Source organism: Mesoplodon mirus, assembly GCF_964341445.2.
Source record: "Mesoplodon mirus genome assembly, chromosome: X".
In the NCBI taxonomy this organism is placed as follows: Eukaryota; Metazoa; Chordata; class Mammalia; order Artiodactyla; family Ziphiidae; genus Mesoplodon; species Mesoplodon mirus.
This window is the reverse complement of record NC_138981.1, coordinates 28,497,406-28,569,494: the sequence shown is the minus strand read 5'-3', so window position 1 is coordinate 28,569,494 and position 72,089 is coordinate 28,497,406. Positions and strand designations below refer to the sequence as shown.

General features: G+C 40.0%; 1 pseudogene across 1 annotated transcript; it reads right to left on the bottom strand.

The window, feature by feature from the left end:
- Window positions 1-22,915: 22,915 nt before the first annotated feature.
- Window positions 22,916-23,902, bottom strand: LOC309797070 (large ribosomal subunit protein eL30-like; annotated as a pseudogene). The gene has a single exon. The product of its transcript is annotated as a large ribosomal subunit protein eL30-like (transcript).
- Window positions 23,903-72,089: the final 48,187 nt, after the last annotated feature.

The window sequence follows — 72,089 nt, the reverse complement described above, 5'->3', positions numbered from 1 at the left end:
TTTCTTTCTATTCTTATCTGATTTCCTATGAAGAAGCACATTATAATTTGACTTAATGCTTTTTCAAAAAATAAATCTGTTTTCTTCCTTTTCTACATATTGTGGAGAGGATTTTGGGTGTTGACAGGGTTTAAAATTTTCCCCAATAAGGGAGAAAAAGGGAGAAAAGCAAAAATAAACCAGAATAGGAAGTCAGCAAAGGAAAGGAGGAAAGAAGGAAGGGAGGGAGGAAGAAGGGGACATTCACATGCAAAAAAATAAATGTAGACACAGACCTTATACGTTTTACAAAAATTAACTCAAAATGGATCAAAGACCTAAACGTAAAATGCAAAACTATAAAACTCCTAGAAGATAACATAGGAGAAAATCTAGGTGACCTTAGGCATGGTGATGATTTTTTTTTAGATACAACACCAGAGGCATGATCCGTGAAAAGAAGAATTGATGAGATGGACTTCATTAAAATTAAAAACCTCTGCTCTGTGAAAAACAATGTCAAGAGAATGAGAAGACACAGAATGTGAAAACAAAATTTCTAAAAGACACATCTGAAAGAGGACTGTTATCCAAAATATACAAAAGTCTTAAAACTCAACAATAAAAAAAGTGAACAACTCAAATATAAAAATGGGCAAAAGACCTGAATAGGTACCTCACCAAAGATACACAGATGGCAAGTAAGTATATCAGAAGATGTTCAACATGATATGTCATTAGGGAATTGCAAATTAGAATGAGACATTATTGTACAACTTCTAGAATGGCTAAAGTCCGAAACAGTGAGAACACCAAATGCTGTTGAGGATGTGAACCAACAGGAACTCTCATACATTGACGGGGGAATGCAAAATGGTAGAGCCACTTTGGGAGCAGTTTGGCAGATTCTTACAAACGTAAAAAAACTTTTACCATATGACCCAGCAATTGTGCTCCTTAGTATTTACCCAAATGAATTGAAAACATGGCCACACAAAAACCTGCACCTGACTGTTTATGGCAGCTTTATTCGCAACTGCTAAAACTTGGAAGCAACCAATATGTCCTTCAGTACCTGAATGAATAAATAAATTGTGGTACATCCAAACAATGGAATATTATTCAGTGCTAAGTAGAAATGAGCTCTCAAGCCATGTAAAGACATGGAAGAAGCTTAAATGTTTACTACCAAGTGAAAGAAGGCATTCTGACAAGGCTACACACTGTATGATTCCAACTATATGACGTTCTAGAAAAAACTATAGAGATAACCAAAAGATTAGGGGTTATCGGGGATTAGCAGGGAAAGAGGGATGAATAAGCAGAACAAAGAGGATTTTTAGGATAGTGAAACCAGTCTGTATGATACTATAATGGTGGATACATGTCATTATACATTTGCCAAAACCCATAGAATGTACAACACCAAGAGTGAACCCTAATGTAAACTATGGACTTTGGGAGATAACAATGTGCCAGTGCAGGTTCATACATTGTAACTACCTTAATGTACTGCAAAATAATAATAATAAAATTTTGTGCTTTTCCTTTTCTCTTTTCCTGATACCAAAGAGAAATATAACAGCCTGATGATCTATATATAATGTTTACCTTGATTTCTTTATTAAGGTATAGATAGACCATGTATGCTTTGCCCGATTTTCAGTAAAATGCTTTAAAAAGAAATGAATTATGAGCTGAAACAACCCTTTATGTCAGGGAATATTTTGATGTTTGGAAGACAAGTTTCCCAGAGAAGTCTGTGATTTGAGGAATTTGAGAGATAATTAGAAAGAATACCCATAATCTCATATATTTTTTCTAGTAGTCAATTATCTAGTAGTAAGTAGAAATATTTTTATTTTAAAATAAAGTGTTAAATTGCTAATCCTGTCTTTAATGTTTTCTACGAATGTATCTTTTGTGGGTAGAAAGGAAACTCCTTTCTCTTGTCCACAGAAGACAAATAACCATTTATACTTAGGCCTTCTTTAGGAAGTACTAGGAAGAAAGCACCCACTGTTCTCTCTACCTCACACCTGGTCCTCTCCAGTGCATCAGAAATCTGATTAGAGACATCTGAGATAAAGACCACAGCTCATGCTTGGCCTTTCCTCTTGTTCTCCCTAGGACGAGCCTGCTCACAGCAAAACACTTTTTCCTCAAAGCCAAGGCACATCCATTTCTGTCACTTTTTCTCCCATCCTTCAAGCCAAGTGAGGGTTCAGAAATTTAACTAAATAGATATTTATTTATTGCCTTTCTCTGCCCATCAGGAATGCAGACTCCCGGAAGGCAAAGACTATGTCATTTTATTGACTGTGTTTACCACAGACACTAGCAGAAATTTTTATTTATATTACATGTACATAGCACAAAATCTATTGGATGCTGAATATAATTCTCTTATCCTATGTTTAGTTAACTTAGACTTTTGGCTATCCCTTAAATATTCTCTAGGTTTTCCTACTGCCATGCCTTTTTTATTCTGTTTCTTCATGTAATGCTCTTGCCCTTTAATTCCCATCCTTGGTCTCATTTTTTCCGTTCTGAAATCTTATTGATCCCTCAAGATCTATCTTGTTCTCAGACATCCTCAGTGATTTCTCTCCTGATAAACTCAACCAAATATGATCTACTCCTATAAACACTCGTAATACTTTTATTTCTCTGAAAGAATTTATCATGTTTAAACTGACATTTTATCCAATCACATGCATGCTTTCTCCCTTCCTTTTGATTACAATTTTTTGAAGGATAAGAACTGTGTTTTAGTCATCTTTCTATCTCCAACAGCACCTGGAAGTTAGTGGATGATTTAAAAAAAAATTTTTGTAGCGGTATTACCAGTATAACCCTATTATTTAAATTTTTGAATCCATGGATTCAACAGCAAATATATTAGCTGATTTCCTAAGTCACAGTTTGATTTACTTACATTACTAAACAATAGGTATTGATTTTTACAAACCAATAACATGACATATATTTAATAATTCATAAAATATGATTTCTAGTATGCTAATAAATGTAGGTTTAGTTTTCCAAGTGAGAAAGTTGTGTAACAATTTTGATATGACTGTAGAGTGGTTGCACCATTACCCTAATCATAAGAATCTTCAGATATGCAGATTTACTTTCCCAGATTACTGAGAGTTATAGTTAATATGCTCTCTCTCTATATATATATTTTTTTAACATCTTTATTGGAGTATAATTGCTTTACAATGGTGTGTTAGTTTCTGCTTTATAACCAAGTGAATCAGTTATACATATACATATGTTCCCATATCTCTTTCCTTTTGCATCTCCCTCCCTCCCACCCTCCCTATCCCACCCCTCTAGTTGGTCACAAAGCACCAGCTGATCTCCCTGTGCTAAGCAGCTGCTTCCCACTAGCTATCGATTTTACATTTGGTAGTGTATATATGTCCACGCCACTCTCTCACTTTGTCCTAGCTTTTTTAATTTTAAAAACTTAAAAAGAGATGTATTGGGCCTCCCTGGTGGCGCAGTGGTTGAGAGTCCGCCTGCCGATGCAGGGGATACGGGTTCGTGCCCCGGTCTGGGAGGATCCCATATGCCGCGGAGCGGCTGGGCCCGTGAGCCATGGCCGCTGAGCCTGTGCGTCCGGAGCCTGTGCTCCGCAACGGGAGAGGCCACAACAGTGAGAGGCCCGCATACAGCAAAAAAAAAAAAAAAAAAAAAAAAAAAAAAAAAAAAGAGATGTATTATCTAAGATAAAAATGTGAGATAATTATGAAGGAAAAAAGTTTTATTTTCTCATTTATAAGAACTTGGACTCCTTAAGGCATCTGGTAAATATAAAAATGATACTTTCAAAAGCTGTAAGTAGATGAAGACTCCTAACTGCTGAAAGTTTTATTTTATTAGACCATGTAGCACCAGATAATGTAAGGAGAATCTTTATTCTGCTTAAAGCCCAGGACATTTGATTTACTGCTCCCTGTCAGGGTAGAAGTTGGCATCCTCTGCTCACACAGGTATATTTCACCAACATTGTAAAACTGTTCAGAGAATGGGCTATGCTTGTTAAATCCTTCTTCAGTCTTATTATTTGGTGATTTTTGACAATTATATCCAATCTTTTAATGCTAAGTCAATTTAAAATGCCAAAAATACAATGAATACTTGTACACATGCTTTTCTACTCAGATACAGGAGTACTTATTTCCACTAAGAACTATTCATCCAGAAAATGATGGAAATGATTTAAGTAGGTATATTGTAAAATTTCAGTTGCACTTAGGATCTGTACAATGTTTGAGGCTGCTCTTTCTGAGAACTAATATCCTAAAAACTAGTAAAGCAACACTGGTCTAAGCTGCCTGCATGTTCTTTTGCTCACTTTTTTAAACTTATAAATAGGGACCCATTTTCTCTTTTAAGGCTGGCACACATTATATGCTTCATCTTTTGACCTTCATTAAAGGGAGTTTTGTTTTCCATATCGCATGACATTTGTATACCCCAGCTTCTACTGTGCTATTTGAGGATACTTTATTCAACAAACCTTTGCTGCTGTCAGTTTTACCTTGTCTTGTCAGGAAACATGTGGCATACTAAAATTAAAATAATTCATAGAGGGTTGATAAAGTTACTAAGTACAAAGTATTAGTTTGGGTGTAGGCAGAACCACAGGATATAGGGCAAGAACCCGAGACAACTAACAGTGGAGTTGCTACCACCTCTAGGTCCTAAGAAACAAGGGAGAAGTTACTGGAACCCAGAACATGAGAAAATTATGTAGAGTAGGCTACCTCAAGAAGATAACTTGAGCGACAGAGCCAGTCCAAGGCAACATTGCAGGAAAGGATCTTGGAGAATAAATACCCTGTTCTCTCTCTCCTTCTTCCCTTCAGTCTCCCAGAGCTCCCTGTAGGTTAAACCGAACCAGAAGACAGAAGGTACAGGAGCCCTGAGGATGTGGTCTATAGGGATACCACGCAAGGAGCGGGGAGAGAAGGCATGAGAACATACCTAGAGAGGAAGACGGCAGATGTCCAATACAGCTCCTGTGCTATATGGTATATAGCGAACACCACGGCCCCCGACCTTTAACCTTCCTTATAGGCACAGCCTCAGTGGGATATACCAGTATAATAATGGGTGGGTGAATACCACCTTTTTCAACACCTGACAAACAACTTGTCTCAATGAATTGGCATAATTTTGGAGTGTTTAATAATTCTCACCTGTGCTCACTTGTTGCTGGGTGCTGCTTAATTACCGGAGAGCTTCTGGTGAGGATTTTTCGCCCTCTTTGAGTCCAGACGTGTTGGAGAATTTTGGTTTTCACGTTAGTTTTGGATTATGATTTTTTTTTTAAGTGAGGCACAACTAAATCTTGAATTCCTAGTCAAAGTTTACAACAGAGCCTGGGAACTAAAATTTTTAGCAGCCAACAGTTCAACTCTGTCACCTATGATATTTCCTCTATGCAAATTAACACCCACAAAACTGAATATAAGATTAGCACTGAACTCCTGCAGAGAGCTGGGGAAAAATTATGACATCCAGCAATCTGTGAAATATTCTTGCATTTTTAACGCCACTTTTGGCTGTGCATGGAGCCTTTCATGACTTGCTTTCCTTCACTCCCTGGCAGCAATCTCCTTATAACCTTTTCCCTTTGGTCAGAAGAGGGAGGAAAGTGCCAACGCGATTAGTATGCTGGTGTCAGCCAATACTCTGCTGCCAAACAGCTTCTTCATTTGAATTGATGAAAACATGGTCAGCTGTGTCAACAGTGGGGACCTCAGCACTGAGAGGCCAAAGCCCATGGCAGGAAGAAAACTGCCCAATTCCACTTTCAAGGATGTGTCACTGAAGAACAACCTTCCTTAAGATACGGACAGGGTGGGCTTCCCTGGTGGCGCAGTGGTTGAGAGTCTGCCTGCCAATGCAGGGGACACGGGTTCGAGCCCTGGTCTGGGAGGATCCCACATGCCGCGGAGCAACTAGGCCCGTGAGCCACAACTACTGAGCCTGCGCGTCTGGAGCCTGTGCTCCACAACAAGAGAGGCCACGACAGTGAGAGGCCCGCGCACCATGATGAAGAGCGGCCCCCGCTTGCCACAACTAGAGAAAGCCCTCGCACAGAAACGAAGACCCAACACAGCCAAAAATAAATCAATTAATTAATTTAAAAAAAAGACACAGACAGGGTTTGCTTTCTCACACCCTTCATGTTCCTTGGGCAAGTGAGGTGTGCAGTCTTTTCTGATCACCCTATTATAAAATTACCCTCTCCAGACAGGTGAGATGCCCTTGAGCTATTTCACCCAAGTCAACGCAGCTCACACTAACAGAACATCTACTATGTGCTCTGTGCTAGGTGCTAGTGATAACAAGATGAACGTCACACTGCTGACAAGGAGACCAATGCATAAATTCTGTTTGTTTGTTACAAACAAAAATTCTGTTTGTCTGTCTGTCTGTTTGTTTGGCTGGTCCTTGTGGAGCTCAAAAGAGGGAAAATAGAGTCTTCACTGGAGAGATAAAAGCTGTTTGGGGCTGGATATTGAAGCATGAATGAATATGGCATTCACAGATGGAGAAGGAAGAAGAGGAACTTTTAGGCAGAAGTGATAATCAGTGCAAATACTGTGTGATTATTTACAGAGTGAAGACAGTACAAAAATCCTAAAGCCAGTAACTTCAGTAGGTAATGAATTACCATAAATATGTGTTGGTATATTGGGAACAGAAACTATTTCTCATTTACTATAAATTCTCAGTGTATAGCACAGGGCATGACACAGAGTAGGGATTTAATAAATGAAATGAATGAATGGTCATTAGGTGTCTTTAAAAAATGTTTTAAAAAAATGTTTTAAGATGTAAGCACACCACAGATTTTGAAGTGACCTGTAGAACTTACAATCTTTACCAAGATGAGCTGGACTACATAAGAAATGATAATTTAGTTGATAGTAAGGGAATATTGAGGAAACATAGTAAGTTAGGATTTTTGATGTGGTAGGCTCACGTCTTAAGTCTAAACATTTGGGATTAGGAGGCATCAAAAAATCTTCAGATCCCTACCCATCTTATATTCAACCATCCCTTTCATATTAATCAATGAGTTCTCTACAGGGCCTGGTAGAGCTTACTCTGGGACTATACTGAGTTCTCCCCACTTTGCCTGAGGCCAGCAAAAGGAGAGATTATGAGAGTTCCTTAGGAACTGTGCCTGAGCTGCACTGTTCTTGTCAGAGTCTGCTGTATATTTGAAGAATATACCAGATATCCCTTGAGATATGCAAGCTTCCACCACAGAAACACTCGTATGTTCACATACTGTGTTATGTTAGGTGACTTTGCTGCTTCTTTCTGAGAAAGACAATCAATGCTTCACTTTAAGAGAAAGAGGCTAATGCTTCTCCACCTGACACAAACCTACGTGTCCTGATTGACAGTGGCATCAGTAAAACTTAAGACTCTCCTACAAAGGGAAAGAGGAGTGGCATAAACAAGAAGAATAAGCTATCAACAATGCACTCGCTAAGAAAAGCAACAAGCTTGGTATGTTTTAGAGATTGGGTAATGAGAAGGCCTGAGGAGCAAAATGAAAAGAGAACTGTTGGAAGAATGTTCAATAATGCATTTGCTCAGATCCACAGATTGGAAGCTCTCAAACACTATGGTGCGAATTAAAGATATGCCAAGCAAAGGAAATCAATTATTAACAAAGTCAAGGCAGCACAGGAATCATAAGATTAGTGACTTCAATTTTAAAGTGAAGAAATTACAAATAAAGTGTATCCATAATGTAAAGAGAGGAAGCAGTTGTAATTTCATAGCTCCTACAATGCCACCCCACTGAGTGCCAAAATTCCTCCAAATTGTCCTCCCACTTTCCTCCAAAACTCATAAAGACTTTGTTGTTGTTGTTGTTAGATCATAAGTTTTTAATAGTTATTTTTGTATTTGGAAGTTCAAGCAAAACTCTTTATTTGAACATGTAGTGAAGTTCCTTAAAATTTGATGGCATATAAAAAGAACACATAAGAACTCAGTTTATCACAGAAACAATTCAGCAACATGATGTGAATGGGACAAGAAGAAATGGGGGAACTAGTGTACAGGTTCTTTAGGGACCAGGGCTTTTTTGTCCCACTTCCAATGGGAACTGGAACAAAAAAGGAGGTACATCAACTGCCAAAGACTTTGAAGCAGAAAGAGTAGAAGTAACTATCTGGGCTTCCTCCCTCACATTATCCTTCAATTTCTTTTTTTTTTTTTTTTTTTTGCGGTACGCGGGCCTCTCACTGCTGTGGCCTCTCCCGTTGCGGAGCACAGGCTCCGGACGCGCAGGCCCAGCGGCCATGGCTTACGGGCCCAGCTGCTCCGCGGCATATGGGATCCTCCCGGACCGGGGCACGAACCCATGTCCCCTGCATCGGCAGGCGGACTCTCAACCACTGCACCACCAGGGAAGCCCCTATCCTTCAATTTCTTCTCAGTGCCTTCCACTAGCTGCCCCGAACCTGAAGCCATAAAGCAAGAGGTTCTGGGGAATGTAGTGTGCAGAAATAAGTGCCCTGAAACACAGATAAGAAGAGGAAAACAGCAAGGATTGTATCTGAGCAAACAAGCAAATGACTAGAGAAGGGAAACTGCAGTGGTTTTAAAACACGTTCATAAATTCTTTGACATTTCTGCTACCAAAAGTGGAGTCTAATTCCCCTCCACTTGAATATCACTGGCCTTAGCAACTTGCTTCTAAGGAACAGAATGTAGCAAAAAGTGAATGCGTGAATTCGTAAAAGATACAGCTTCCACCTTGTTGGAACCCAGGTTCTTTGAGGTGCAATCCAACAGAGGGAATTTAATATAGGGAAATCGTTGCAAACAGTTTGTAAAGAACTTGAAAAATTAAAAAGAGGGCAGAGAGGCAGTCTAGGGATTAGGAACAGCCAAGCAAAGATGAATAAAGGACCCATGTAGGTGGTCTGGTCATAGCCCCAGCTGAAGTTCCAGCTGACAGATGGCACTGAGGGCCAGACAAGTGAGGGAGTGAATCTTTAGGTGATTCTAACCCCAGTATTCAAGACACCCCTGCTGATGCCACATGGAACAGAGACAAGCTGTCCCCACTGAGTCCTGCCCAAATTGCAGATCCATGAGCAAAAAATAAATACTGCCATTGTTAAAGCCGCTAAGTGGTGTGGTGGGCTGTTAAACACCAACGGTTAACCCCAACAGGATCTGAGAGCAAACAAACCAATGACTCACACAACATCATTCTCATTTTCTCATTTCTGCTTCAGCTAACATCTGAAGGTCTCAGTCAGACCCAAGCATACTTCAATTTTATGGCCATTTTAGATATTTATTGGCCAGTGTTACTGGCAGTAAAGACAATTTTTCAACTCATTAATTCTGATTATACATCCAAAGGATGAACGATTGTTCACTGAAGCTATGGTTTATTCCTCCATTTAGATATATTTCCATATGAAGGTGTTAACAGAGCTTGGTCTCTTCATATGAAATATAAGACTTTGAAACTTCAGTTACCTATGTGAAATTCAATTTAATTTACTATAATTTACTATTAATTTGAAATAAAGGCCAACTCATTGACTAAAGAAATATCATCTGTTTGAAGAGTATTATTGCATAAGAGATTAATTTGATAATTGTGACATTTATTTTGTATGTTACCCTTTTGCAGCATGGGAAAAGGTACAGAAAAAAGAAATGGATGAGGGGAGCAAAGTGGAAGAATAAGGGAGGAAACAGTGGAATGTGAGTGCAAAGGAGAGAGAAGCACACTACTGAAGAAGAATGCTGATACTGATCTACTTTTACAAGCATGCTGATTCAATGGCCCTTTCACAGAATGGAAATGTTTTCTCAGTGGAAGAGGAGAAAATAAACATAACTGGTACATTTCCCAGTATGTTTTTGGAGACAACAGATTCAGGAGGGCTGCAAAACATACCAGATGGACGCAGGAGACCAGACTGTGCCACTAACAAGCCATATGACAGTCAGGTCACTAACTGTCTTTGTAGCTTAATTTCTTCATGAAAAAAAAAACACATGGGTTATACCAGATGATTTCTAAGGTTTGTAAGTTCCAGCAATAAAATTCTATTATTTACAGGGACTTTCCTCTTGCCTGAAAGACTCTAGATTTGGATGCTGTGCTTAATCCTAGGGCAAAAGAAATGTTACACTGATAAAACCGATACATAACGACTTGTCCCAGCCTGACAATCTACTGCACACCTCACTGTAAATTCTAGAGTAGCAACTCTGACACCAAATCCCAGCTATTGCATTTGTTTTATTTATTTATTTATTAACAAGCCAAAGTTGTATTTGTTTTTTTAAACAGGAAAATTATGCTAATATAAAACAGGTAAAAACGGACAAAAATCAAAACACGCAACACGCAAAAGCACAACACACAACGCCAGACCAGTGCAAACCATTCCCCCGCCACTCCCCCCAGGTTTCGAAACCTTTATTACAGATCCCCAAAGATTAGACTGTATTGGAGAGGTCACAGTATTGAACCAGAAAAAGAGACATTCACACCGACATCAAATACACAACGCAGACGGCTTTCAGTGATGAGCACAGATTTCTAGAACACTACCACGTATGCTAGTCCCTGGCCCACTTTTTAAAGTTGCTTTTAAAAAGGATTAAAAGTGCACAGACACTTTCATAAGGCACAGAAAGATTGTTGTACAGGTCATCTCACTAGGGACTTGAGAAAGACGGTGAGAAAATTAAATACCAAGAGATGCCAGGAGGCCACGTGTTCCTGAGCCGGAGTCCCTCTGCCAGAACCGGGGCAGAGACAGGATTGAGCAGTGGAAGGTGACTGCCTCTCATTCGCCAAGACTTTGCACAACGCAATTCTGGAACTGACTGGGGGTTCTCTGTCGACTTGGGGATTGATTGCCAGCCACCAGTCCCAAGGCCTGAAAGTAGCAGGTAGCTATGTCCCCGTGTCTCCCTGGCAAGACCTGAAGGCAATTATCGGTTGGTGGGGCTCTTGAGGGTTCTGTCCAAGGCCATTTCAGCAGCAGCTCAGTGACTACAAGATGCCCGGCATTTCTAATGCAGAGAAGGCTTTCTGAAGCGTGCAGGGGGCTCTGGGTCTGGAAAGCAGTTGTGTACTCACTCAGATAGACCCCCGGAGGCAACAGAATGGCCAGGAAAGCCCATGGACTCTGCCCCAAATGTCTCATAATGTCACTCCCTCTGACATCAGAGCTGGGGCCCTGTCCTCTCAGCTCTGTCCTCCTGGCAACCCACACCTAGTGGGCACTCAGCAAATGTTTGTTGAATGACTTTGTGTGCATGTATACATGGTGTTTTACCAAACCCTGAAGACTCACAACCTGATTTCTGATTTACTCAGTAAACCTTTAATGAGTACCTACTATGTGCTAGCACAGGACCAGCACTGGATGGGTCAAATACAAGTTTACAAATCTGCCCACCGCCTTGTCTTTAGACCCGGTTCCCATCCCTGTGTCCAGAACACAGGCCACGCTGACCAGTGGTTGTCGGATGACTGAAAAAGCATTGCTATACTTAGGAGAGCAGCTGCCCTGGGTAGCTAAATCCCAGAAGACTCCCAGTTCTGAGAATGGGCTAGAAAAAGGAGTTTGTCTTGACTTGGAAACAGCTCAATTTCTCTGGTGGTTCACAATGAACAGGCACCAGACCACAACAAAGGGGGCATCCCCTGATCTTCCTGTCCTCGCCCTGGACACCCTACTTAAGGGGGTGGTGGTCACAGCCTCTCCCCGAAGTTGCCCCTGATGGGCGCCCCCATGTAACAGGAGGAGGCCCTTGGGTTGGACCCAAGCTCACATGTGGCTCAGCTCCACCGGGAGAAGGTGGGCAGTAGGCAGATGACCCTGAAAGGAAGGACACTTGTGCTCCCAGGGTCTAGGCGGCAGAGGGGTCACAGTCTGGGGCTGGAACCCTCACACAGGGGCGGTTGCCCAGCTCTCTCCAGGGGCTGCCCAGGTGAGCTTCAAGGAAGAAAACTCAAGCAGTCTCGAGCTTTCTGGGCTCGGGGCCAGGCAGCAGAGAGCGTGGGTTTTGGCATCAGGCACTCCTGGGTTTGAAGCCCAGTCCTGCCACCCCCTGCTTCACTTCCAGCACCTTAGTTCTCTTACCTGCCAACTGGGGATAATATCATATTTCACTGATTCTAGGAGCACAGCTTTTCCACTTAACATGTCGGAATAAAATGAATTGTATAGCCATGGCATCTTTCAGTTGAAATTGGCAGTGTTTTTCCCTTAGTGGTACACAGAATGGTGTGTTTTGTAATCAGTGGTGTCTTTGATACAACTCAATATGGTACTAAGGCCTACCTCACAGGATTGACACGGGGATGCCAGGCACACAGTGATGCCAAATAAAGGAGGTGGTTCCCTTCCCTTTTCCTCCTGCCCCCTCTCCAGACAGAACCTAGAGGGCGGTGTGCGCAGCTCCTCTGCAGCGCTGAATAAATCAGTTTAGAGCAAAGGGAAATGTCTGGGTTTTAGAAGATAAACACCCCCTTAACTACTCTTGGAAACAGGGAGGCCACCAGCTCCTTCCTTCCCAGGTAATAGGTCACCAGGCGCAGGGCCTGGTCCACCCTGGGTCCAGGCCCTCGATCCCTGGATTCCTGGTGGTGGTTGCACTGACCCTGGCTGGAACCCGAGGGGACGAGAGAGGAGCTGGCTCCCCAGGCCGCCGAGACCACCGGGGCTTGTGACTGTGGCTCAATCCAGTCAGGGAGCTGCTGCCTGGAGAACCACGAGTCTGGGGGCGACTAGCCCTCTCACACGGGCCTGTGCGTGGCCTTGCCCACACCCAGCACGTGGGGGAGATGGAAGGCTCCAGCGGACCAAATTCAGCCGGGCGCCAAGCACTGCCTAGGTTTGCAAACTCTTATCTTGGCAAATGCTGGGGGTGCCAGTCGCTCCCCTAAAGATTCTGCTGCAAAATTAAAACCTGGGAGTGTTTCCCAAGTTCACAAGGGAAAAAGAACCAATCGGATTCTTGCAGGGGCAAGAGTAAGGTTTTGGAAGTTGAGATCAGGTCGGAATACCAGGCAGAGAAGAAGCAGATGGTCCAAGACCTGGAGCATCACAGGGGCACGGACTGACCGGCCTTACGGGCCTTGATCTGACGAGGGGGACCCCAGACATGCAGCAAACATTTGTTACACTGAGGCAAAAACTCTGAATGTCCTCCCTTCCCTGCCTCCCTCAACAGAAGAACAGATTAGGAACTGGACTAAAAAAGATACCTGCTCTTTGCAAGGTGTCTCGACCTTTTAAAACGTGCCAGTCCTGCCAGGAGCTCTGGAGTGAGCAGGTACCAGGCTTCCTCTTGGACAGATCGGGAACTGAGAAACAGAGAGACCCAGGGATCTCCCTAAAGGTACAGCACAAGACAGGGCAGAGGTGGGGCCCAGAAGGGAAGTGCAGGCCTGCCAGCCCATCAGCCCAGGTGTGGTCCTGCAGTCTGTGGAGGTGGGCCCAGGCAGGGGGGAGGGGGGAGGGGGCAGAACCAGGGTCCCAGGAAATGCCCGGCAAATAACCCTGGGGAGGGGGAGAGTCCCAGTGTCAGCATTTTCAGCGAGTGTCTCAGTTCCTAGTCAACATCCTAATGATCAGTTAACATCTTAGTAATCAGCAGGGGGAGATAAGCTGAGAATCAGAACAAAGACCGGTTGCAAAGCCCTTCTTCCTTCCCCTACTTGGCCAGCAAGTCGTCCTGGTGATGCCCACAGCCGCTGGCAAATGCCAGGCCCAGTATTTCACCAGGAAATGTGGAGAGCTGCGGAGTGACCCTTTCCAACCCCAGGCGGCTCACCGGCATCTAGGATTCTTTCCCTCCCCCAGGAAAAGGGAACCTGTTGCCTGTCTTCTCTTTGGAGATGGTGAGGGTGGTAGACTAAAAGCATCTAGGGACGGAGTCAAGGGGTGGTGTGCTTATAATTAGGCTGTCTGGGGCTGAAGGGGTGACAAGGCATCTGGAGAAGACACTGCCCAGAACTCTGGCCCCAGCACCCAGTCAAAACTCCTCTCCAAGACTGAGTTAGAAACTGAAAAAGCAAATTGTTCTCTTATGTTCTCTGCCCAACTACTCCCCAAGGAGTTGCCGCTTTGGAGCTGTAAACAATGAAAATCTGAGTGTCCCTTTTCTATACCATCTGAGGGAGTTCCGTTTAGGTGCAGGCTTTGTACATTCAAAACCAGCTGACGTCACAGCCCCAGACAGTGAATTTCTAGTCAAGCTCCCATCTGGGCTCTGGATTACACATTCCTTAGTGTTAAATAACCTCCTAGAGCCAGGATCCCTGGGTAAATACCTACATGTTCTCTCTAGGTCGTTCTCACACACTCCCCGTCTCTGGACTGTCTCCCTCCCTCCCCTCCGCCCCCCCGCCCCACCACACACACTCAACCCAACCCCAGCAAAAGGCATTGCACAGAGGACGCCATATCTCAGCTGAGAGGTCACCGGGGGACAGGGCAGTCTGCCAGGCAGTTCCTGAGCTTGCTCTTGGGACGGCCTTTTGGGGGCAAAGCACTTTCGAGCCAGAAGCAACACTGGCTTGGACTGAGACCCCCGGGGGCCTCGTGTCCACGACTGTCACGCCTTGCCCACCACTGGAGAGTGGCAGGCAAGATGGCTGCTGCCCTTGGACTCCCTGGCGGCCATGGTGGTTGCCCGGCGCGGAGTGGGGGTGGGCTTCAGAAAGGTGACCTTGCTCTGGTCAAGGGCCGTCGGCGGGCCAGGCTACGGCCTGTAGATCTTAATGACGTCCTTGATGGGCCGCCGGCAGATAGGGCAGCAGGCCGCAGCCGTGGCCCAGGCACACGTGTCCACACGTGTAGATGACTGTGTCCACTTGGCCATCGAAGCACACCGCACACTCGCTGTTCTTGCTGCCCGCCAGCTCCGGTGGGGAGAACACGGGGGACACTGGTGGGCTCAGTGGGGCTCTGGGGGCCGTTACCTGGGACGACTCAGACGCCGAGGAGGACTGGTTGACACTGAAGGCCATATCAGAATCACTACCGTCCTGGGAGCCACTGAGGGACCCTGATGGGGACGTGGTCGCAGGGCTGGACTGCAGCGTGCCTGGCAGGGTCCTGTGCACAGTGTTGCCCGTAGCTGCGTCGGGGCGCGGCGGTGGCGGTGACGCGCTCAGGACGCACGGAGGCTAAATACGCGGTGGGCCGGGGAGCCGGGCCGGGGTTGGGCTCGGGCTGCGGGACATCGCAGCTGCACTGGCGAGCCGGCGGGCTGCCTGTATTTGTTTTACTTTGATTTGTATTCACATAAGAAGTGAGGAAAAACTGCCTCCCATATTTTTGTCCTGAATATTTTAAAAATAAGAGAAATGGAGAACCTAATGAACCACACCCCACTTCCATCCTATAATATTCTCACATATTTACTTATGAATAAAAATTAGTGAAATTATCTCATACAATCTGGATTTCTCTGAATGAAATTCCTTCTCTTGACACAGAGCTGCTGCAAAGATGGAAGGAAACACCAAGGAGTCTTACAATCCATGCTCATTCTTCTCCACGTTAAGAATCAGAGAAAGGAAACTGGAATCAAATTTCTTCGTGGTATTTTCTCATAGGATGAGTTGATTGTAAATTTAGTTATATAGTATAATTATTTTTGCATTTGGCTTATTTCGTAAGGGCCAACATATTATAGACTTATGTAATACATATTGCCTAACGAAGAGATATAGAATTACCTACAATAACTTGTCAGTTTGCTCCAATACCCAGTATGTCTGAAGTTTTCAACATATATATAGATTTTCAGCTATCACAGAATCAAAAAATGAGTAGAGAGAATCCTTAGCTCATTAGGCTGTTTCTTTGCCACTTTTCTTGTGTTTATGTCATCTTCCCACTTAATTATAAGCTCCTTGAAGACAGGAATTGAATCATGCTTCCTGGTAACCTTCCATGTTCACAATGCAAAGCATCTAGTACACGTTAAATCCCTATATTTTGGCTGTCACAGATATTAGATATTCCCCCACTTGGTTGAGGGAACTGACTTTGGTTACTTAGTTTGGGGAGGCCTAGTCAGGGCCCTTGCAGAGATACATGTACCTTGGCTTGCATCTGCACCAGGTATACAGGGGTGATTTCAACAATGCAGCTTTGGAGATGAATAGACCATAACTGTAATGGAATACTATAGTCAAAATGGGCATCAGGAAAGTTTTGTCTTAAAGCATTCAGCTATTTCCACCGCACGATACTTACCATGGGTAAAAATGTAATACTACTATTAATAATGGGTGCTTTGATATGGCATTTTGTGCTTCAAATGTCCTGTGATAGTTAAGAGTAGCCCCTTTGAGAAAATACACCTTCAAAGACAGACTGGAATTTAAAACCAAACTCCACTGGCACCAAAGTGTCTCAGAAACTTGTTTGTCCTGACTCAAAGGTGAGAGAGAAGCAAGGATTTGAGACTAAAAGAAAACACTGTAGAAGATTTCAGCATTATCCTGCAGTGAAGCTATACTATGAATAGTCAGATTGATGGGTAAGCTGGCACTTGGTGGGTAAGCATCCATATTCCTTTTTTTTCAGTTTTTATTGAGACATAATTGATATACAGCCCTGTGTAAACTTTAAGGTGTACAGTATAATTGACTTACAAACATCATGAAATGATTACTACAATAAGTTTAGCAAACACCTATCATCTCATGTAGATACAACATTGAGGAAATAGGAAAAAATTGTCTTCCTTGTGATGAGAACTCTTAGGATTTACTCTCAAGTTTCATATATAATATACAGCAATGTTAATTATATTAATCATGTTGTACATTACATCCCTAGTACTTATTTACCTTATAACTGCAAGTCTGCACCTTTTGACTACCTTCATCCAATATCTCCTCCCCCAACCCCCGCCTCTGGTAACTATAAATCTGATCTTTTTGTCTTTGAAGTATAATTGACCTATAACACTATGTTGGTTCCTAGTACACAACAGTGATTCCATATTTCCATACATTTCAAAATGATCACCATGATAAGTCTAGTTGTCATCTGTCACCATACAAAGATGTTAATTATTGGCTATATTCCCCACACTGTACATTTCATACCTGTGACTCATTTATTTTGTAACTGAAAGTTTGTACCCCAATCTCCCTCACCTATTTTTCCCCTCTCCCACCACCATCCCCTCTGACAACCATCCCTTTGTTTTCTGAATCTATGACTGTTTCTCTTTAGTTGTGTTTGTTCATTTGGGTTTTTTTAGATTCCACATATAAGTTAAATCATACAGTATTTGTCTGGCTTATTTCACTTAGCATAATACCCTCTGGGTCTATCCATGTTGTCACAAATGGCAAGATTTCATTCTTTTTATGTCTAAGTAATATGAGTAATATATATGATATCTTCTTTATCCATTCATCTATTAAAGGGGCACTTTGGCTGCCTCCATGTTTGGGTATTCTAAATAATGCTGCAGTGAACATACGAGTGCCTATATCTTTTCTAATTACTGTTTATGTTTTCTTTGGATAACTACCTAGGAATGGAATTGCTAGATTGGTAGATGGTAGTTCTATTTTCAAGTTTTTGAGGAATCTCCATTCTGTATTCCATACTGGCTGCACCATTTTATATTCCCACCAATAGTGCACAAGGGTTCCCTTTTCTCCACATCCTCACCAACACTTCTTATTTGTCGTCCTTTTGATAATAGCCATTGTGACAGGTGTGAAGTGGTATCTCATGGAGGTTTTAACATGTATTTTGTTTCATTTAAACTCAGCGTTTTTTGGGGGGTGGGGGGCGGATTCCCCGGTGGTCCAGTGGTTAGGACTCCGTGCTCTCACTGCCAAGGGCCTGGGTTCAATCCCTGGTCGGGAAACTAAGATCCCGCATGCCGCGTGGTGTGGCCGAAAAATAAAATTAAAAAATAATAATAAACTCAGGGCTTCTTTTTTTGAAATTTAATTTATAAACATTAAAACACAGAGATCTTAAGTGTACATGATGTATTTTGACAAATGTATGCAACTATGAAATAAACATTTAAATAATTATAAAAAACATTCTCATTATCCCACAATGTTCTCCCTTTATCTTTTGTCAATCTCCTTGTGGAGGAAACTACTCTTCCAATTTTTTTCACGGTATATTACTTTTGCTTGTTCTCGAAAACACTTGTTAACTTATTTATAAATTAAATTTCTTTAAGAGATAGTCACATACTCAAATCTCCTACTTCTTGAGACAGTAGAAATGGTGAGTTGTATTTTTCATGGCATTTGTCAATTTCATTTAGCTTATTGAATTTATTGGCATAAAGGGGTTCATAACGTTCTCTTATTACTCTTTTGATATGTGTAAGATCTGTAGTAACGTTCCCTCTTGAACTCATACTTTGTCATCTTTCCTCAACCTTGGTTTGAGAATTTTGCGAACGTTTTAAGGAATCAAATTTGGCTTTGTTTCATCTTTGTTTGCTATTTTATTGACTTCCACCCTTATCTTCCTTATTGTCTACCTTCTACATACTTTGGGTTTGTCTTTTTCTGACTAATGCAAAGTAGAAACTTCATTGATTTGAAAACATTCTTCTTTTTCCAATATAGGCATTTAAAGCTATAAATTCCCAACTAAGCAACACTTTAGCAACAGTCTGTACATTTTTACATGTTTTGTCTTATCAGTATGTTTTAAATATTTTCCAAATTTCTTCATGGTTTCTCCTCTGACACAAGTGTAAACAGATTTTCTGGTTATCTTTTTGTTGATGATTCTTTATTTAACTCTATTGTGGTCAGATAACATAATGACTTCAATTTGGGGGGATTTATTGAGAGTTATTTCATGTGCACATATAGAGAATGTATATTCTGTGATTGCTGTGGGAGTAGTATTCAGTACACGTCAATTAGATCGAGTTGGTTAAAAGTGTTGTTGAAATCTTCTATATTATTAATAATTTGTCTCCTATCAACTCCTCTGAGAGAAAAGTGTTAAAATCTACAAATATTATTGTGATTTCCTTTTTTTTTCCTATCAACTTTGGATTAAGGTATTTTGGAGCTATGTTATTAGGCACATATAATACATTTAGGATTGTTATGTCTTCTTCATGAATCATTATGAAATGATCCTCTTTACCTCCATTAATAGTTACTGCTGAGAATTTTATTTTCTGTTATATTTATTTTGCCTTACCAGCCTTCTTATACTTTGTGTTTGTTGGTGTACCATTTTCCCTCTTTTTAATTTCAACTAATATATATCTTTATATTAAATATATGCTTCTTAATAATTAAGATATAATTTAATGTTGTTTGTACTAACCATTCTGATAATCTCAACCTTTTAGAATGTTTAATGCATTTATATTTAAATTAATAATAGACATGGTTGAGTTTAAATCTACCATTTTATATTTGTCACATTTCTTTGTTCATTTTTTCTTCCCTTTTAAAAATTATTTTTGTTGAGAATTTTTTGTTTTCCATTTAATCTCCTCTATTGGCTCCTTAATTATATCTTTGCATTATTTTAGTTATTTTTCTGAGTATTGCAATGTGCCTATATAATTTATAATCTAACCTTGAGTGAATATACCACGTCAAGAATAGCATAAGAACTTTCCAATAGTTTAATTCCATTTTACTTTTGCATTCATTTTGCTCTTGTTGTCATATATCTTACTTCTATATCTGTGAAACTCCACAATAAACTGTTACTATTTTTTCTTTAAATAATAAGTTGTCATTTATAAAAATTGAGACAAAATATATTTTATATTTACCCATAAAATTACCCTTTAGAACTCTTTCTTCCTGTGGAGCTGAGTTTCCATATGGTACAATCTCCTGTTAGAATGAAGATCTTCCTTTAACATTTCTTATAGTACAGAACTGGTTATTAATCCTTTCAGTTTCAATTTATTTAAAATACCTTTATTTAACCTTTTAAAATATTTTCACTATAGAATTCTAAATTGACTCTTCTTTTCCTTTAAAAAAATTCCATTGCCTTCTAGTTTCTGCTGTTTCTGATAAGAAGTAATTTACCATAATTATTTCCCTATATGTAGTGTGTCTTTTTTCCTTTGGCTGATTTTAAGGTTTTTCTTTTTATCTTTTGTTTCTGGCAGTTTGACTACGATGTGTCTGTGGTTTTATTCTTATTCATCCTGCTTGGAATTTACTGAACTTCCTGAATTTGTGTATTGACGTTTATTCTTCAAATTTGGAGCCATTTTTTATTTTGCCTGAGCTGTTCTCTTTTCTTCTGAAAATCTGACTACATACATATTAGTACGTTTGATATGGTTCCTACTCATTGATGTTCTATTTTCTCTAGATGGTTCATTTTGAATAATTTCTATTAATATGTCTTAAATTTACTGTTCCCTTCTTCTGTGTCCAATCATTTTTTCATTTCATACTAGTTCAAAAATTTTTCATTTTGTCACTAAAAGTTCAGATGTGTTTGATAAACACTGGCTATTTTACCCTAATATACCAAAGGAAAAATAGCAATCTCTTAGAAAGATATCAAGATAGAGAAGGACTAGACATCAGATATTGTACTCTGAAGGAAGGATACTGCATAGGCCTCTTGCAAGTTACATATATTTTAGATTCCACATATAAGTGATATCATATGATATTTGTCCTTCTCTTTCTGACTTACTACACTTAGTATGATAATCTGTAGATCCATCCATGTTGCTGCAAATGGCATTATTTCATTTTTTTATGGCTGAGAAATATTTCACTGTGTATATATACCAAATCTTCTTTATCCATTCCTCTGTCGATGGACATTTAAGTTGCTTCCATGTCTTGGCTATTGTAAATAATGCTGCTATGAACATCTTTTCAAATTATAGTTTTGTCCAGATATATGCCCAGGAATGGGATTGCTGGATCATATGGTAACTCTATTTTTAGCTTTTTGAGGAACCACCATAGTGACTTCAGTAGTGGCTGTACCAATTTATATTCCCACCAACAGTGTAGAAGGGTTCCCTTTTCTCCACACCCTCTCCAGCAATTTGTAGACTTTTCAATGACTGCCATTCTGACCAGTGTGAGGTGACACCTCATTTTAATTTTGATTTGTATTTCTCTAATAATTAGAAACACTGAGCATCTTTCCATGTGCCTATTAGCCATCTGCATGCCTTCTTGGGAGAAGTGTCTATTTAGGCCTTCTACCCATTTTTTGATTGGGCTTTTTTTTTTAATTGAGCTGTATGACCTGTTTCTATATTTTGGAAATTAAGCCTTTGTTGCTTGCATCATTTGCAAATATTTTCTCACATTCTGTAGGCTGTATTTCATTTTTTATGGTTTCCTTTGCTGGGCAAAAGCTTGTGAGTTTGATTAGGTCCCATTTGTTTATTTTTGCTTTTATTTCTATTGCCTTGGGAGACTGACCTAAAAAAACATTGATATGATTTATGTAAGAGAATGTTTTGCCTATGTTGTCTTCTAGAATGTTTTGCCTATGTTCTCTTCTAGGACTCTTCTAGGTGTCATGTCTTCTACTTAAGTCTTTAAGCCATTGTGAGTTTATTTTTGTGTATGGTGTAAGGGAGTGTTCTAACTTTATTGATTTACATGTGGCTGTCCAGCTTTCCCAACACTGCTTGCTGAAGAGACTGTCTTTTCTCCATAGTATACTCTTGCCTCCTTTGTCAAAGATTAATTGACCATAGGTGTATGGGTTTATTTCTGGGTTCTCTATTCTGTTCCATTGATCCATATGTCTGTTTTTGTGCCAATATCATGCTGTTTTGATTACTGGAGCTTTGCAGCATTGTCTGAAGTCTCGGAGGGTTATGCCTCCAGCTTCGTTCTTTTTCCTCAGGATTATTTTGGCAATTCTGGGTCTTTTATGGTTCCATATAAATTTTAGGATTATTTGTTCTAGTTTTGTGAAAAATGTCATGGGTAATTTGATAGGGATCATATTAAATCTGTACATTGCTTTGGGTAGTAAGGCCATTTTAACAATATTAATTCTTCCAATCAAAGATCATGGGATATCTTTCCATTTCTTTGAATCATCTTCAATTTCCTTTATCAATGTTTTAAAGTTGTCAGCATATAAGTCTTTCACCTCCTTGCTCAGGTTTATTCCCAAGTATTTTATTTTTTGATGCAATTTTTAAAGGGATTTGTTTTTTTACTTTCCCTTTCTGATATTTCATTGTTAGTGTAAAGAAATGCAACCAATTTCTGTATGTTAATCTTGTATCCTGCTACCTTGCAAATTTGTTTATCAGTTATAATAGGTTTTGTGTGGAGTCTTTAGGGTTTTCTATATAGAGCATCATGTCATCTACGTATAATGACAATTTTACCTCTTCCCTTCCAATCTGGATACTTTTTATTTCTTTTTCTTGTCTGATTTTTGTGGCTAGGACTTCCAATACTAGGTTGAACAGAAATCGTGAGAGTAGGAATCCTTGTCTTCTTCCAGAGTTTAGTGGGAAGGCTTTCAGCTTTTCGCCACTGAGTATTGTGTTGGCTGTGGGTTTGTTATAAATAGCTTTTAGTATGTTGAGGTATGTTCCCTCTATACACACTCTGGCAAGAGTTTTTATCATGAATCAATGTTGAGTTTTATCAAATGCTTTTTCTGCATCTATTGAGATGATTGTGTGACTTTTGTCTTTTGTTGGTGTAGTGTATCACACTGATTTATTTGCATATGTTGAATCATCCTTGTGATCCTAGGATGAATTCAACTTGTTCATGGTGTATGATCTTTTTTAACTGTTGTTGGGTTCAGTTTGCTAATATTTTGTTGAGAATTTTTACATCTATAGTCATCAAAGATATTGGCCTGTAATTTTCTTTTTTGGTGGTGTCTTTGTTTTGTTTTGTTTTTAAACAAGCTCTGGACAGTTTTATTAAAGAAAAATTGTGCATGATTTACTATTCACCAGTCTTTTCTGGCATGCTTCTAATGATATCAGAATCACCTGGATCAATGATAGCCAGTGTGCATATTCTGTAGTATTTTCCACATTCTGTGCCCAATGTTATTGCCACTGTAACGATGGACACCAGTTTTGGCCAACATGGCATAATACTCTATTTCAGATTCCTCAAGGCTGGGAAGTTGTTGGCGAGGATGACCAGTTTTGCTTTGCCTTGTCTGATCATTTTCAGAGTATGCTTCTACCCCAGCAGGTACTTTCCACTTTTCATAATGAGTTGGAGCCTAGAGCTGATTGACTCCAGTGACTTTTTCATCTTCTTTGTGGCCACCATCTTCCTGCCTTAGGAGCGGAACTCCCCCAACCAAGTGGAGCCGCCAAGATGGCTGGGGAGCAAGAAAGGTGTCTGGTTTTGATATCAGGGTGATGGTGGCTTCACAGAATACTTTGGGAGTGTTCCTGCCTCTTCAATCTTTTGGGAGAGTTTGAGAAGAATTGGTATAAGTTCTTCTTTGTATGTTTGGTAGAATTGCCCAGTGAAGCCTTATGGTCCTGGACTCTTGTTTGCAGGGAGGTGTTTTTTTGTTTGTTTTTGTTTTTTTTAATTATTACAGATTCTATTTCACTTCTAGTGATCAGTCTGTTCCAATTATCTGTTTCTTCTTGGTTCAGTTTTGGTGAGCTGTATGTTTCTAGAAACCTGTCCATTTCTTCTAGGTTGTCCAATTTGTTGGCATATAATTGTTCATAGTATTAGCTTATGTTTTTCTGTATTTCTAGGGTGACAGTAGTTATTTCTCACCTTTCACTTCTTATTTTGTTTATTTGGGTCATCTCTTCTTGGTGAGCCTGGACAGAGATTTGTTGATTTACCCTTTGGTTTACGCTTTCAAAGAACCAGCTCTTGATTTTATTGATTTTCTATTGTTTTTCAGTCTCTATTTCCTGATCTGTACTGTTTCCTTCCTTCTACTGACTTTAGGTTTCGTTTGTTCTTCTTTTACTAATTCTTTGAGGTGGTAGATTAGGTTGTCTGAGATTTTTCTTGTTTTTTGAGAAAGGCATGTACTGCTATGAACTTCCCTCTAAGGACTGCTCTTGGTGCCTCCCATAGATTTTGTATGGTTGTGTTTTCATTGTCATTTGTCTCAAGGTATTTTTTAATTTCCTCTTTGATTTCATCATTGACCCATTTGGGTTTTTTTTTTTTTTTTTTTGCGGTATGCGGGCCTCTCACTGCCGTGGCCTCTCCCGTTGCAGAGCACAGGCTCCAGACGTGCAGGTTCAGTGGCCATGGCTCATGGGCCCAGCCGCTCCGCGGCACGTGGGATCTTCCCGGACTGGGGCACGAACCTGTGTCCCCTGCATCAGCAGGCGGACTCTCAACCACTGCGCCACCAGGGAAGCCCAACCCATTTGTTTTTTAGTAGCATGTTGTTTAGTCTCCACATAATCTTTTTTTTCTCATTTCTCTTTCTGTGCTTGATTTCTAGTTTCATGCCTTTGTGCTCAGAAAAGATGCTTGAAATAATTTCTATCCTCTTAAATTTGTTGAGGCTTGTTTTGTGCCCTAGAACATGGTCTATCCTAGAGAATGTTCCAATTGCACTTGAAAAGAATGTGTATTCTGCTTTTTTTTTTTTCCTGGATGTAACATCCTGAAAATATCAATTAAGTCTAACTGTTCTATTGTGTCATTTAGATTGTTGCCTTATTGACTTTCTGTCTATAAGGTCTGTCCATTGATGTGAGTGGGGTGTTAAAGTTCCCTACTGTTATTGTATTCCCATCAATTTCTCCTTTTATGTCTGTTGGTATTTGTTTTATGTATTCAGGTGCTCCTATATTGGGTGCATATATGTTAACAAGTATAATATCCTCCTCTTTTATTGACCCTTTTATCATTATATAGTGTCCTTCTTTATCTTTCTTCATGGCCTTTATTTTAATGTTGATGACTTTTTATGATCAGGCAATTATATCATTGTGAATTCTACAGAGGCTTTGGCTGCCCATCCTTTCTTGTCCTTATGAAAATGCAGTTATAACTCTGAAATCTTGAGAAACTTTAAGTTGCCCATTCTCATCTACCCTCAATGATGAGTGCGAGCAATCCATCAAGGAAGAGATTTTCATTGTGTTGAATTGGTGGTGGTCAACTTGGCCTCACTGCTTCCAGTCCCTCCTAAGTCTGGGAACTATGTTTCTCAGAATCACCTTCACGGTATAGACCCAGGCTATGGTTTACCAGTGAGAGGAACTCTTGTGAACATTGGAAAGTAGAAATGATAAAGAAGCTATTATTGCTCAATACATCATGACAATCAGAGGGGCAGGCATCTAGTTCCAGACCACTCTGTAAACTCCAACTGTGTGGTATTTGAAGTTTCTTGGACTTCCCAGAATTGGGAGCTTCTTCACTCATTCCAAGCTTTCAGACTGATGTCACAGTGGCTGTTTCTCTGACCCTTCAGCTATATACTTCCAGGCCTTCACTCTCCTAATTCCCATTTTAACCCCTAATTGCTATATTAAACCTCTTATTTCCTTAATTCTTAGAGTGACTTTTAAAATTCCCAAACCAGCCTGACACAGATATTCTCAAAATTTCCAAGCAATGGCAATTTTGTTATCTCAAAAATGTATGTCAACTGAAATTATGTTGGCAAAAGTTATTAAAAAATGCATTTTGAACAACGTGTCATTAATTATTAAGATACCACAAATGTTACCAGATTCTAGCCATAATTATTGCAATAGGTTGAAATACAAGCAAGGCACATTGAAGAGGCATCCTGACATCTCTCTCCCAAATGGGACCTTCTTTCAGATCATATCATCTGACAACAGATGTCATAGTACAGAGTTGAACCCTATGATATTACTCATACTTGATAATTCTGACCTACAGAAACAGAAATGTCTTATGATTTAACCTAAGGCTATGATAATCTCTTCATTCTAATGGATTTTTAGTGGAACCTATATCATATTTTCCCATATAGGAATGGTGACTTTTCTTCACAGAATCTATATTGTGTAAGAAGAGAATATTTGCTGAGGGTATGCATGAAGTTATAACTCCCTGAATTCAGATGACAAGTCTGTGTCTTTGAACTCAAAGCAGCAGTGCCCTCAACCATAGATGATTTCATTTTTTAAATGTGAGGAAAATTTCTTCCTCAAAAGTCCTAATATCTCATCAGATGTCTGTCCTAGGTCAGGACAGACATCTGGCACCATTGACATTTTGACCCAGATAATTCTTGTTGTGAATGGGGGGTGGGAGGAGGGAGGGGGTGAGAGGGATCCTATGCATTGTAGAATGTTTAGCAGTATCCAGGCATCTACCCACCAGATGCCAGTAGCACCTCCCGGTTGTGACAACTAAAAGAGTAACCAGACATTGCCAAATGTTCCCCTGGGAGGAGGGTGGTAAATCATTCATGGTTGACAAACACTCTCCTAGATAAAACAGAAATATGATGTTGGCAAGAGCTTAAGGTCTCTCTACCATCAGCTTGTGTTTCAATCTTCTATCTTACATTTGGTTTTTAATTCAAGATGGACTAAAATCCTTTCAACATTTCAGTAAGGATACTGAATGTTATCAAACTGTGGGATGTGCCAAAAAAAATTTTTTTAAGTGCATTGGCTATAAAGAATCGAAGGAGAGACCATGTTTAATTGTTTATGAGTAGCTGAGTAGCAATTTAGAGTGAGTTCACACTATATGCTGCTGCTGTTTATTTTTCTTTTAAATTAGATATAATTTTCATCACCAGGAGATATTACATTGGGTGTCAATAAAATATACTATACAATGGATGAGCATGAAATCAATAAAACATCCCTTTATTTTCAAATTCAGCTGTAAACTACTTCCACCTTGACTCACTGAAGCATAATACACAGGAATTCAAACAAAATGCCTAATATTGAATCACTGTGCTCCTAAAACAACACAAGCTTCAACTTGTTTGTTCTTTCTCCTCTTCTCCTCAACTTTCTCTTATTTTCTGATGAACTTCAGGCTCACCAAGCAAAACATGTAGCACAGACTAAAAGGGAAAACAATCACTGACCTAGCAAGTGAATAGCAACACACTACTAAATGGAGCCTCTTACACAGGGTAGTCCTCTAGCCTGGAGAAAGCAGGCATGTGAAAGCCCAGCTGGTCCTCTCATTTCAGCTGTATCAACAACTAGTACTATTACTACAGCAGAACAGGCTGTTGATGATTCATCTGGAATGTACTTCAGTTTTTAAATTTCACAAGGACCATATATATTCTCCTCAAATAGATAAAATCTACATTCTAACATTTTATTTATTGGACACTTGTCTTTCTAAAATACTATGAACATAAACACACAAAAATCTAGCAAATCCAAGAGTTCAGACTACTTTACCTAGAGGATATAATCCCTCTCATCATTTCATTGCTCTTATAACCCCAAGATCTCATCATCATCATGCAATGCCTTTATCACCATGAATCTGGCTCACCAAGTTGGGCAATGAGGTTGAATGTCATTAGACTGATTAAGAAAAACAGTCTCCTTCACATTCAAGTAAATCTATGGAAGGAGACTTACATAGATTTGGCAATTTTGTCTGCTCAGGAATTCAGCCACAGCCATTTTCCTTGACCTTCTTACCAAACCTCAGTGCCATCATGCTGACTTCCCTCCACACTCACCAAAGAAAACCTTTACTATGGGAATGTCTAGGTTGACTGGAGCTTTATGAAGATTATACTGAATTTGAGAGTCTTTTCCATATTACAGATTATCCTAGTCTAAGGAAAACTCAGAATCAACAGTGAGAGAATATTTCTATCTTATAAATGGAAAGATTAAGAACTATTTAAGGCAAAATATTTAGCAATAACAATGAATATGCAAAAGCCTCGTCAGATGGGGTGGAAAATTATTACTTCCATTTTAAAAATGAGAAAAATGAGGTTGTGAATGTGGTGAATATGAACACAATCACACTGCTAATGGGTAGGCAGAACTGGGGATACACACCTAGAAATTCTGGAAATGAGTCTAGCGCTATTCCTCCATGTCATGCTTTAATAAAAATAAACGGATAGGGGCCTTCCTTGGTGGCACAGTGGTTAAGAATCCGCCTGCCAACGCAGGGGACACAGGTTCGAATCCTGGCCTGGGAAGATCCCACATGCCACGGAGCAACTAAGCCTGTGCACCACAATTACTGAGCCTGCACCCTAGAGCCCACGAGCCACAACTACTGAGCCCACGTGCCACAACTACTGAAGCCCGCACACCTAGAGCCTGTATTCTGCAACAAGAAGCCACTGCAATGAGAAGCCTATGCACCACAATGAAGAGTAGCCCCCTGCTCGCCGCAACTAAAGAAAGCCCACATGCAGCAACAAAGACCCAACTAAGCCAAAAATAAACAAACAAATTTTAAAAAATAAAGAAATAAATGGAGAGGTATGGTGCTGTTGTAAATAAATATTGTATACATAGCAATAAGATTTCATACAACTCACTCACCACAAAAGGGAAAGAAACATATCCTGTTTAGATTTCCAAGGGGCATTATCTAAAAGAAAACATCAATTTACACCTCCTTTTGTAGAGAAGAAATAACTGCATTCATGGAAGCTTAATTCCTGAGATTCTGACAGGGTATGAAGGTCATGAACAGACCAAGAAGTCAAAAACCCTAGAGAAATGCAAATCAAAACTACAATGAGATATCATCTCACACCGGTCAGAATGGCCATCATCAAAAAATCTAGAAACAATAAATGCTGAAGAGGGTGTGGAGAAAAGGGAACACTCTTGAACTGTTCGTGGGAATGTAAATTGATACAGCCGCTATGGAGAACAGTATGGAGGTTCCTTAAAAAACTAAAAAGAGAACTACCATATGACCCAGCAATCCCACTACTGGGCATATACCCTAAGAAAACCATAATTGAAAAAGAGTCATGTACCAAAATGTTCATTGCAGCTCTATTTACAATAGCCAAGACATGGAAGCAACCTAAGTATCCATCAACAGATGAATGGATAAAGAAGATGTGGCAGATATATACAATGGAATATACTCAGCCATAAAAAGAAACGAAATTGAGTTATTTGTAGTGAGGTGGATGGACCTAGAGTCTGTCATACAGAGTGAAGTAAGTCAGAAAGAGAAAAACAAATACCCTATGCTAACACATATATATGGAATCTAAGGAAAAAAATGTCAGGAAGAACCTAGGGGCAAGACGGGAATAAAGACACAGACCTACTAGAGAATGGACTTGAGGACATGGGGAGGGGGAAGGGTAAGCTGTGACAAAGTGAGAGAGTGGCATGGACATATATACACTACCAAACGTAAAATAGATAGCTAGTGGGAAGCAGCTGCATAGTGCAGGGAGATCAGCTCGGTGCTGTGTGACCATCTAGAGAGGTGGGATAGGGAGGGTGGGAGGGAGGGAGACGCAAGAGGGAACAGATATGGGAACATATGTATATGTATAACTGATTCACTTTGTTATAAAGCAGAAACTAACACACCATTGTAAAGCAATTATACTCCAATAAAGATGTTAAAAAAAAACAACACTGGAGGGTGATAATTGAATCAGTGGTACGTGTGTGTGTGTGTGTGTGTGTGTGTGTACACACACACACACACACACACACACACATATACTGGTATCATTTTTCTATTCTATCTGAGAAAGAAAAAAATCAGAGAATATTTTACTTCGGAAAGAATATACTGAGAACAAAAACAATTTCTAAAAAACTTGTTGTGGCTCACTCACTTCTGGAATATTCTAAAAATCTAAACTACAATAAACCTTTTAATCCATAGTAATGCCCTCCTCCATCAAAAGAAGATGAAGCCTACAGGAAATATTGACATGGATAAGCATACAATCCTACAGCTCTCTGTGAAAATATGAAGTACCTGTTATCTGAGTGGGATCTCTCTTTCCAGAATACTGAGATTCTTTCAAGACCCAGACAAAACTGTTGTTTGTTGCTTTGCTTGAGGCTTGAATCACTCACTAATCTTCAAAAAAAAAAAAGCACCACAAATATATTAACATAAGGCTTTATGCTATTAATTCAGTGGCATATTCAGTGATCTCTGATCCTTGGCGATCCTTGCCCCATTCAGGAAACTAGAAAACAGAGCAACTATATCTCAAAAAATGGTTGTTGCAAAAGGAGCTGAGAAGAACTTTTAATAAGTGGATTCATGGCAGAAAGATTATATAATGGTTCAGAGCAAAGCTTTCCACCCCAAGACTAGAAAAGATACTCTAGATTAATGGGATTGCGGGAAACCTCTATGAAAAAACATTGACTAAATATAGTCAGTGTTGGATCCCTCAGAAAGGTTAGACTTGAGCCTTACATTTCTACCAAGTTCAGCCTCATCTTGAAGGTGAGGTGTGAGGGGAAATCCTGATAAATTTGAGATCCAAGAGCACAGGGAAGCTGCACTTCCTTTTCCAGAACACTGTAGCAAGGCGGCAAGCATAAAGAGATTTAGAAATATCTGCACTGGGAGTCTAGGCCAATGGGACTGAGAGATCACAGAGTAACTGTGCTCAAAGGTGGAAAAGAACAAGAAGATAATTTCCATGCATCCACAGTGGTGTAGAAAGAACCAAACTGAAGATGGCCTGTAGCTGGGAGTGGGACTTAGCTATGACTCATGGGGACCAATGAACAGATGGGAATAAAGAAAACTTAGAAGACGCCAACTTGCATAGACTGTATATAATCTCCCTGTAATTAGACTGAACTCTGAAAAAACAAGGATAGAGGGAAGAAAGTGAATGAATTAAGATAAATTTCCACTAGCCAGTAGAAATAAGTAAAATAAATAAAGTTCTTTTTACCTTTCCAGGACACATGAACACATGGACTCAGTTTTTTACCTGCCACACCAGCTCCATCACAAAACAGATTAGTTTTGTACAAACTGCAAAATTGCAAAATGATAATCGGCAGCTGCACAAACATCCATATCCTCATTTCTAGCCCAGAAAATAAGGTCTTTTAGACTGATATCAAATTCAGGAAACTTTCTTTTTATCTGAATTTTAGTTTTTTATATATAGCAGGTTCTTATTAGTTATCTATTTTATACATATTAGTGTATATATGTCAATCCCAATCTCCCAATTCATCCCACCACCACCACCACCACCACCACCACCACCCCTGCCGCTTTCCCCCCTCGGTGTCCATACGTTTGTTCTCTACATCTGTGTCTCAACTTCTGCCCTGCAAACCGGTTCATCTGCACCATTTTTCTAGGTTCCACATACATGTGTTAATATATGATATTTGTTTTTCTCTTTCTGACTTACGTCACTCTGTAGGACAGTCTCTAGATTCATCCACGTCTCTAAAAATGACCCAATTTCGTTCCTTTTTATGACTGAGTAATATTCCATTGTATATATGTACCACTTCTTCTTTATCCATTCGTCTGTTGATGGGCATTTAGGTTGCTTCCATGACCTGGCTATTGTAAATAGAGCTGCAATGAACATTGGGGTGCATGTCTCTTTTTGAATTATGGTTTTCTCAGGGTATATGCCCAGTAGTGGGATTGCTGGGTCTTATGGTAGTTCTGTTTTTAGTTTTTTAAGGAACCTCCATACTGTTCTCTATAGTGGCTGTACCAATTCACATTCCCACCAGCAGTGAAAGAGGGTTCCCTTTTCTCCACACCCTCTCCAGTATGTGTTGTTTGTAGATTTTCTGATGATGCCCATGCTAACTGGTGTGAGGTGATACCTCATTGTAGATTGATTTGCATTTCTCTAATAATTAGTGATGTTGAGCAGCTTTTCATGTGCTTCTTGGCCATCTGTATGTCTTCTTTGGAGAAATGTCTATTAAGGGTCTTCTGCTCATTTATGGATTGGGTTGTTTGTTTCTTTAATATTGAGCTGCATGAGCTGTGTATATATTTTGGAGATTAATCCTTTGTCCGTTGATTTGTTTGCAAATATTTTCTCCCATTCTGAGGGTTGTCTTTTTGTCTTGTTTGTAGTTTCCTTTGCTTTGCAAAAGCTTTGAAGTTTCATTAGGTCCCATTTGTTTATTTTTGTTTTTATTTCCATTTCTCTAGGAGGTGGATCAAAAAAGACCTTGCTGTGATTTATGTCAAAGAGTGTTCTTCCTATGTTTTCCTCTAAGAGTTTTATAGTGTCCAGTCTTACATTTAGGTCTCTAATCCATTTGGAGTTTACTTTTGTGTATGGTGTTAGGGAGTGTTCTAATTTTATTGTTTTACATGTAGCTGTCCAGTTTTCCAAGCACCACTTATTGAAGAGGCTGTCTTTTCTCCATTGTATATCCTTGCCTCCTTTGTCATAGATTAGTTGACCATAGGTGCATGGGCTTATCTCTGGGCTTTCTATCCTGCTCCATTGATCTATATTTCTGTTCCCGTGCCAGCACCACACTGTCCTGATCACTGCAGCCCTGCAGTACAGTCTGAAGTCAGGGAGTCCGATTCCCCCAGCTCCACCCCCCTCCCTCAAGACTGCGTTGGCCATTCAGGGTCCCCCATGTCTCCATACAAATTTTAAGATTTTTTTGTTCTAGTTCTGTAAAAAATGCCATTGGTATCAAATTAGGGAAACTTTATGGGAAAAAATCTTTAACAATAATTTTGAAAGTTAAAAATGTTATGGATATTTGCATTAACAGTGCCAAAGTATGCATAATTAATTTACAAAGTATCCATCTCTAAAATTATGTTGTAGCATATCTTAAAGAGATGTACCATACTCGCTGGGTTTCCCATTCTAAGATCCAAATTGCTGCAAAGAATGAGAGTTTTGCTGTTAAGTGTTAAAAGAGCTTTGCAGATACCAGAGATGGGGTATGACAAAAGTTTTGGCAGAAATGATTATATAAAAGAATGATTTAGGTAGGCGGTCATTCCAGTTTAGAGTAGGATTTAACATAGCCATATTCCAAACACTGTATTATTTTGTTCATGCCCGTTCTTCATCTGCTTCCTTCCAAATGCATGTCCATAGACGTGTGCTTATTATCAGAGTAACTATTCATTGAAGGTCTGCACGCCATACTAGGCTGCAGTTCTATTGAAGCAGGGGCCTTCTCTGATTTAGCTCATCCTAGTAACTCCAAGCCTACAATACTTAATATTGCTAAATGATTAATGAAAGAAAATATATTTGCTAAATGAGCTGATGCGTTCATTAACTATTCATCTTACCATTTTGCTTTTCAAATACAGTACTTGGTATAAGAAATTATTCTCCCTCTGCTTCCTTCCCCATTCTCTGCTCTTCTGTTCCCTTGGGGAATAGATAGAATGAGACCAAACTAATTCCACAAACCTTTTGTTTTTCTGGCTCGTTTTCTTTCCTCTGGGCTAAGAAGCCAGAATAATCAGAATAAGATGAAGGTCTTGTGTCCCTGTCAGTGCTAGTTATAAGTCTCTGAAAGCATTCTCATCTCTGCTCTCTCAGGCATCTTATTAATATGGCCATTTGGTGATGGTACCCATGAAGGAGTTCTGAACTTTAATGGTCATCTCAAGGTTGTGCAGCAGGGTACACATTCTACAGCTTGTCTTAGAAAAGCACAAGAGTTCCCCCAGGGTCCAGATCTGATATTCAAAATTACTTCTGTCTGGCTGGCTAATGAGGTAAGAACAGATCCATCCATACTGATATACCGTAACCTCTTTATGGTAGTGTGTCTACAGAAATGACTCCTACCGTGAACTCTTTATAATAATGCAGTGGAAGAGGCTGTGACAGTACCTACATAATGCTAAAAACACCTGTTTGAAAAGTGAGAAACACATAGAAATATCCCTAAGAACCAAAGACATATTTATCTGATTTCCTAAATGTAGTAATAACATGGAACTACCAGAGGACCTGGATTGAGCTGGTTCATCAGGTCAGGTATAAAACAAAACAAAAAAACTAAGTTGGCCATTTTGTTTTTCCTACTAAATTGCTGAAATGCACCAGATGTACAGGTGTTATATGATAATGTATATTCTGGAAGTTTTACAATTGTATTTTTTTAATAAATTTATTTTTTGGCTGCATTGTGTCTTTGTTGCTACGTGTGGGCTTTCCCTAGTTGTAGTGAGCGGGGGCTACTCTTCGTTGTGGTGTGCAGGCTTCTCATTGCGGTGGCTTCTCTTTGTTTCAGAGCACGGGCTCTAGGCAAGCAGGCTTCAGTAGTTGTGTCACGTGGGCTCAGTAGTTGTGGTGCACGGGCTTAGTTGCTCCGTGGCATGTGGGATCTTCCCGGACCAGGGCTTGAACCCGTGTCCCCTGCACTGGCAGGCAGATTCTTAACCACTGCACCACCAGGGAAGCCTGTACAACTGTACTCTAAGCCCCATACCTCCAATGTTTTTCTTTTTTCTGATGGAGTTGCTCAGCTGTTTGCTGAAATGACCAAAATGACTAACTAGGTGTTGTATAAGTGAATATATATGTACGTACTTGTATATATTGTTTAGCTTGCCTATTTATTTATATATGTCTCTATATGTGTATCTACATATAATCTCCCCAGAAAAGATTTGTGATTTAATTACTAGCCCCATGCCTTCCTTCCAATTACCTCCATGCTGCTAAAGATTCCATCAGGAATTTTTATGATCCCTGTGTGGACCATTTAGGGAACACAACTGTGGCCTTTTAAACAGCTCATTTCCCTGCTCCCTAGCAACTTTAGTCTGTGCAAGGCGAAGCTTTGAAAGGCAGCTGGACAACACCATCTTCATTCCAAGTGTTAAGTTGATATCTGCATAATTTAATCTCCTCATTCTAAATACCAAACCCTGTTTCCAGAAGTTAATTGGTTTTCTTTCCTTTTTGTTTTTTTTAATTTAGATATAGTAACAGATTTTGTTTGCATTTTAATTTTCTCAGTTTTGGCAAGGTCCACATTTCAATTATAATTATTTGGGCTCACCATGGGATTTATATATTTTAAAGATTACATTAATTAGCTCTCAAGCAAAAAATAAATTCTATTCCTCATCAAGAGTATTATCAGCAAGCATATCCAAATGACTTTCAGGCAGTTTCAGAGCATTAGTAATTCAGAGAACAACCACGACCACTGTGTTTTTTATTAAAGACCCAGTGCACTGGTGTTAATTTGCTCAGTTTGTATGACCGAAGATGATTTAGACCTAAATATACAGATATACAGCCTATCTGCCTTCTCCCCCCCCCCCAAGTATACACACATACACGTACACTTACACACACATTTACCCTTGAAGATAATATTGGCTTTAGCTCTATAATAGTTGCAAGCCATTGTTCTGAAGCTCCACAGTCATCAGGAGAAAAACGGGTAACTCTAAGCTGCTACCATAAAAAGCACTTGACCTTTAGCTCTGTCCTTCTCCTAACCCAATCATTTGGGGCCTTCTGGAGTACATCTCTGCAGTATTCATAGGCATCAATGTGACCTTCTCCATCGCAACACAGAAATATGTTTTCCCTGCAGTAATGTCTGCTGCTGAGACCTCCCAGAATGCCCTTCCCACCCTCAGCTGCAGCTGCTCTGTGACTGTTGCCACCACCCTCCTGCTGCCATGCCTTATTGCCTGTGCTGTGTTGCCTGGGTGCCACACATGATTATATGCCCCCAGCCCTGGAGAAATACTAGTGACTGTGGATACAAGGCAGTGCTGAAGTGTAACCCCACTGCTGGTGCAGTAGGGATCCTTCCCGACCTCTACCTTTGTGTCATGCTTTCTTACCAAGTAGTGCTCCTTGTGCTCCTGATGTCTCTGAGAGTTTTGTGAGAAATTTTCCCTTTGAGATTTTATCAACGGAAGCCTCTCTCCACTAGAGAGTTCAGGTATCCATTCACAGGAAGGGTTCAGATGTCCATTCACAGGAAGCAATACACATTGTGCTCTGGCCAATACCAATACCATCTTTCTCTCTAATAGTAGGAACACCTATAGTGGAACAAGCTTATTTTTCCAACTCTCTCTTTCCTTAGGAATTGCTGTTTCCCATGAGGCACCTCAATGCCTCACAGAGATAGACCTCTAAGGACCTGGGTCCTGAATATCACGAATGACAATAATGCAGAATGACAGAGCCAGCAGACCTAGGGTAAGGGTGTAACCTGCTTTACAATAGAGAAATTGTGAAATATGCAAACTATGTATGTATATATGTGTATTTATGCAACATATCAGCATGAGAGCATTAGCTATAGTGTAATAGTCCAAAGCGTGGATTCTGGTGTCAGACTACACGGACTCAAATCTCAGCTGTCACCTGCTAGCTGTGTGGGCCTAAACAAGTCACTTAGCCTGTCTATGCCTCATTATTCTCACCTCTTAAACTGTGAATAATAATAGTACCCTCTACCCAGGGTTGTAATGTGATTAGACTAGCTAATCCATGTAAAGTCCTTAGAAGAGTAGCTGGCACACAGTAAGTGCTCTGTGTTATCTATGATGATACTAATGGTTCTCTATGAGTGGTGTAATTATTCATTCTGGTCCTCTAGGTGATGGGGATACAGCTGTGACTGACATATACAATGACCATGACATCACAGGGAGGGAATGACAATAAACAAATATATATAATCTCAGGAAGTGATTAATGCAGCAAAAAAACTGAAAAAAGGAGAAAAAAGCGTACTAAGGGTTAAAGGGATAATTTTTAAGCCACTGTCATTGGGAGTGTTATATTTTGTTTGTTTTAAAAGAAATAATTTTTTTTTGTCTCATGTTACCATTTTTTTTAATTTAAATGAGTTTCAAAATACAGATAAAACCCAGCTAAAAAGTAATTTTAGTTTCACTAGTTCATCCTGGAAAATTACTGGTTCAGCAAACAGATTGTTGTTTTGGTATAGTTCGTGTAGCACAGAAAATCAGCTCCATAGAAATGTTCACGATGTTCTTTGGAAACTCTAGGGTTTTCATGTGACATTCCATATTTATTTGCTATTTACCTATGTTTACTTGAAAATGTTTCTTCTTCTATTGAAGATTCAAAGCACACTGCTGAGACCAGAAACCATCTACTCATACACTTAGACACTGAAAGCTGAAACTTCCTATCCCCATACAGCTTACTGGCTCCATTAGGGATCAGCAAACGACAGCCCACCGGGGCAAATCTTGCTCCTTGCTTGTTTTTGTAAATAAAGTTTGGAACACAGTCATGCCCATTTATTTCCGTATTATCTGTGACTCTTTTGCACAGTAACAGAGTTGAGTAGTTGCAACAGAGATCGTATGATCCAAAGCATAAAATTTTTTACCATCTGGCCCTTTATAGACCTCTTGTCAACACCAGGATTTCTCAACCTGGCCATTATTAACATATTGGGCTGGATAATTCTTTGTCACGGAGGTTGTTCTCTGCATCGTAGGATGTTTAGCAGCTTCCCTGGCTGACAGCTATTGACCAGATGCCAGTAGCACTGAGACCCCCAACTCCCCTTGTAACAACTGTAAAGTCTCCAGACTTTGCCAAAATTCACATGGGAGGCAAAACAGCCACAGTTGAGAACCACTCACATGGTTCACGGAGAATCACTGACATGGCATTCAGTTGTCTACGTTAGTACAGTTTTATTATTCTAGAAGACTCTTGCCCAGGCAAATAATTATATTGCTCATTACGTTACAGGACTTTCCAAAAGGTCCATCGACTCTTTAATGGAAATTAACAATTTGTGCCCTCACCTTGCTGTGCCCCCAATCCTAAACTAATATGCCATGATCCTCACTTAATCCTAAGTAAGCCTCCACATTGAAAAACCATCTTAAACCAAACTTCAAATGCTTAACAAGAATCTAACCTAGTCCTTCTCTGAGACAAGATCAAATTCTGTCAAGGTGGTGATCTCCCTTACCATGGTAAGTGATACATTTAGATTTGTCTTATCAACAGGATGCATTGGTGATATCTGGGGTGCCAGCATTTGACAGTACATAACAAGCTTTAAAATTTCAATGTCACACACACATAAAGAGGAGTTTTCTTAAAATACATGATTTCTATCCGTGCAATTATACTTGAAGCACCCTTCTCACTTACTAAACTCTGTGTTGAGTCTAAACTATTTCACATTTTAGATTTGTAATTACCCCTGTCCTCACTGCTTTTAGAAGATTTAGAATAAATCCAGAAAAAATACAGATATCGTATTTCCAAATGGAATATTTTAATGTTATTGGTATTTCCCCAACTAAGTATAATTAAACATATTTCAGAGTTAAGTTATCTGAATATTGAATTGGCATCCACCCTAACAAAGAGGGAATTGATGAGTTCTACTTGGGAAAAGTGTCTTCCCCTTGAGTAAATAAAAAGGCAAGAAATCCTTTCAGTGATTGGGAAAACTAACAATTTGCCTGAATCGACAAAATAATGACTCAAACTGGCCAAATTGGGTAAAATTAGCTGGGTTCTTCATCTACCTGAAGCCAAGTAATCAGCATGTTTGTGTTTATCAGTTTTCTACCAGTTGTTGTAGATGTAGCTTTATGAAATTCATTCTGTGTTTTATTCACTGCTCAATCCTCAGAGTCAAGAAAGAGATGGTCTGCCACTGGGGAAGGGCTAAAACACAGGTAGATCTGCCTTTGAGGCAGAGTTACACAGGGCATGCTTAAGACTTAAGGCAGAGGCTAGAGCAGGAGAAAGAAAAATGCCCCTTATATCCACAAGTCTCGCACTAAGCAATAGCCTACCACTGTGGAGAGGGGCAACAGTACACAGAAAAACATTCTTCTGTGACATAAGCATGCAGAGCTAGCTGAAAGCTAAGGGTGGAGGAGAAACAATAAGGGAAACTCTATAGCACTCCAGGTATCACACTAAACACAAAACAGGAGCAGCGGCCCACTGAAGGAATTAGTGAGTTGCTTCCAAAGAATGTACAAAGGGGAGAAAGCTGGCAGACCCCACCTCAACCAAGTGATCAAGGTCAACATCACCAGTGGTAAGTCATGTGGATAACATGTACCCCCTGATATGATGTGATGAGAAGAGCACTTCCTCTCTGTGGTATTCTTCCCCCAAACCCATAACCCACTCTAATCAGGAGAAAATTTCAGACAAACCCAAACTGAGGGATATTCTACAAAATTCTCAACCAATATTCTTCAAAAATGTACAGATAATGAAAAACAAGGAAAAGACCAAGAAACTATTATAGACTTGAGGAGACTAAAGAGACATGATGACTAATGTAATATGGTATCCTAGATTAGATCCTGGAACATGAAAAGGACATTAGTAGAAAAAATGGTGGTGTTTAGCTAATAGTACCAATGTTAATATTTTAGTTTTGACAAATGTACCATTGGTTAACATTAGGGGAAGTTGGGTGAAGTATATATGGGAACTCTCTGCACTATATTTATAATTTTTCTATAAAGGTGTTCCCAAATAAAAAGTTTAATTTTAAAAATTGAAAGAAATAAAGTAACTAATTGAAGCAGAAAGAGAAAAAATGGAAGTAAACAAGTATAGTACATCCAAAAGCTGTAGGAAACCATCAGTCTAATATACATGTAATTGGAGTTCCCCACCAAAAAAGAGGGAGAATATAGCATTAGAAACATTTGAACATATAATGACTGATTATTTTCAAAAACTGAATAAAAGACAACAAACCACAAGGACTTCCCTGGAGGTCCAGTGGTTAGGACTCCACATTTCCACTTCAGAGGATGCAGGTTCAATCCCTGGTTGGGGAACTAAGATCCCACATGCCACGTGGCATGGCCAAAAAAAAAAAAAAAAAAAGGAAAACAAACTACAGATCCAAGAAGCTCAGAAAATCCCAAGCTTAATAAATGCAAAGAAAACAACCTAAGCATGTCACAGTCAAACTAAAAAGAGAAAACAAAAAGTCTTGAAGTCATTCAGAGAAAAGAAAAGCAGTATGCTCAGCGGGTCATAGGTAAGAATGTCAGCAGATTTCTCATCAGAAAATATGCAAATAAGACATAATGATATCTTTAAAGTACTTAATGGAAAAATAAACAACAAAAAAACCCCCCACGGCAACCTAAAATTCTATGCACAGTTGAAACATCTTTCAAAAATGAAAGTGAAATAAAGATTTTTTTTGAGGCAAAAGAAAAAGCTAAGAGATCATATTGCCAGAGACATATGCTTCAGACATTAAACAATAATGGGAATATTTGAACAACTCTACTTCAATAAATTTGACAACTTAGATGAACTGGACAAAATTCCTCCAATGGCACAAACTTCCACCTCTCACTCAAGAAGAAATAGACAACCTGAAAAACCCTATATGTATTAAAATTGACTTTTTAGTTAAAAACCTTTCTGCAAGAAAACTCTAGTTTCACATGGCTTCACTAATGAACTCTACAAAACAATGAAAGCGAAGCATGAGGAGGAGAGGCAGGGGGCATCTCACTACTTGACACTAGAATTGCCATGATATTAACACCTGACAAAGATGTTACAAGAAAAGGGAACTGTAGGCCAATACTGTTCCTAAACATAAATGCAATATCCCTAATATAAATTGGCAAATCAATTTGTACAACATATAAAGTAGGTACTATATCATGACCAAGTAGGCTTTCTCCCAAGAATGCAGTTGTTTCAACATTCAAAAACCAATGTATTTTACCATAGTAACAGACTAAAATGTATACCATATGAAAAATCATTTCACAAAATTCAACACTTACTCATGACAAAATTTTCATTAATTTAAAAATACAATGTAAATTCCTCAACCTAATGAAGGGGCTCTACAAACATAGCTAACATTACACTTAATAGTGAATACTGAATTCTTTCCCTCTACAATCAGAAACGAGTCAAGAGTATCTGTTCTCACCTTTTCAATTCAACGTTAACTGGAAATTCTAGCTAGCACAATAAGGCAAAGGGAAAAAAAGACATACAGATTGGAAAGGAAGAAGTATAACTGCTTTTATTATTAGATTTCACAGTTATCTACAAAGACTACCCCTAGGAATCTACCAAAAAATTGATTAGGTGAGTTTAGCAAAGCCACAAGGACAAAAGGTCAACATACAAAAATCAAATGTAGGCCTTCCCTGGTGGCGCAGTGGTTGAGAGTCCACCTGCCGATGCAGGGGACATGGGTTCGTGCCCAAGTCCGGGAAGGTCCCACATGCTGTGGAGCAGCTAGGCCCGTGAGCCATGGCCACTGAGCCTGCGCGTCCGGAGCCTGTGCTCCGCAACGGGAGAGGCCACAACAGTGAGAGGCCCGCATACCGCAAAAAACAAACAAACAAAAAAAGTTAAAAAAACATGATAGTGCCCACTGTAGGGTACAACCAACCACTTTAGTCCTAGTACTTGATTTTGTGTGTGCAAGCAGTGAAATTATGAATTCCAGGACAGAGAGTTACTTGAAGAAATTTTTTCCCTGCCAAGGTACAAAGAACTCTTAGATAATACCACAAAATTCTAACAGTTTTTACTGGAAATGAACTTAGAGATTATCCAGGATGAATACCTCATTTTACAGGTAAGGAAATGAAGACCTAAAGAAGCTGGATGACTCATCCAAGAAACCCCAAATCTCAAAGCTCGGGTAGAATGGCCCTCAAAACAATCCTACTAGATTTACCCCAAACTGTAAACAAGTGGTCTAAATAAATCTAAGCAATCCTAGGAGCTGATGTTACAAGTTAAATCTCACCAAGAAACAAAAGCACCACACCAGGCCTTCAAAACAATGCACTAAAATGTAACTATGATCCTGCAGCTTGGGGAGAGGAACAGTTGTATTTCAAGGATAAGTGCCCTTAAAAGGTCGGAGAAATAAAGAACTCCAACTTTCTCATTTCTCATTGATATGTGTTCAAATGGCTAACTCAATTTGTCAATGCATTTTGCCTAAGCAGTATTATTACAATATTCATATTAAAACAAAACCGGGAAGGGGGAGGGCAATGACTGTTGCATTGTCTCCCTTGATGGTCAGGAGATTACAAACTTTTAGATTCAGGCACTTTGAAGTCTAAAAGGTGAACATCAGCAGATGTGAACAGAGGCTATGATCAAGCAGATACAAGATTAGTAATTGATATCCTCCCCTTCCTCCATCTCTATTCCTGCTCATTTCCACTCCTACCACCTAGAACTGCTCATATTTACAGATACAACCTCTTTCCCTTGCCATTAATAATTAAGACATTCTGTACTTGTGTTTGCAATAGAAACCCAATCAACCAGTGGTTCAAACAATTTTAAAAGTGTGATAGTTAATTTTATACATTAACTGGGCTAGGCTATGGTATCCAGGTGTTTGGTCAAACAGCAGTCTAGATGTTGTTGTGAAGGTACTTTTATATGTGACTAGCACTTACAATGGGCAGACTTTAAAGTAGATTGCCCTCCATAATGTAGGTGTGACCTCATCCAATCAGTTGAAGGCCTTAAAAGCAAAGACATGTCTTTTGAAGAAAGAATTCTGCCTGAAGACTGCAACATAGAAACCCTGCCTAAGTTTCCACGTGTTGGCCTGCCCTGCAAATTTCAAACTTCCAGCTCCCACGATCACATGAGAGCCAGTTCCTTAAATCTCACTTTCTGTTTCTGTCTCTTTCTCTTTATATGCATGTGTGTGTTTGTATATATACATGTGTGTATATACATATGTGTATGTTGGGTATGTTTTGTTTCTGTGAAGACCCCTAATCCAGAGAGTTCTTAATTTTCATTAAAAAAAAAATTAAGAGGTTATTAGCTCAGGACCAGTTCAATGGCTTCATGATGCCATCAGGCACTTGAGCTTCTTCTAGCCTTCTACTCCTCTATCCTTAGGTGACAGCTTTTGTCCTTATGATCGTGGTTGCAAGGCAGTTATTCCACCATCCACAGGCTGTGTTACAGAAAAGAGAAAAAGTTAAAGACATGATGTACGTGAGTTGAGTCTACCCTTTCAAAGAAATTTCCCCAAAATCCCATCCAGCAACTTTCACTTATATCTTATTGGCCTTAACTATGTCCCATGGCCATCATTAGCTGCAAGAGAAGCTGGAAATTTTAGTTCTTTTGGCTGGGCTCACTGCCCAAACAGAGTTAGGGTTCTATTCTAATAGAAAAGAAGAGATATTAGATAAGCTACAAGCAGTGTCTGCCATACCCCTTCAGATCTGTGGACTGGTCCTTAAACTTACTCTGGTTCTTAGGTCCACTGATCTTCATTTTAATACTGGAATGCTACTTCGTCTTAGATATTGTTTTGGTCTTCCACTGTTCAAGGATTATTCATCTTTTCCAAAGATTATCATCATCTCATCTTCCTCCCCTTTCCCTATATCCCCTCTACTCCACACATACTCACACCATGGGATTGACACTTTATTCAAAGCAACTGGAAATATGGAAGGTAACTAGTATTTCATCGTTAATGGGTCTACTAGAAAACATATACTCTTAATATTGAAGATTCAGGGTTGCAGCAAATAATTAACTTGGTTGGAAAACATTTCACAAAGAAGATGCCTAAGTTTAGAGGACATGTGAGTAGCTAGGAAACTCATTTCCCAAAAGATTATTATGATGAGTTAGCTCAACTCTATTAACTGCTTGAGATCACAAGAAATTAATACATAAGGCACAGTTGCTTATCTCTAGGAGATGGTACCACTGGGACTGATTTCTGTCTGTCAGAAATAATCAGTAATTATGAAGACAATACAAAATCAAACAAAGAAACTTTAAAAAATTGCCCTAAAGGGGCATATGTAAGAGAGGTATTTAACTTCTTTTAAAACTATAAATGAAAGCCCGGGCTTCCCTGGTGGCACAGTGGTTGAGAGTCTGCCTGCCGATGCAGGGGACACGGGTTCGTGCCCCGGCCTGGGGGGATCCCACATGCCGCGGAGCGGCTGGGCCCGTGAGCCATGGCCGCTGAGCCTGCGCGTCCGGGGCCTGTGTTCCGCAACGGGAGAGGCCACAACAGTGAGAGGCCCGTGTAACGCAAAAAAAAAAAAAAAGCCCATGTGGCAGAAGACTGCTATTAAATCTATCATGTAAATTCCCTACCCTCAACATTTCAGGATTCATCTTCTTTTTCTTGCAATTTCACTGCCATTTCTTTAGATCAGACCTTTCACATAGAGCGTATCCGTACTCCTTACTTTGATCTTATTCCATCCCCATACCACTATTTTGATCTTCTTAAGTATGAATCTGATCATGTCACTCTACTGCCTAATTTCTTCTCTATAGGTCTCTGTAGCTTTCAAAATAAAGTCAAATGCTTCAGCTTAGTACATAATGATGCTCATGATGTGTCTCCTACCTGTTTTTCTAGGCTCAGCTCCCACTGACCCTGCCTTTCTCACTCTCTAAACATATAAAGATAATCCATTCATTTATTCATTCACTGAATATATATATTTATAAATATATATATACATATATTCATTGAATATACTGAACACATCCTGTGTGCCGGGCACTGTACTAGGTATAGAAGTTTAAAAACAATAGCAATCATTTAAGACTACTGTCTCATGGTTTTGAGTTGGGAATGACTCAGCTCGGTGGCTTTTATTCAGAATTTCTCATGCAGTTTCAGTGATTTCAATGCCTAAGTTTTTGTGTCATCTCAAAGGCCTCCTAACTGATATGTTTGGACTGGGAAGTCTTGAGCAGCTGGGAGCCAGAACAGTTGATGTCCCTCAGGCATTTCCCCCATCTCTGTGTGTTTGCTTCAGCATAGCAGCTGTGAGGAGACTAGACTTCTTACATGGTGGCTCAGGACTTCAAAGGCACATTTTCAAGAAAGAAGTGGAGGAAGTTGCATCACCTTTTATGACCTAGCCTTGGCAGTCGCACGGTGTCACAGCTACTATACTTTATTAATGAGGCAGTCCCCAAGGCCTTTCCAGGTTCAAGGGGAAGGGATATAGACTCAACCTCTTGATGGAAGAGAGGTAAGGTTCTGGAAACATGTGGGTCTGGAAACATTGTTGCAGATATTCTGAAAAACACAATCTGCCACAGAAATCTTTCCAGAAGAAGTATCTTGTTTCTTCACACTCCTATGCTTTCATAAATGCTGTTCACACTTCCTCAAGTGTCTTTGCCTCTTCTTGACTTAACTTAGTAATACTCATTTGGTAAAACTTATCTCCAGTTTCTCTTCCTTTGAGAAGAAAACTTCTTTGACCACTACCCCTCACATCATATCCACTGTCACCCCCATGCTCCTCCCCATATCCTGCTTCCTTTACTTGCCATGGATAATCCTAGCCCTCTTTTCACAGTATATTGTGGTAGATAATTTCTCAACTCTATAGCTGAACCCAAAATTCTTAAAGGCATAAATCTCTGTTCAATTTTCCATTCTCAGGAGATTGTTTAGTAATTGTAATAAAGTACTTAAATGAATTAACGTGAAGGCAAATCAAATTGTCAAGAATAATCTATAGCTATGTATAGAAATGTCTGTTACAAACTTTTTGTAACAAAAACTTTAGGTATTCTAGATAGGAAGGTAGAATAACAAATACAAAGGAAAGAGGCAGGGAGGCAGAAATCTAGTTTCTATATCATAATTACATGTACTAATCCTAAGTTATGAGAGGAGAGGATCACTTTACATCAAATCTATGGCTAGGGCAAATGGGCACGTCAAGTATTACATACTGTCTAGCCAAAAGGAGAAGAAAACAAACTTCAGTGGATTTTTACCTCTCTCAGGCAGTTTATGCACATTCATATCAAAGATATGAGTAAGTATTACCTCTATTTTGCAGATGAGGAAACTAACACTCAGAGCATACAAGTAATTGTTCTAAGGCAAAGCACTCAATTATTATTGCTATTGTATTTGTAAATGATGGAACCAGGATACAAACTCATATCTGTCTGACTGCAAAATTCATTCTTTCTGGGCTTCCCTGGTGGCACAGTGGTTGAGAGTCCGCCTGCCGATGCACGGGACACGGGTTCATGCCCCGGTCTGGAAAGATCCCACGTGCCGCGGAGCGGCTGGGCCCGTGAGCCATGGCTGCTGAGCCTGCGCGTCCGGAGCCTGTGCTCCACAACGGGAGAGGCCACAACAGTGAGAGGCCCGCGTACCGAAAAAAAAAAATCATTCTTTCTCTCATATTATTCTCTGAGTAAGTTTCCATAGCTGTTAATTTCTAGTCTCACATGAAGCTAGATCTCCATGATGGCAAATTTCCACCTATTTGTGGATGTCCTTACGAAACTTTTAAAATTTTCAAGAAAGTAGGTGCCGTGGAGGTATGGACCATAAGGGTCTATCTCTTCTGTTTTTGTTCATTTGTTCATTTGTCTATTACTTCTTCTCTTAGATTTTTAGGTGCCAGAGTAGAAGAAAAAATGCCTGGGTGGAGATACTGAGAAAGATTCTATGACCTTAATTATAGATGAAGGACTCTGACAGTATAAGTAGATATGCAATTCCACTATTCATCTGAAGTGTTACCAGAGGCATTCTGGTTTAGTCTCATTATCTTCCAACCATTTCTAATATCTCATACTTTTCAAATGGAATTGTAGTAATAACATATAGAGATCAGAAACTATCATCTTAGTTTTGACTGATTCCTTTAAGGTAACACTACTAGGATAATTAAAGAACATTTTTACACAGAAAATGTTTCAGAATTCATCTATAGGATGCAGCTACCTTCCTGTATGTGACACTCAGTCAGTTATCTTCTCCAGCTTTTACTCTTCCTAAATTCTGCAAGATTACACCACAAAACAATTTAAGAGTGGAATGATTCAAGATATTTTATAATGGTTATAATCAAAACTCTACATAACCAATCCAAGCTGATGTCTTTAAAACATTAACATTGCTTATTAATAATTTCTTCATTTAGAAAAAATGTAGAAAAGGAAATATCCTTTATTGGCTAACACATAATTTTTAAATATTTATGCAAGTCAAATCTAACTAGCCACATATAGTTGATGCAAAAGATCATATTATTCCTAAAAATATATTTTTATTACTAACGATTTAGGGTAATCCTTGTATCTTCTTCTATGCACTAACAAAGCTTTTTGAGATTGAGTCATTAAACCTCTTTCATCTTGCTATACTACCATCTTTTCTGGTGAAGAGATTATACTTGGCACATTCCCAGAGGAATAAATTATTTCAAGACCAAGAGATCTCCTAACTCCTCAGCATACCCAGTGTACTAATTTGGGGAAGGGAAGGACAGCAAATCTATTCTACAATTGTTGACAGAATATGAGATTTGACTTTTAGATATTAGAATCATACTTAATAGTTAGAAGAATTTGCTTATTATCCCATTGATAACAAAGGATCTTTTAAAATATGAATAACCACTTCCTATTTTTTTGTTTTTGAGTACAGATTGTACTGTTCTGAATTTTCCTGAATTGGGAACTAGCCATTCTTTTTCAAAGAGCACCAGTGTCTTTTGTTTTTAAACAGTATGAAGAATTCAACTTGTCTCATAAATAAAACAGTTCCCTAAATTTCTTTCCTATTGTGAGTTTTTATTTATTTTTTTCTTGAAGACAACCGTGAAATCAATGCACTAATTACCTTGCCAATACCCTTGCCTCTGAATTTTGTTCCACAAATGTAGCTACATGGAAGAACCAGTCAATGAACTGATTACTGTTGAATGCCACACTTCTTAGCTACTTAATCATAATTCAATGTCTATTAAAATAAAAAGAAATGCTTTTGTGGTTGAAAACATGATTTTTCACTCCATAATTTGAATTCTGTTGCCATATTTATATATTAAGCTCCCTTCAGGTGACTTTTTAATTATTTAAAAATACATAAAATTGAGAAACACCAAGTAAGCTGAGTGTCTAGTAAAGACTTATTTGGATGTAGTCCCAGATAATGTCTTTGGCTAATGGGAAGAAGGAAAATGAAGCAACATGATTTCCAGTAAATATGATTTGGTCTTGTAACGTGCCCTCAGCCAAAAATACTCTGGAAATATGGCAACCCAAAGCTAATGCCAGTGTTCAAAATGCATATAGAAGTGTACATGTATGTGTGCCAGGAAATGCATAGAAAACTAAATTTCAGGTAAGATACAGAAACTCTTTTTGACCATAAATATTTATCTATAGAAAATAATGACTCAAAATAAGAAAAACAGTACAGTTATCACACCTAAACAGAATTATCTACTTTGTTAATATCAACAATCCATTTGGTGTTCAAGTCAGAAACTCAACAGTAGTTGTCTTTGGGAAAGGGGATATTCTTTTCATTTAAATAATTTTTTTACTATTTGAATTTTTATATAATACTTATGTATTACTTTTTAAACAAATTTTAAACCTAATTTGAACGTAATATCTTTTTTTTTTTTTTTTTTTTTTTTTTCCGGTACGCGGGCCTCTCACTGTTGTGGCCTCTCCCGTTGTGGAGCACAGGCTCCGGACGCGCAGGCTCAGCGGCCATGGCTCACGGGCCCAGCCGCTCCGCGGCGTGTGGGATCTTCCCAGACCGGGGCACGAACCCATGTCCTCTGCATCGGCAGGCGGACTCTCAACCACTGCGCCACCAGGGAAGCCCCTGAACGTAATACCTTTTAAAACTCAAAAAAATTTTAAAACATAATTTTAAGATTAAATTTTTTGTTATAATAACTATTCTTTTAAAAATGAAGCATTGGAGAGTCCTGAGAAAAAGTGATTAGATCTAAGGCCATCTCTACAGAATGTCAAATTGAAATGGGTCTGCCAGGTTGCTTCAGCTCAAGGACCAGTGTATTCACTAAGAGGAAATTATGTACATACAAACTTCAGTTTTTTGGGTTTTCTGTAGCCCACAGAGTCAAACTGAGATGATCTGGAATTTGTGAACAATCAGCAAGAAAGCGTTCTCAAAATATCTCTTTGAATGCCTGTATAATTAATTTTAGAATGCTTTCCAGACTTTGGGTCTTCTAATACGGCGCAAACATGAAGGAGAAGTTTGCAGTTCAGATGGAATAGGGCATAGGACAGATGCCTTAGGGAGCACCAATGAGAACAGAGAGTAGCTGTAAGGGAAAGAGCAAGATGACTGAGACGTCTGACCAAGACTGAATAAGAGAAGTCTGCTGTGAACTGCCTTATTCCTCTTTACAAAAACATCTTCTATTGTACCCATGATTTTATGCCTCCTTTTAGTTTCAGAGGAAGACTGATCCCCTTCTGGCTCTTAAGAATCCTTGGTCCTATGCATTCGTCTCGTGTTTTTCATCAACAACTTGCCTTCTGCATTGAATATGCTCCGTTATAAGATCTACCCCATGCATGTTTTTAACCTGTCAGTAGCCACAATGATTACCCTTCTTGTTGTCCACGCCTTGCGTTGTGCCTACCCACAATGACTCTTGACCATTGTTCCACTGCTCTCTTCAATGGGACAATACCAATATTATGCAAACAGAAACATGAAAAGGGCTTCAATATTAGAGTCTGCCCTCTACTGCTGCCCTTAGGAAGCTCTGCAACCATACTTTATTTCAAAGACAGCTATCAAGAAACAGGGAGATCAGGGCTTCCCTGGTGGCACAGTGGTTGAGAGTCCACCTGCCGATGCAGGGGACACGGGTTCGTGCCCCGGTCCGGGAAGATCCCACATGCCGCGGAGCAGCTGGGCCCGTGAGCCATGGCCGCTGGGCCTGCGTGCCCGGAGCCTGTGCTCCGCAACGGGAGAGGCCACAACAGTGAGAGGCCCGCGTACCGCAAAAAAAAAAAAAAACAAAAAAGAAACAGGGAGATCAGCTCCGTGCTTTGTGACCACCTAAAGGGGTGGGATAGGGAGGGTGGGAGGGAGGGAGATGCAAGAGGGAAGAGATATGGGAACATATGTATATGTGTGGCTGATTCGCTTTGTTGTGGGGCAACTGTGCTCCAATAAAGATGTTAAAAAAAAAAGAAACATGGGGATTGGAGTATTTTAACTAGAAATATCAATTAATGTAATTCACTATATTAACGTAATAAAAGAGAAAAAAAATCTTCTCAAAAAAAAAGAAAGAAAAAAAGAAACCTAGGATTTTAGCCTTAATCCTGTCAGTAACTCCTGCATCACTGAGAAGGCAAGTCACCTTTAAAAGCCTCAGTAGTTATCCTTTAGCATGATCCAAAATTGTCTTTAACCTGACTCCAGTCCCTTGTCAACTCCGTTTTTGTTTAATGCCTTGTCCATCAGTATCTGTCCTCTTCTATGTGGAAAGTGAACCCTTGAAGGTCAATGTCTTTGCCAAATCAAATAGTGTATCAAACTCATTCATTTTAAATTCTCTGGCTTATTTGACACAATTAGCCATTCCTTTATTTTCAATTATCTCTCCCACTCCCCCCATCTTTTTAAAAAAAATTACTACCCTCACTTTTGTACTTCTCTAATTCTTCAGTTTTTAAATGGAGCTCTGTGGAAGTCGAATAGGTTATATATTATTGGTTATACCACTGGGAAGCAAAGGTATAAATATGTGATTTAGGGGTGTAAGCTAAAACAGGTTCGCTCCTTCATGCATTTACATGAGAACATTCAATATGCCAGGCCCTGTTCTAGGCAATGGGGAGAGAACAATGATTAAAACAGATACAGTCTTTGACCTCATGGAGCTTAATTCTATCTGGAGAAGCAGAAAATAAAAACTAACAATTTATAGGCCATATTTTCTGATAAAGTGCTATGGAGAAAAAAGTAAAGCAAATTAAGGAGATACAGAATGGAAAAAATTAGTATTTTACATAGGGTGGTCAGGCAGTCTTCCGCGGGGAACTGACATTTGAACAGAAGCCTGAATAAGGTGAGAAAGTAATCCACGTGGACGTCGTGGGAATGAGCATTTCTGCGAGGGATGCTGAGGTTCATTGCTTGAGGAAGAAATATGCTTTGTCCCTACAAGCAATACTCATGAGTCATTATGGCTGACCAGAGGGAATGAGAGTATTGGGAAGTGAATTAGAGAAGTAACGAGAGAACAGGTTAGACCCTCAAGAGCATCCATTTCCCTTCCTTCTCTGAAATTCAGTACTGTACAGGAATCCTGTCAGCCTGTCTTAGTTGAATGAGATTGGGCTTTGGATTATCACACATCTGGGTAACTATTTTAAGATCTTCAGTAAGTTATTCGTTCCAGTTGTAGAACCTTGAGCCAATTGCTTTACCTTTCTGAGTTCCATTTTTCTGACCTTTACCAATGGCATTCAATTACCCAGCTGACAGGATTGTTACAAAGTTTTCAGTTCAGATACCTTACGATTGCACCCACCTTAGTGCTAGCATAAAGTAGATGCTCAATAATTGCTAATTTTCATACCTCTTTACATACTTTCTCTAAGAAAATGTATACATTTTCATGAATTCAACTCCTACCTCTACGAAATGAGTCTCAGATCTGTGTCTCAGGTTCTATCATTCAGTTTTCAAAAGTGTGTTTTCGGGCTTCCCTGGTGGCGCAGTGGTTGAGAGTCCGCCTGCCGATGCAGGAGACACAGGTTCGTGCCCCGGTCCGGGAAGATCCCACATGCCACGGAGCAGCTAGGCCCGTGAGCCATGGCCGCTGAGCCTGCGTGTCCGGAGCCTGTGCTCCGCAACGGGAGAGGCCACAACAGTGAGAAGCCCGTGTACCGCAAAAAAAAAAAAAAAAAAAAAAAGTGTGTTTTCTTTCATCATTTTCATGTGTCTAGCCTAGATGTTCCAATACTACACTTCAAGCTAAAAGTCATCTTTCCCCTAAAACTGCGATCAAAATCTCAAATTGCTCCAGAGAAACACAAATGGATAAAGAGACATCATCTGCTGGAAACTGCTCAGTGTCAGCTCCCTGATCATTCTGTGCCCAGCACTGTAGATCTTCATCCTACACACGTGCACAGTACACAGCCATGGGCTCAAGGGAACCCCTAGGAAGTTCTGTAGAGCTCTTTCTCTGTGTAACTCCTTTCTGATGCTCTGCTCTGAAATTCTAGCTACCTCAGCTTCCTGAAACCCCTCCTCAACTCAAAGAAACCACCGTGCTCTGCCCGGGTTTTCCTTCCCAGCATCATACCCCAGAAAGTGCCTCCTGGCAGAAAGGTGAGGCAATCCCAGGGCTCACTTCCTTTGTTTCCTTTCTCCTGGGGAATCTCTGCAAGCCACTGTCTGTTATGCAACGTCTGAAAGCTGCTGTTTCATGTATTTTGTGCCATATTCGAGTTGTTTACAGCAGGAGGGCGAGTTTGCTCCCAGTAACTTCACAAAGACAGAAGCCCGTTGCTACTCACTTAGTAGAAACGCACTGCAGTATAGAAACTGCAGGCGTCTGCACATTCCAAGAGGGAAGTGCGTAGCACACTGTGAGGGTGGAGTTTTCTGAAGGTCACCAAGGGGACACTTGCGCATGCCCAGTTGGAGGATCGGTGGTCCCCTCCAGTCTTAAGCAGCTCAGCTCAAAGGAGACACAGCTGACTCCAAGTTCCTGGAAAACAACTCGGGCAAACATCCTACTGTTTACGCTACCTGCCACTTGGAGGATATGCAAGTCCTTTGTAGCAACAGTTAAAACGACCTTGATTAGTGAAGGCAGCTGAAATCAATTTGACTAATTACCACGGTCTTAGGGGTACTCAGAAGATGCATAGAAGGCATTCAAAAAAATAAGACACCACCCCTTTGTTCTGGCTTCTCTTTATTTTCTTCCTTTGGGCCTATGATTAAGCTCTGCCATTACATAACTTTTTTCCGCTTTTGAAAGACCACATCGTTTATGTTATTTCACTGTATTTCTCACGGCATAACTATTAAAAGATAGCTATTGTGGGCTTCCCTGGTGGCGCAGTGGTTGAGAGTCCGCCTGCCGATGCAGGGGACGCGGGTTCGTGCCCCGGTCTGGGAAGATCCCACATGCCGCGGAGCGGCTGGGCCCGTGAGCCATGGCCACTGAGCCTGCGCGTCCGGAGCCTGTGCTCCACAACGGGAGAGGCCACAGCAGTGAGAGGCCCATGTAGCGCAAAAAAAAAAAAAAAAAAAAAAGATAGCTACTGTTTTCTATTAAGGTGGCTAAAGCTTATTCAAGCCTTACCTCTAATTTTGAAAGGTAAGTTTGGTTTTTAAAAATTCCTATAAAACTTTAGTTACCCAACTCTCTTTACCTGTATGACCAAGAATGCAACTCCAGCAAAGGGACATTTTTCAGTCGTGGAAAAGAAAACATGAGTGTTAGAGCCATGTTTTGTATTCACAATGTCAACTTGCTTGCATCTTTAGAATTGGTTTATTCCCTTCACATTGTTGTATATAGTCTAGTGCTTGACAAACATGTTTCAAAAGCTTATTTCTCTTAGTATTTTTCAGGTCTTAAATCAGGGTCTTATGAAAAGGGGGAAATTGCGCCTGCAATAGACTTAGGTGGTGATTTCCACTTTGTTCACAGAATACTGATATTTAGAGTCCTTTAAATTCCAAATTGAGACAGTCATCACGAACAAGAGCTCAGAAGAAACCTCTTTACTGCTAATGCAATTGTTAAGTGTATTGTTTTGAAAATGAAAACTTATGATTTTCACGAAGTTCTCCAATCTGCACTCATGCCACTTTTGAATTGCACAAAATAACAGAAAAATGATAGCATGAATCTTTCACATGTGAAGTCATTATTTTCCTTTCTAGAATGCAACATGTGTATCTTTTTATTCACACTGAAGTGCCTCATTCAAAACACAGAGGCAATTGTACAACAATTCTCGCCCAGGATAAGGTTTCGTACAATTGAATAATATCTCTACTTCTCAGAGTGAAGTTAATTTATGTAATTTGTTACACTTTAAGATAAAATAATATATGCATATATCTACCATATCCACACTCTTTTTAAACAACAAAATGTTAATCCTTAAAACAATGTCCAATCACTTTAATTTCACAGGGATACATATGCTTTCACTGCAGTCCCATTAGCGCAGACACTGGCTTCCTGTACAGCAGTACAGAAAAGAGAGAGCAGTTGTGTCCTTTTTATCCTCAAAAATTTCAGAGACTAAAATTTTTTCAGACTTTTTTACAGACATATAAGTGAGAGAAAAGAAAGAAACTCAAAGGCAAATAAGATACTTAATGCTTTCACTTTTTAATCTCTTTCTATAATTTGTAGATGCCTGGGATCAAGGGAAATGATTTCTTTTTGGTTTAGCTGGAATAATTCTACATTGTCTCAGAAACTGGGCTATCCCATATTGTGTTTTCTCTTGAAATGTGATATTTCACTAGATTAAATAATAGAACATACTTTGTTTTTAAAGTTAGTCATAAAATCCTAATAAACAACCACCAATGCATACCTCATCCAGACAAGCATGATTTTCCATTTCTTGCAAGACTTTGAAGATTATAGACCCATTTGAAAACTTCTTACTTACAAACATTTATACAACCAGTCTTTATTTTTTCATAAATGTATTTAGCGTTTAAAATATAACAATTTAATATTTTTAAAAAGGAAAAATCTCATCTATCAGTTCTCTCACATATATGCACATCTTTACTACTTTGCTTTCTGTTCTGTTTTCTGTAATCTTCTGGAAAGGTTAAAAACTAAGACATGAAACTAATCCAGCTTTAAAGACTCAAGAAAGTCAAAGAACATGAACTTAATATTAATCATTCCAAAATGACTGCTTTTGAAAATAAACTATCTTTACTATAAGAGTGATTTTTTTGAAAACTGAATTTATTAGTGGAGTTTTGTCTCATGCCATTTATTCATATTTTTATTCAGACTGTAAAAACTGTTGAACGTGTTTTCCTCACAGATTTCTTACTATGTCCTCCAGATAACTCTATTATAATGCTTATCATATGTATTACAGGTAACTGATTGACTACTGCTTTTCTTCTAAATGACGAACTTCCGGAAGTTAGGGGAAACGTCTTACTAGTCATTGTAAACAGGTCCTGAAACAAAACCTTTCGCAAAGTAAATCCCAAGTATTTGTTAAATAAATGAATATTGCCTAACAAAATCCATACACAATTATTGCTGCCTTTTTGACGCATTCCATCATCTGCCTTAACACTTGAAAGCAGCTCCATTCCTTCCTACTAGTCTTAGAAATTCTGTAAGTGCTTCTTTTGAAGTTTCCTTTGAAAAAAGTTCTTGCTAGTATTTTTCCTATAAAGAGAGAATTAGATGAGAAAAGATGTCACCTTACTGGAGCACTGAAAATAGTGAAGGAAGGATTTAACGATAGTTTCCTATTTCTTTAGTCTCATCTTGTAGCCTCCTATAAGCTGAGGAGATAAGAAGGTATACAAGGGAGAAACGATGCAACAGACCTGATTTTTAAAAATGCTTTTCTAAAAATAAAATAAAATGCTTTTCTGAGGAAGATGTATCGTTACCCATACCACAAGAATATTAATCATATAACTTTGAAGAGTCATGAAGTCTATGTAATTATCTTGAAAGACACTGCCTGCCATGGGAAAATATATTATCCAGGGAGTTATATTCATTTGGAAGCTAGGAGGCTAAGGCGGTAATAGTCACCCACCTCCATCCTCCCACATACCTCCCATTCTCTTATTTTTCCACCTTTTGACTCCACAGTGGGAATCAGAAATAGTCCAAGTGGAAAGTAGGCTTTTAATAACAATTCGCAAGAATTCACATGCTCTCAATCCTGTCTACCAGAAATAAGACTCAGGGTTTCCCATGAATTTTTAGCCATGTGTATTAGGCAAGGCTCTCCAGAGAAACAGAACCAATAAAATGTAGATAGGTAGGTAGGTAGGTAGGTAGATAGGTAGATAGACAGACAGATAGATAGATACATAGACAGGGATTTTTTTTTTAAGGCATTGGCTCACTCGACTACGGAGGCTGGCAAGTACAAAATCTGCAGGGTGAGCCATCGGGCTGGAGACCCAGGGAAGAGCCCATGTTGCAGTTCAAGTCAGAAGGCCATCTGCTGGCAGAATTACTTCTTGCTCAGGCTAGATGAGCCTTTTGTTCTATTCAGGCCTTCAACTGATTAGATGAGACCCATCCATACTACGGAGAGCAATATGGACTTTTTCTCAAAGTCCACCAATTTAAATGTTAATCTCATCTAAAAAACACCTTCATGGAAACCTTCATGGAAAAATGCTTGGCCAAATATTTGGGCACCATGGCCCAACCACGTTGACACATAAAATTAACCATCACACCATGTAATATTTAACTGGGCCTTTGCCCTCTAACTCTTTGCCATTTCAAGTATGCGTGAACCTGGGGATGCTGAAATCACAGGCCAACATGCAACTGGTCTAAGCAGGCCCAGAAGATATTTGATTGACAGGACTACGCTAAGCTGGCCTGGTGTCTCCAGCTCTGTAGTTTATAATTCTGTTCGCTTTTTGTACTTACAAACTAAAATGCCATGTTGCTTCAGTCTCATGCTTCCTCCCATCTCCAGTCAAAAAATAGAATAATAAACAGTACAAAACATAGTGAAGGACGAATACATTGGATTAAATAATCTCTAAGATTCCTCAAAGCTCTAAAATTCTATGAGAAAGGGGGAAACTACAGAGCCAGACCTATCTTTCTTCAAAGCCTGTGTTTGGAGAGATTAGTTCTTGTGATGGTGCCTGGAGAGTAAGTGTGTTTGTAGAGTGGGGAAGGAGGAAGAGCTGGGGAGAGGGTAAAGAGGGAGTAAAAAGATCTGTGGTTGCCAAAAGGTTCAGGAGGAAGGAGGATGAATAGGTCAAACACGGGATTTACGGGCAGTGACACTGTTCTGTATGATACCGTCATGGTGGATACGTGACATTACGCATTTGTCAAAATGCGTAAGATGGTACAATGCAAACAGTGAACCCTAATGTAAACAATGGGCTTCAGTTAATAATAAGGTATCAATATTGGTTCATGGATCGTAATAAGTATACCACACTAATATAAGATACTAATAATAGGGGAAATTGTGTGTATGGGGGGAGGAGGAGGGAGTATATGTGAACTTTGATCTTTTGCTCAATTTTTCTGTCAACCTAAAACTGCTCTAAAAAAATAAAGTCTATTAATTTTTGAACTATAAGGCTGAATGCTATACAATAAAAAATTACATTTATGGGAAAAAAAATCATTCCCAGCCTAAACCTGAAGGAACACATTCAGGAAGGAGAGGGGAACAACACCCAGAACTAACTTTTTTTGTAAGAGAGGTCACTCAGGAGAGAAAAGGAGTCTAAGCAAAGAGCTAATAAATTTCTTCTTACAACAGTCTAACGAGAGGTTGCCTTGTGCTAGATTAGTGGCAATGGATTAGAAAGAAGTGAACAGATTCCAAATACTGTAAAAGTAGAATGGACCAGACATGGTGGTGGATTGGGTGTAGGTGTGCTGGGAGAGAAGCGTGTCAAGCGTAACTCTGAAGTTCTTCCTTATCTCATTTTTGAAAAGAGAGGTTGGAAATCAAGAGTTCTGTTTTTTTTTTTTTTTTTTTTTTTTGTGGTACGTGGGCCTATCACTGCTGTGGCCTCTCCCGTTGCGGAGCACAGGCTCAGCAGCCATGGCTCACGGGCCCAGCCGCTCCGCGGCACGTGGGATCCTCCCGGACTGGGGCACGAACCCGTGTCCCCTGCGTCGGCAGGCGGACCCTCAACCACTGCGCCACCAGGGAAGCCCAAGAGTTCTGTTTTTAACAGCTTAATTGTAAGCTGCTTGGGAGGCACTGATGTAGGGATTTCAAATATATTTACAAAATCTCAACAAAGTAGCCTAGACTAAACATATAAATTCCACAGTCCTATGTATGTAGATGGCATTGGAAAAAAAAAACGACAAGAATGGAGAGGGGGGAATGATGACAATAGATACAATAAAGCCATTGTTTTGTTAAGGGAGGAGGAGCTAGTAAAGGAAACTAGGAACGGGTGGCAGAAAAGTAAGGGGAAGACCTTGAAATTGTGGTGTCATAGGAGCTAAGAGTATTTCAAAGAGAGAGAGGTCAGCCGTGCCAAATGTTGCATGGAGGTCTGGTAAGAGAGATTGTATAGTGAACTATTTATGAGTCCTGGCTCTAGAATTTTCTTTTTAATTCTTTTAATTTTAACTTTACATCGGAGTATAGTTGATTAACAATGTGTTAGTTTCAGGTGTACAGCAAAGTGATTCAGTTATACATATACATGTATCTATTCCTTTTAAAATTCTTTTCCCATTTAGGTTATTACAGAATATTGAGCAGCGTTACCTGTCTATACAGTAGGTCCTTGTTGGTTATTTGTTTTAATTTAATTTTATTTATTTTTAATTTTAATTATTTATTTATTTATTTGCTTGCTTGCTTGCTTGCTGCACTGGGTCTTCGTTGCTGCGCCCAGGCTTTCTCTAGTTGTGGTGAGCGGGGGCTACTCTTCGTTGCCGTGCACGGGCTTCTCATTGCAGTGGCTCCTCTTGTTGCAGAGCACGGGCTCTAGGCACACAGGCTTCAGTAGTTGTGGCACATGGGCTCAGTAGTTGTGGCTTGCGGGCTCTAGAGCACAGTCTCAGCAGTTGTGGCACAAGGGCTTAGCTGTCCCGCGGCATGTGGGATCTTCCCAGACCAGGGCCCAAACCCGTGTCCCCTGCACTGGCAGGCGGATTCTTAACCACTGCGCCACCAGGGAAGTCCACTGGCTCTAGAATTTGACTTCTCAGAATCATAGACCAGTTGCATGCCTTGCTAGTCACGTGACCTTGAGAAAATAATTTATCCTCACTCTGCCTCAGATTCTACATCTGTGAAATTAGATAAGAATATTACCTACCTCATAGGGTTTTTGCAAGAATTAAATGCAACACCTAAGTTACATGGAACAGTACCTGGTAAACAGCAAGCATTCAATGAACATTAGCTATTAACAGCACTAAAAAGTATTTTTTTCATTTGGCAATATGGAGGGTGTTAGTGACATAGTAAAGGCAGAGTTAGCAGAACAGTGGGTCAGAGTGGGTTAAAGTGGGTAAATATTCTATTGATAAAATCGTTCTCATAGACAAGTGACAAAAGGATACTCATTACCACCAGAAGCTACTATTCCACTGGTTATGTCTATACATGTGACGGCAATCTAGTCCCCACATTTATCACCCCATTGATCATGGTTTTTGATCATGGTTTTTCATTAATCTCCTCAACTCCAATTTTGAGAGGGTTCCTCTTTGTGTTGAACCAGAATCTGCCCTCTAAGACCTTCAATTCAGTGACCTTCTGTCATTTGGGGCCAAAGTATTATGTAACCCTAAAGTGTAAAAATCATGTTTCTTAAACATCTTTCAATCCTTTATTTACATTAAGCTGTAAACCTCCTTCATGTCATCTGTTTTCAAGGTTCCCAAAAATGCCCATCAGAATCACCTGGGATTTAAAAAAAAATAGATTCTGAATCTTGGGCCTATCAATCCATGGTCTCCAAGAGGTAGGGTCCAGGAATCTGTAAGTCAAATGTTCCTTTGGCAAATTTGACATACACATATTGTCTGTGTGACAAAAACACCTTCAATGATCCATTTTTTCTTCTTTTTTCAACTCAGAGATTCCAACATTGCCAAATGTCACTTTTACTGGCACCATTACTTTAAAATTTGGCATTTCCAAATTGCAAACACATTACATTTTGCAGAGATACCAATTACTCCCAATCTATGATCATTGAACAGCTAATTGCAACGTACAAGGCTTTGGCACCCAGATGTCATGTGGCTGGGTGTGCCTACTTGGCTACAAATCCTTTTAGTTATTGCATTTCTCTGCCAGATAGATGCTGTGTCTGGTTGGCATAGGGTAGTGCACAGGTAGTCCCCACTGTGCTTTGGCAATGTATGCAGTGTTCATAGTGAAATTAATTTTACTTCCCTACCATCACCATCTCATAATTCTTGCACTGTTCTTTGAATCAGAAGTCCCCAGCTCTTCTCACCAGTGGCAAGGAGTGGTGGAAGCTGGGCACTTAGCTGAAAACAAAGTCCAATTTGGTTTCACCCTTGGAAATTGGAATCAAGCTTTTCTTTTGATATGGAGGGAATTACTGCAGGCTACCCAGTCCTGTTGTTGCTGCTCTGGATATTTCCTCCATGGGTATTCTGACATTTTGGGCATGACCCCCAGCATCAAAAAATAAGACTGGAAACATAAGGGAACCAACCCATTTCTCCTCATATTGTGATCGGTTTTTATTTATGATTTATCACTGAACTATACCATGACTGTCACTTGCATCCTCACTTCTCCTTGCCAAGACCAGCTTTAAAGGGCTAAATTTTTCTGTCTTTGCAGACTCTTCCATTTCCCAGAAATGTTCTTCTTTTTAGCTACTGTTAGCTCCAAAATTTGCTTGTAAGTAATACCTTCATGTTCTTTGCAACAGGGCTCAGCACCTGGAAATCAGTCAGTGTCTCCTCACTGGAACAATATTCACACCTGCAATATCATACACGGCCCTAGAAAACATCTCAAGATGATCCAGGACCTGTCAAGTGCCATCTACAAGAAGCTACCTTATCCACTGGAACAATTAAAACTAGCATACCACACCAGCCCTCAGGTAAAGCACTTCTTAATACTGCCAAAATTAGTGGTCCTCTTAATAAATCTCAGCCTCTGGGAAAAGTGAATCCTGAAACCACTACTGTCGAAATGATTTGTTTTCCATCTTTGTTTTGAGACAGTTTTAATTTTCTGAGTGCCTATCTTCATTCAAACACTAATTCCAGCTGCCTCAGTTTTAATTTGTGCTTTCTCTGGGATTTGTAGAAACTTCTGATGCCCCCTTTAAGTTGCTCCAGATTGGGTTTGATTTTAAAATGTCTTTTTGCTCGGAAATCTTCATTCTCAGGCTCAAGTTTTGGTACTCTCCTAGCAAACTCTTACACAGCTGGAATTATTCCGGTCCCTAAAGCAATTAGCACCGTCTTTTACACAAGGTAGGTGCTCAGTAAATGGTCACTTGTGTATTCATTCATTCACTCGTCCACTTAACAAATACTTATTGAGTTCCAACTATGGCTAGGCACTGTTTTAGGTTTTGGGGTTTCAGCAGTGAATAAAATTGTGGTGGGAGAGACAGCCAATAAACAAAGCTGTAAATATATGTATCAAATTCTTATAAGAGTTACTGAGAAAAATAAAGCAGGATGAGAGGGACAGTGAATTCTAGGGCCCAAGATCAGCTGTTGTAAACAGGCTGGTCTAGGGAATCCCTCACTCATGAGGTGGCAGTTGAGTAGAAACCTGAAGAAAGACAGAATGAGGTGTGTAAATTTCTGGGGAATTGTTCCAGATAGAGGGAAAAGTAAATGCCAAGGTTCTAAGGGAGCATGTTTAGAGAATGAATGAATGGATGGATGGATGAGTAGATGACTGAATACTGAGTACTGAATATATTAAGTAAGAGAAACTGCTGGGGATAGATCCTCAAGTGATCCCAGTGTTGGTATCCTGAATAATCTCCTCCCCTTGAGTGTACGCAGAGCCTTTAAGTTGCTTCTAACAAACAGAATATGGCAAAGGTGGGGACTTCCCTGGCGGTCCAGCAGTTAAGACTCCACGCTTCCACTGCAGGGGGCACGGGTTCGATCCCTGGTCGGGGAAGTAAGATCCCGCAAGCTGCGTGGCTTGGCCAAAAGAAGGAAAAAAACTATGGCAAAGGTAAGGGGATGTCACTTCCATGGTTCTGTTATTTTTATATATAAATATCTTGTATCTATCTATCTATCTATCTATCTATCTATCTATCTATCTATGTTGCTAGCATGCACTCGAGAGAGTCTCCCACTGGCCTTGAAGAAGCAAGTTCCTGGGATGTGAACTGCCTGTGGAGAGAGCCATGTGACAGGGAACTGCAGGTGGCCTCTAGGAGCTGAGAGCCACAGCCCTACAGTCACAGAGAGCTGAATCCTGCCAACAACCAGGTGAGCCAGGAAGAGGACCCCAAGCCCCAGGGGAGAACACAGTCTGGCCAAGACCATGCCTGTAGCCTTTGTAAGACTTGAATAAAGGATCCAGCTAAGTTGTGTCCAGATTCCTGACCCATGGAAACTGTGAGATAATAAATATGTGTTCTAAGTTACTAAGTTCGTAGTAATTTTTTATGTGCATAGAAAACTAACAGGACGACTAATAGAGCTGAGCTAAGTAACAGGTAAAAAATTTCACGTTAATCATCTTACGTATCCTCTACCCCAAACTTAAGAGTAACTAATGTGTTGTGTAGTTACTTTTCTGTTTCCCCTCTTTTCCACCCCCCAACAGCTAGACCTACCCACCCCACATGTCCAGGCTCAGTCTCAGCTCAATAGCTAGGACCACATTTTACCTTGCGTTGTAGTCTCATCTTTTACTATATAACAAAGTATTCCAAACCTTAGTGGCTAGAAAGAATAATATCTTGTTAGTTCTCATGATTCTGGGCTCATCTGGGCAGTTCTCATGTGGTTCAGTCATACAAACGGTGGCTGAGGCTGGAGTCATCTAAAGGCTCAATTAGGCTGGATGCCCAAGACAGTCCACCCTAAATGCTGGCAGTTGATTCTGGATGTCAGCAAGGAGCTAGCTGGAGCTGTCACCTGGGCTACATGTGAATTTTCCCATGTGCCTTAGGCTTTCTGCAGCACGGTGGTTGTGTTCCGAGTTGGAGCATTCTCAGGAGTACACATTCCAAGAGGCTATAAGTGTAAATTGCCAGGCCAGTTAAGAACTGAATCCTTAACTGGGACAGTATCACTTCTGCTGTATTCTATGCCCCTTTCAAGGGAGTGGAGAAATAGACTCCTTTTAATGAGGGAGGGGTAGGGAATTCCCTGGCGATCCAGTGGTTAGGACACCGTGCGCTTCCACTGCAGGGGGCATGGGTTAAATCCCTGGTCTGGTCGGGGAACTAAAATCCCGCAAGCAGTGGTGCGACAAAAAAAAAAAAAAAAAGAGGGAGGGGTAAAGTGACATTGCAGAAAACCATGTGGAATAGAAGACAATGTTGCAGCCATCTTTGGAAAATATTCTTGGTCACCTCAATGACTGAGGGAAATCAAGCTCAATTCTATCTTATCATTGAATCATAATTGAAATTTGAGAGCCCTGAGTACAATTTATGGCTCTGTCCCCTACTAGCTGTATGATTTTGATAATTTAACTCCCTGGGATGCAATCTCTTCATCTGTTAAATCAGATAATAATACCTGCGTCACTAGTAGTTGTAATGATTAAAGGAAAATAATATGAAAAAGACACAGCAGAGTTCTTGGAACCTGGTAATATGTCTATAAATAGTAGTTATATTATTAATGTTATTATTAATTTTGTTATTTCAATCCCGGCTTTATTCCTGATTCTCACAACTAGAACTTTTTTTTTATTTTTAGGACATCTTGCATTCTTCTAGTAGTGAATAAATTATGTCTTGAGTCTTTGAACCAGTAATCTGCCCTATACCATAATCATCTAGGCATGGCTTTCTGACTTGGTTATGCCTGCCCTATCTTCCTGGAGATTATGATATCAGTCTGAATCCCAGTCAAGGGGTTGGAGTCCTATTTTCTACTAGTGGATTTTCTGGATGGGCATCACCTACCTACTTTTGTACATTTCTGCATGTGGCCTGTTCTGTGATTTTCCACTGTGGTGTTTATCCAGCAGGATACCCCCACGGGTTTGCATTAGACCCTCTGAGTTCTACTTCCTAGCTTTGAGTCTGGGCTTGGTGTCAGAGTCTGTACCTGCCCCACTCCTACAAATCAATCTAGCTTTAGATCCTAAATTCTTCTCCTTTGTCTCACCCTGTTGGGGGTAGTATGATAGTTTTAGTCAGGTATGAATATGTACCTTTCAGGGTTCTAATTCTTCATACATGGATGCTCTTCAGCCTCTTAGTTCCCCTAAGTGTATTGTCTTTCATGTCCCTCAACTCCCTCCTGCTTGGTCACTTGCTCCCTTGCTCTCTCCCTCCCTCTCTTTCTGTTTGGTTCCTACTATACGACCCAATACCACACCTCTTCTGCAGGAGCTCTAAGATTTCCTCTGTTCTTTCCCGTCCTTCAGACCTCGAGTGACCAGTTAGTACGGTGGCCCAGAATATCTAACCGCCCCCCATCACTGCATCTAAGAGCATCACTGTATCTCCTCACAAAGTCATATAATGGGGATCACTGAGCTCTGATTTCCTCTGGAAGAGATGAGCATAGAGCAAGAATCGATCCTCATTTAACAGCAGTTAAGTTCTGAGGAGATAGACACAGCCCCAGATCCACAGTGGTTTCCTGAGAGGAGTGCTTTTCACTTCAGCATCGACAGACAAAGACAATCCTCTAGCAAGTGTGGCAGGTTGATTTATTGCAAATGTGATGTAATAGGCTGACCTGAAGAGAAAAAGCACCGTGTTCTCACTGCTGGAGATTCACTGGGAAAGAACGAAAAGTGATTTTTACCCCTCTAGGAAGCCATTCAAGTGTTTATCTCCCTGAGGTTTGGGGTTCCCTTTCCTCTACTGGAAGCTAATCAGCTTTTGGGTTTCAGGGCTCTGAAGAAGATGTTTTCCTGTGGGTGGCAACAGAAGTCTACCTCATAACAGAGTTTTCTGTTGAGAGGGCTTAGAGGCCCATGGATGCAATTAAGCATTACTGCCAAAAGAGCAGTCAGAACAAATCTTTGTGCTTAAAAATTTGTCCAAACTATATGAGATGTAACTCCACGACTGGGACAGAGGGAAAACAATGGAGTGTTTTGGGTAGTGGAGGGTAGGGATGGAGTGCAGCTGGCCTGGCAGGCAATGGTCAGGAGCATAACTCCACAGCCCAGGGAGCCTGCAAGGTGGGCCGATGCCAGGCTTAGCCAGGAGAGAACTCACAGATATCCTCATTGGGATGATCCTGCTCACTTGCAAAGGGAATTGGACCAGGATCTCCAAGCCTGAAGAAAAACGGGCCTGTAAATGGGATCGGTTTTCTACAGCTACAAGTCATAACGAAACGTAAGAGCAGTGACAATGGTCATGGACTAAGAAACCACAGCCTATCGTGATGAGATTAGAAATATGGGAGACTGTCTTCTTGGGGCTATTTGTGCCTTTCAGAGTGGCGATATTGTGGCAGCTGTTGTCCCTCCTGAATCTGTATCCTTTCTACCCTCCTATGTTGCCCCGGAAACAGAAATCCTAGAAATACATTTTCGGGATCCCCTTGAGAGCAGGTCTCTAGCTTAGAAGATGCCATGGAAAGGGACTCGTGTGAAATTTGGAAAATGTAATCAAAGAAAAAGCCATTACTTCTCCTCTAGAAGTTGCAGGCAAGGTCCAGGCTGAGACAGGCAGGGCTTTGGCAACAACTTCTCGGCCTCTTCCAGGAATCTCCAGGAGCCACGTGGCTCCTATAGAGTCCTGAGGTGATGAGTGGCGGACCTCTCTGATCCCTGCATTTTCTGCTTCCCTGATGTCAGCAGCACTGCAAAACCCGTGGAAGCCTCTGTTTCCCTGTATTAAAAATCCCTTCTGACTAGAAATATCTATAATGATTTCCACTTTCCTGACTTTAACTATGACTTTATAAAGGAGGTGAAGGGATGTCCCCCAAAATGAGTGATACTGGACTTACAGGTGGGCTGTGGAACTGATTTTAGTCAACTTGGGGAAAATAATTAACTGTAACATTATTCATACCTTATATGCTGTGGAGCAATTCATACTTTCTGCAAAATCAAAGTGAGATTTGTAGGAAATTTAAGGCAACTGTTTGAAAGATATGTGATAATCTACCATGGCACTTTCTAATATAAAAATCTTTTAAAATGTCTTCCTTTACACAATAAACACCTCAGTTTTGTGCCCTAAGTGGAAATTCAGAACTGTCTGAGGCCAATGAATTGAGTATGCAACCATCTTAGTTGCAAACATTTCCTGATTTAAAGAGAGAATTTAAAGGTAGGGAATAGAGATGTAATTAGTCTCTGTAGTGACCAATCTTAAGGTTATTCATCTTTTGACATGTATCATTTTTTTCAGCCCTTTCAACTGAAATAGAATCCAGCCTAGCTCTTAGAATGCGAAGTGGATGCTGACCTTCGGAAACAATTGTTCCATTGTGTTCAAAATGAGCATCCCCTGCGAAGGGGATTAAGACTACAGACTTCCAGTTATAAAATAAATAAGTCACACATGCAAAATACAGCATAAGGAATGCAGTCAAGAATACAGTAATAACTTTGTGTGGTGACAGATGGTTACTAGACTTACTGTTGTGATCATTTTGTAATTTATTTAAATGTCGAATCACTATGTTGTACACTGAAACTAACACAATTTTGTACATCAACTATACGTCAATAAAAAAATGAGTGTACCCTGTGATAGCCCACTTTAACTCTGCTTATTAGATTCTGCCATGAGAAGGGCAAATGGGGATTTGTGGAGAAGTGGGCACAAGGAGGCTTTTTTCAACCATAAGAAACATGGAAAAATCTCAAGAGTGTCTCGACTTGCTAAAAGAAGTGAATATTCTAGTAAAGCTATTTAATGACTTTGCACTAAAATTATGAATAAAGTGAAGAATCTGTAATGCTTTAACACATAGCAGCCCATACCCCGGTAACCTTACTTTTGTAGTAAAGAAATGTACCATTAAAACATGTATAAGTGAAAAAAAATGGCACAGCCAACTAAAATCCTTCCAATTTTCCTACTAAGAAAGACAAATGTTTTCTGGTATGCTTCAGGCACCTGTGAGCTTTCAATCTGTCGAATATAATCTAGCTGAAGTCAGCAACCTGCGCTGTGGCTGCAGCTGCCCAGAGAAATTTTCCCAAGGGAAACATGTCATCCTCGCTGGAGGAAGGATGTGTCATGGTAGACTAGCCATTATGAATGCTCTTTGTGAACTAGAAAATCAAGGAAAAATTGATCTTTCAAGTTAGTCTTTTAGCCAATAAAACACAATAACTTGACCTAAAATGTTACTCAAGTATTTACTGTCTTTTATCCAAGTCCTGAGTCTAAAATACTGTACTGAATTAAACTCAATAAATATTTCCAAAATTAAATGAATACATGAATGAATAGAACATCATCACATTGATGGATATGTTGAGCTATTTTGCACATATACAGGAGCATTTTAAATTTTTGAAATTGAAGGAAGTAAACATGTTATTCAGTATCACTAGGGAGACCACAATGCATGGTCTCCAAAACAATTTATATAGTAGCAAATGTTAGGTCAGAAGGGACATCTGGACAAAAGGTGTCAACTGGCACTGTTCCAGGCAAACCGAGATGTATGATCTCCTGAGCATCCCACTCACCCTTCCCAAGTCTGTTGCTAAAGTGCCAGACATAAAGGTAAGAGAAAACAGAATCATTTCTAACATGATCTTATTTATTAAAACATTAATAGACCTTTATAGCACGTGTTGTTTGGGTCAGTCAAGAAGCAGACTCTGAAACGGAGTCAATGGGTGTGAGGGGTTTCCTCGAGGAAGAAAGAGGATAATGCCAGTGAATGATGGAGGAAGCGAGAATGGGCAAGGAAAGCTTTCAAACTGCAGTTTAGATCTGACACCTGTGAAAAGAAAAGAGGAACCGCATTGGTCAGGGAGTGACCACGATCCAGCTCCAAGTCTTAGCCAGTCCAGCTGGGAGCTCTGGAGCAAAGGCTGACCCTTAAAGAAGAAATATCAGGATCTAGTGGCCCTGCCATGCTCAGTCCCTGGCTTGGGCTGCTCAGGAATTGCTGGCCCACGGCAGATCAAACCCTACCTTCTTTGACAAAGGAAGGCACTGAAGTTCACAGAGATCTTTAAAGCACGTGACAGGTACTAGAACCTCAGTTTCTTGACTTTAGGGATACTGAAATACCACACTGATATGTCCTCTTTAAAGAAACTTGGGGATAATAGGACTTTCTGAGGTTCCCCAAAATAATAAAACTATATTTGATCACATAGCAGCAAGAGGCAGAGATGAGAGGTAGACCTCGGTCTAACTCACTCCAAACACTAAGCAGGCAAGGTGGGGGGAAACTGATGTGTGAAAACAAAGGTCTCTTAAAGACAACATCCAGGCCTTAAATCCACCAAGATGCTGCTCACGTCTTCTTACTCTTTCAGTTCAGACTAGGTTAGCGAAGGAGGGGTATAAACACTTTTTGGATTGGTGGGAAGTAGAATTGTAAACTGTTTAGATATATAAATGTCATTTCTCATATTAAAAAAATAGTTTGTACCCTAAAAGAGGGATGAATGTGCCTTCAGTCAGCCTCTGAATATTGTAAACTAAGGAAGGTCTCTTCAGGGTCTGGTTTTTGGGGACTCCTCAAACACCCACACATCTACCAGTATTTGTCTGTTCAGAGTTGCTGGAGAACATCAGTATATAGCCAGGGAACATCAGTATTAAACAGAGGACAAGTAATGTGTGTGTAAAGAAGATATATGTGTGTGTGTCTGTGTGTGTAAACAGAAAGTCTCTTAGGGATTGCAAATAGGTTTCATCTTCAGTGCAAACTCAAATTTATACTGATAAATAGTGAAATTCTGGAGTTCTATACTGACAAGAATTCTGATGCCAATTTCAGGTTTAGTAGGAAACAGTGCTATACTTGATTAGTCACGTCTGCACAGGGACAGGAAGCAGAGTGGCAACATACATGCCATGTATTAGCACCTGTTGGTGCTACAGAAGGAAAAAAGAACTCGATCTTCAAAACTGGAACAGTTTATCTAAGGAAAATTTACTTTCTTTCACAATGTTTCCATTAGTTTCAGCTTAGTCCAAGCTGAGTGGGTGGGGCTCTGCATATGTTACTCTATTTAACCAGAAAAATCTGCGTCCATCTATTCTAAGTCATGGGCCTTACCAAAAATTTCATTGGGAAATTAGACACGTTAATTTTTTAAATAAATTTTTAAATTTTATTTATTTATTTTTGGCTGTGTTGGGTCTTTGTTGCTGCGCGTGGGCTTTCTCTAGTTGCGGCGAGTGGGGGCTACTCTTCGTTGCCGTGCGCAGGCTTCTCATTGCGGTGGCTTCTCTTGTTGTGGAAGACAGGCTCTAGGTGTGCGGGCTTCAGTAGTTGTGGCACGTGGGCTCAGTAGTTGTGGCTCGCAGGCTCTAGAGCACAGGCTCAGTAGTTGTGGCACATGGCTTAGCTGCTCCGCGGCATGTGGGATCTTCCCAGACCAGGGCTCGAACCTGTGTCCCCTGCACTGGCAGGTGGACTCTTAACCACTGCGCTACCAGGGAAGTCCCTCACTGGGAAATTTGAAGAGGGAATTCCATTGCTTTCTAATTAAAATAAGGATTTTGAAGATGGCTGAACTAAAAGATCCTATGTCACTTCCAGCTCTAAAATGTCAATGCATATGGCATTCTATTTGTGAGCCTGGGGAGAAATGCCCCTGCTTTTTCCACCTGACCCATTCAATATGAGAAACTAATTTTGGAATATGAGGTAGTTGCAGGCGTATTACAGCAGGTAAAGAGCTGCTGACTCTCTTTATGAGTAGGATCAGGTCTGGGAGGAGAGAGAAAAGAATCGAAGGCACATTTGGTGTATAAGACCATGAAGAATGTGGCAGCTGCTGCAGGAGCTGTCTGAGATAATTGAGCAAAACTGCTGAACTACACTGTAGGCTGCTTTTCCCTTTAGTTTTCACGTGCTGATATCTGAATATTGAATTTGAGGAGTTTAAATAGAAGAAATTTTATACTAATATGATGTAACACAAAGGTTTGATATATGATTATTTTAAAAGCTGAGGTGACTTTTCTATTCATTTGTAAACAACGAGCTTCTCAGCATCATGACTAGCATACAATAGGCAATAAATATTTTTGAGTGAATGAGAGTATATCTGAGTAGAAATCACATTCATTCTTTAAGGCCCAGCTATTTCCCTTGAAATTGCTCTTCAGTTTGGGAGTGATACACACATTAGAAAGGTAAAAAGAGACTAGATGATTAGAATAGAATAGAAGCGGAAAACATATGTTCATGTTCCAAGTGGTAAATATTAGTGGGCCCACATCTTTACCCCTGCCTTCCTTCCGATTCTGATTTCTGAGTCTGAACATGTGGTATGCTTTGCACAGTGAGATGTTATCGGAGGCTTGGGAAAGCGCTTGTGTGTCCCTGCTTATGGTCTTGTTCTTCTGCCATTGCCCAGAGAACATGCCCAGCATATGAGCCGGCAGATAAAGGACACTGGTGTAGCTAAGGCCATCCTAGATCAGCTACCAATCAGCCAAACCCTAGACATGGAAGTGAGCCCAGCCAAGATCAACAGAGGTGCCTAACCCATCACCCCAGATGCATGAGCAATAGATGCTCTGTTTTGCACCGGTGTGGCAAAAGAATACTAATACATTCCAGCTTCAAGATTACCACTTGTGATAGCTTAGGCAAGCCCTTTACTTTCGTGAGCCTCAGTTTATCTAGATAAAAAATAGAAATATCTTCCCTTTTTGCCTCTTCGAGGTGTTGTTTAGATCAAATTAGAGAACATTATAACACATGGAAGTTCTTTGCAAAAAGGCAAAATGTGCTCCCAACTAAGTTTATTATCACTTATTTTATTATATAGCAGCCACCATGTAGTCCTATCTCCCTTTGTATCCAGTGATGATCAGAAGCTTCTCTTAATACCTTGTGCACATCCAGGACATTTCCCTCTCTCTTATCTGACAGGTGGCAAATTGTGTGTATGAGTCTCAGCAGAAGCAAAACACAGCTGTGGAGTTTTCCCATCTTCTGAGACTCAATGGTGTTCTACCTTAGGTTGGAATTGTTGCCAATGTCAGGCTGTGAATAATGACCTGGTCACCAGGCATCAGTATTGTTGCAGTAATTCCATCTGGATCCGTTCTGAGCAGTAGTTTCCAAAATTTTCATAAAGGGCCTCTTTTATTATTTTTGGATGTCAAAGAGTCTAAAGACTCACCAATGCCAGTCGGAGCTTCTCATCCACATGAGAATATTCCATCCCTGAATTAATAAGATTTCAGCAAACAAACAAAACATATTAGTGTTTCCATTAGTCTTTCAAACACCCTTGTGGATACAGGTACTATTTTAATTCGATTTTAAAATAGTGAAATACATTAGAATATTTTTTTAAAACCTCAGGATCTCCATTACTATCGCCACATAACTCCTTGGGGATTCAGAGTTTGGGATCCAGAGCTGTACATGCAGTTTTTCACTGTCCCCTTTCAGGATTATACAGGACTATTTTTACATATGAGAGTAGTAAAAGAGAATCATTGAATTTTAGACCTGCAAGGAATTTTAGAGATAGCTCATTACACACATAAAGAGACTAGGGTCCTAAGTTGTTCAATGCTGGAAAGTTTACATAATTAGTGAGAGAACCAGTCAGAATTATAACTCAGGCCCTTGATTTCTTTCCACTCTTTAATGCCACTTTCAGAGGCACTACAGGTGGGTGTTGAGACTCTTTCTGAAGTCTCTATTAGCTTTTATTTGATGGTCTGCCAATTTAGAAGTTCATTTCCTAAATTTGAATCTCTAATTACTGAAAAATTAAAACAAACAAAAGCAAAATCAGCAAGTGTCCATGAGTGATAGTCTGTGAACTTTAGACTCTTAGCTATCACTTCCCCTCAGAATGAATGAAAAATCTGACCTCTGGCTAACACATATATATGGAATTTAAGAAAAAAAATGTCACGAAGAACCTAGGGGTAAAACAGGAATAAAGACACAGACCTACTAGAGAATGGACTTGAGGATATGGGGAGGGGGAAGGGTAAGCTGTGACAAAGCGAGAGAGAGGCATGGACCTATATACACTACCAAACGTAAGGTAGATAGCTAGCGGGAAGCAGCCGCATAGCACAGGGAGATCAGCTTGGTGCTTTGTGACCACCTGGAGGGGTGGGATAGGGAGGGTGGGAGGGAGACGCAAGAGGGAAGGGATATGGGAACACATGTATATGCATAGCTGATTCACTTTGTTATAAAACAGAAACTAATACACCATTGTGAAGCAATTATACTCCAATAAAGTTGTAAAAAAAAAAAGAAAAAAGAAAAATCTGACCTCTGAAATCCTAAACAATCC